General features: G+C 38.8%; 1 long non-coding RNA gene across 1 annotated transcript; it reads left to right on the top strand.

Moving 5' to 3' along the window:
* Positions 1 to 27,699: 27,699 nt before the first annotated feature.
* Positions 27,700 to 40,812, top strand: LOC148139762 (uncharacterized). Its single transcript, XR_015753519.1, has 3 exons — positions 27,700 to 27,766; positions 30,766 to 30,865; positions 40,773 to 40,812. It is a non-coding gene; the product is annotated as an uncharacterized LOC148139762 (long non-coding RNA).
* The last annotated feature ends 30,334 nt before the right edge of the window (positions 40,813 to 71,146 follow it).

The following is a 71,146-nucleotide window of genomic DNA, read 5'->3' as shown; positions in this document are numbered from 1 at the left end:
ACCCATCACAAGTGTCTGAACATGACACCATTACTTGCTATCAGAATAGGTCAAGATTCTATAATAGGATACATACTTCCAATATTGTTCCCAAAGTTTTAACCCTTCCCAGTTGTATTAAAGTGGTTTGACTAAAATCTAAAGTGTGAAAGAATCACATTCAAGATGACTCATTTCTTGCAGTTTCCAGGCAATTATGCAATAAAATCATAGCTGAAAATGTGTTGCTGGAAAAGCGCAGCAGGTCAGGCAGCATCCAAGGAGCAGGAGAATCGACTTTTCAGGCATGAGCCCTTCTTCATTGTAAGTTCAGCCGTTTGTAGAGCAGCAATACTGAGGCAAGTATACAAGTGTACAAACTCAGATTGCATTACTAACATACAAGTAAAATCTGATCACAAACATTTCAGTCAAATGTGTTTGCAGACAGTAACCAAGGCAAACTCAATTATATCATTTTATTACTCGACAGACAGAACTATTAGTTCATGGCACTTTTGCCTAGTTGATCACAACCTATTTGTCAAATAAAACACCCTAGTCACATAACCAAGAATAAGACTTCATTACATTGGCACTCGTGGGGATAAATCTGCTTCATACTATTTTGCAAGCCAACTCTCAAAGCATCAAAACAGCTCCCGCTGCACCATGCTTGGTATGCCATGGATTTCAATTGCAAGATTTGCAGAAAGTGAGGAAAATGTGAAAAAGTCTATTGTTTTGGACAAAACATTAAAAAGCTTTTGAATATGCAAAAAGGAAATTAAAACAAAATAGAGGATATAGAGAAGATTTTTAAAAGTTTTACATTATATTAATTTTCCCCTTGTTTAATGATTAAATATCTGTCATTTGCTTCCTGAGCAGTACTCCCTGTCCAGAGTTTTGGTTCATTACAGTAATTCCCACTCTTAACAACACACTCAGTACTCAGTATGACTTCACCTTTAATAATTGGTCTCACAAGGACACAAAAATGTCACAATGCTGCCTGAGGCTTCCAGGTGTGATGAACTAACAAAAATAACAATCTTTTCCATTATGCTTTTAATTACAATGGGTCTGATTTGTAATCCAACTGTAACCTTTCAATCCTATTCATCATATTTACTAAGCAACTTGAATTGAAAAACAAGTTATTGAATTCAGAACAGTAATGGTACTTTATGGATTTACCAACTGGCCCCACACTGTCCCATCCAATATTAGCATCTTGCTTCATTTCTACAGTTCTTTTCCCAAACAAAGCAGGGCTCTGTTCAAAGCAAACAGGGCAATCTGATCCCAAATCCCTGCCAGTGCTCCCCCACCCACCGTAACCAATTTGACACGCATGATAGCAGTACGGGACAACTTGTGCATCTATTCTTCCTTATCTGTACATTACTCCTAACAGAATCCGGAATTTCATACCCAGAGAATCATAAACACTCATCTCTACCCAAACCCTTTCATGAATTGTAAATAGTGCTACACAGATAATTCTAAAGTGTGTTTAATTATAACAAATCTACCTTCTTTAAATCAAAGCACCATTCTGATGCATAAAAGATAACAATACTAATTTCACAACTTCTAAATAAGATTCCCATGTGTTCGTGAACAAGGTTTATCCTTTAATGGCGGCAACAATAACTTGTTGGTAACGCAGCTGAATCTAGTATATTTATGACTGTAATTTCAAAGGTGATCATCCTACTTCTCTGCCTATCATTATCAAACCAATTTCCCTAATAACATCAATGCTCTGTCCATTTTCTAAAAATTGTTATTTTGAATCAAGAATCATAGAATCAGAATAACATAGGACAGAAAACAGCTATTTGGTAATTTGTGCATTTTGGTAAGTCTATCCAATTAAGCACAATCTCCTCACACAAGTTTCATTTTAATATTTAAACATAAATTTTAAAAAATAATCTAAATTTCAGATTAAATCTAGACTTAAATATAAAATTAACAATTGGTTTATCTGGACCGCCTTTGCCAAACACGTGTATAACTTAAATTATCAGGTTAATAGCTTAAGGTATCAAATGCACATCAGGTTCACACTCTCCACCAAAATCAGAGTGCATTGGCTTAGCACTGGTTATTTCATAAAACAATAGTAGATTTCAAATTCTAAGTTGGTCTAATAGAAAGTCACAGTGGCTAATTGTAGATAAGATATTCCCAAGCGCATCTGATTATACTGTTACATTATTTTTTTTTAAAGAGCTGGGAATGCAATGTTGTGTGAATAAATATTTTGGAGTTACACATTCACTGCTGACCAGACAAAAGGATATATACATACTGTATATTCCAGAAATTGACAACAGAAAATGATAATAGCTACTTAGGTACCATGGTTTACCAGTGGGGCTGAATTATTTTTCACAAAGATCATTCAAATTTCTCTTTTAGTTGAAAGGTGAAAATTTGAGAGTTATCACAATCATCTCAACACTATAAGCACTCTTTACTTAGCAAGAGATTCCTAAAAGACTAATAAGTGAGAATGGAATCCAATTCACCTCCTGAGGATTTCAGACATTCACGGAACACTATGGGATCAATACTGTGACCTCATCAGTACATTACCCAATGGAACACTCTTGTGCAGAAAGACATGCCCAGATGGTCAAGACAACTCTCACAAAATGCCAAGAGACAAAGTAAGATTCAAACTTTGCCTTATTAAATCACTCACATCTGCACCTCTTAGTTGACATGAAATTGCACATAACTCTGCCATACACAATTTACCTCCAAATGACCATGAGGAGGTCAGGCAACAATTTACTAAGGCATAGATAGTTGGTGGTCAACACTTTAACAGAGAGTTAAACCCCTGACTGAGCTGTTGAACTGAAACTGCATATCTAGAGGATCCAATTGTGAAAGCTTCGAACCAGCAACAAGTTGTTGTGAAGACAGGAACAGAGTCTGCATTCAAAATAAAAATAAAATACTGGGAACAAAAACTCAGATCAGGCAGCAGCGGAGAAAGTAATAGAGTTAAATATTTCAGGTATTTGCATTTTTAATTTTTAAATTTGTTTTTCATTCAAGGTTTCCCATTCCAATGTTCTGTTTATTTGACGATCATCAATGTTCACCTACATCAGTAAAAACAGAACTGTAATAAAAAACACGAGAACTCTGCTCCCCATGTCTGCGTGGGTTTCTGCCGGGCGCTCCAACTTCCTCCCATAGTCCAAAGATGTGGAGGTTAGGTGGATTAGCCATGGGAAATTGCCCATAGTGTCCAGGGATGTGGAGGTTGAGTGAATTAGACATGGAAAATGAGGGTGGTGAATGAACTTGGGATGGGTTGGTGTGGACTTGATGGGCCGAATGGCCTGCTTCCACACTTTAGGGATTCTATGATTCTATAACTCACTAACGAGCAAGACAACACTAACAGTATCAGTAATATCACTGTGATCAGCAAGTGATGCAATATTAGCATCAAGCATGATTCTTACAGAATCCGAGGAAACATGCATAACATTGTCTATGTAGCATGCCAAACCACAAGTGGTAATAATAAATGACAAATGCACAAAATGGAAGCACAATATCCTAAGCAATATATTAATGCTTCTTCTGTGAAAATAAAACAAGTCATAAAAAGACTCTTAGGTGATCAGTGTATTTTTAAAAGTTGACTGTTAATTTTCTTTGTAGAAAAAAAGTTAATGATTGGAACAGTTAGTTATACTGATTATAGATAGACAAAGGATGTTATATTGTTATATTGTATTATTTGTAAAGAGCTAAGAACTAGTTGATATATGATTTCCCAGGGTGCTGTGATGCAGTCATGTGCTGAATAACAATGTATCTGTGTTTCAGACCACCAGTCACATGGTATGCTGAAAGAAATACACTCAATGAAGCTCTAGCATGTTCATTTTAAAATATGCTCATTTTAATACATAATCCCTCTTTAGACTTAGTTGGTTGTGCTTGCTAATCTGAGGTTAATGGCGGAAACTCTGTGATAATATGCACAGATGCAACAATGTTCAAATTTTGTTCAAATTTCCTTATTATAAAGTCCTGTGAGACCACCAAACATTACCACAGTAAATACAAACATGGTTGTATGAATCAGGTGCAGGAGTTGGCCATTCAGCTGTTTGAGCCTGGTCCAATTTTTTTTTGTAACTATATTTATTAGCACAAAAATTTGTTTTTTGACTTGACAAAAATGTAAAGTTATTGAAAATATAACAAATACCAGTATAATAAAAAAATGCAAATTACAATACAGCTACTGTCTACTAATTACTAATTACTAACACCTTCCACCCCGACCTCAAATTTACCTGGACCGTCTCAGACTCCTCCCCCCCCTTCCTAGACCTTTCCATTTCTATCTCGGGTGACCGAATCAACACGGACATTTACTATAAACCGACCGATTCCCACAGCTACCTAGACTACAACTCCTCCCACCCTGCCCCCTGTAAAAACGCCATCCCGTATTCCCAATTCCTTCGTCTCCGCCGCATCTGCTCCCAGGAGGACCAGTTCCAATACCGTACAACCCAGATGGCCTCCTTCTTCAAAGACCGCAATTTCCCCCCAGACGTGATCGACGACGCTCTCCACCGCATCTCCTCCACTTCCCGCTCCTCCACCCTTGAGCCCCGCCCCTCCAATCGCCACCAGGACAGAACCCCACTGGTCCTCACCTACCACCCCACCAACCTCCATATACATCGTATCATCCGTCGTCATTTCCGCCAACTCCAAACGGACCCCACCACCAGGGATATATTTCCCTCCCCTCCCCTATCAGCGTTCCGAAAAGACCACACCCTCCGTAACTCCCTCGTCAGGTCCACACCCCCCACAACCCAACCTCCACTCCCGGCACCTTCCCCTGCAACCGCAAGAAATACAAAACTTGCACCCACACCTCCCCCCTTACCTCCCTCCAAGGCCCTAAGGGATCCTTCCATATCCGCCACAAATTCACCTGCACCTCCACACACATCATTTACTGCATCCGCTGCACCCGATGTGGCCTCCTCTATATTGGGGAGACAGGCCGCCCACTTGCGGAACGTTTTGCGGAACCTCTGGGGCACCCGGACCAACCAACCCAACCACCCCGTGCCTCAACACTTCAACTCCCCCTCCCACTCCACCAAGGACATGCAGGTCCTTGGACTCCTCCATCGCCAGACCATAGCAACACGACGGCTGGAGGAAGAATGTCTCATCTTCCGCCTAGGAACCCTCCAACCACAAGGGATGAACTCAGATTTCTCCAGTTTTCTCATTTCCCCTCCCCCCACCTTGTCTCAGTCCCAACCCTTGAACTCAGCACCACCTTCCTAACCTGCAATCTTCTTCCTGACCTCTCCACCCCCACCCCCACTCCGGCCTATCATCCTCACCTTAACCTCCTTCCACCTATTGCATTTCCAACGCCCCTTCCCAAAGTCCCTCCTCCCTACCTTTTATCTTAGCCTGTTGGACACACTTTCCTCATTCCTGAAGAAGGGCTCATGCCCGAAGCGTCGATTCTCCTGCTCCTTGGATGCTGCCTGACCTACTGCGCTTTTCCAGCAACACATTTTCAGCTCTGATCTCCAGCATCTGCAGTCCTCACTTTCTCCTCTAATTACTAATCTATCCTATAATAAAAAACAAAACCAAACACTGTGCAAAATAACACCAATAAATAAGTAAGTGGCTAATAAAATAAAATAAAACAACACACACGAACACACAAGAATACAAAATAAAATGCTCAGGGCAAAGCCCCCAAACAAAAAAATGGGAACATTGTACATATACCCATATTAACTCAGGAGTCCCCCCTCCAGGGCCAGGGTTCAGCAAACCTAACTATCTGGTTACATGAATACCCTAGTTAAGATAGCAGACAGATCTGCATCCAAATAACTCAAAAAAGACTGCCATGTCTTATACAAAAAAAGTCTGTTGTGTGGTGCACTACATTTGTGAAAAACATCCAAGGGAATGTGCTCCATAATTAATTTCCGCCATTCCAAAAAGCCCACTTCCAAAAAGTGGGTTCTCAGACACCTAATTCATCAGAATATTCTTCCGTGCACAATAAGTCAGATATTAAATAGTTACCCTGGTCCAGTTTAAATAAGATCATGGCAGATCTGCGTTTTGAACTTCACACTCCTACCTACTCCAGATAACCTTTCATTCCTGTTCCTAAGAATCTATCCACTTATGCATTCAAAAGAGTCAACTAAACCACCTCCACTGCCTTCTGAGGCAGAGTTCCAAAGTTGCAACACCACCACAGAAAATAAGACTCTCACCTATCTTAAAAGGGTGATTCCTAATTTTTAAACCATGTCCCCTTATTCTAGACTCACACATGAGAGGAAACATCCTTTCCAAATTGACTTTATTAATGTGCATGATCTTATAAATGTCAACGGACTCACCCTCGCACTCCTAAAGTCCAGTGAAAACAGGCCTAGTAGGTTAAACCCACACATTCCAGGTCTCAGTCTGATAAACTTCCTCTGAATCATCTTATATCCTTCCTTGAATATTTGCACATCCAGGACCCTGGGTACAACAGTGGTCTTTTATACAGTCAGTTCTGCTATAATGCAAGTTTCTTCAACACTTGACTTTACCACAATTGAAGAATTTAAATCATTATTTGTAGAACACGAATTTTCCTTACCTACATTGGCTATAATATGACTCTGGTCCCATCAGTTTAAATGACATGGCTACTGCACGATTTTCTTATAACATGAAATCGCATGAGAACAGAAGTATCGCATTACATCAGGACCGGCTACATTTAGTTTCTGCTGTAAAGATGCATCCAAAACATCAATCAACTAAATCACATTTCTGAAGAATCAAGCCTCCAAGTTTCATTTGCTTTGAATTGCAGCACATTTGATTGCATCAGAATGAAAGCAGCATAGAGTCATTCTTCCCAGGAAACATTTTTTTCTGCCAAAGTCTCAGGCCAATTGAACATTAATAAATTGTTGATAGATATGCATGTGACTTTATGCATATTGCCAATAATAATAATAATAATAATAGTAGTAATAGAAACAGCCAGAAAAGTGTTAAACCTCTTGCTACCTCTACTGCTTATGCCTGCTAAAATGAAGCTTGATGGATATGCAGGGTTGAGCAGGCCTTCAGTTATCTCTTTCTCACAATAGTGTATTATAGAAAAATTGATATCCAGAATGACACTGACAATCTTGAGTGCAGTAGTGGGCTGCAATGCCACCAGTAGTCACTGTAAGTCACTGGAAACCCAAAAGATCACCAGTTGAATATGAACTGCAAACACTGCCGCTACATTATATACAAGAATCTTCAGCTGTTATGGCCTATCCCACTGATTGATTGGTAAGTCCACCCTCACCTTGACCTCTTGCTGCATGATTCTGCAAGGAGAAAAATCCATTGAACTACTCACTTTGAACTTTTGCTAGTAAGATCACAGAGAGTCTCTAATAGGAGTGTCCCCTATATGTTGTGCATAGCCGAAACAGCAGTAGGATTACTTAAATTTCCTTAAAAATGTATACCTAATATACTAATATGATCTTCCCACAAAAGTTGTCAGCATCATATGCATTCTGCCCAAAGATAGATCCCTTGGTTCTTACTAGTCTTTCTATACCTCTCCATCTAGTGCCATTTTTTTCATTTCCCAATAACTTCCTTCAATTTTCAAGCTAAGAACACTGATTGTCTTACGTATCTTCTTCAAAATAGACTTTAAGACTTCTTAAAATCTGCTTTTGACTAATGATTTTCAACAAGTATATTTTTTCATTCATCCAGTCTCCACAGCATTCGATTTTTTTTTGTCCAGCAGATCCTTTCAATTCTCCTCCAAACCAACATTTCAATGATACTAAGCAATGTAGTCTCCCACCTTACACAAGATCCACACCTTACATCCAAACAACACAATACTATACATCAAGCTATTTACAAGTTACTTTGCATTTTCTGTTCAGCTTTCTTGTTAATAACCTTTTCTTCTTACCAAATGTGGCCTTTCTCATTGCTACCTTGTTTTTTGCTGTTGCATCTTCCATGTACAGATAGTATTCCTCCTAAAAACTTGAATTATTGCACCTTTTCTAGCTCTCTTCCTTCTATGAATATGTGAATATTTCTTGATGACTTGGATATACATCACTTTGTTTTTGTCAATGTTCACTTATTCTCCAAAGTTCATAACTGCTGTTAATAGTCTATCTACAACTTCGTGTAATCCTTCTTCTGTCTTTGTAACAAGTGTTTTGTCATCTGGAAATCTAACTAATATCACCCTTTGCCCTCAAATTCTAACACCAAATTGTACATCATTAAAAACATTTTAAATCATCGCTTCCACAGAAATGTTGAAGAGAATTGGCAGTAAACACCGCTGTTGTCAAACTCAGTACAAAACAATAAAACATGCAAACAAAAAGAGTCACTACATCTGCAAACCCACACACAAGTCATATTACACAATATTAACTGAGAACTATTTGATAATCTAAACGCATGTATGTCCATCGATTTTCAAAATTTCAATGGGAATATATCAAAATATATTTGATATATTCTATGCCAAAAAATGCCAATAAATAGAACAGCATACTTGCACTTTTTGTTCATATTCATATCAATAATCAAGTGTAATCAATTAAATCAGTTTGAAACAGACAGCTGTTGGATGGATGGTTTGCTTACTAACATGATTTAGTATGACAGACCAGAGCCACAGACTACAAAATCCCTTAAAAGAGTGAGAAATCTAGTGGGTTCTTTTTTAATGGACATTAACCATTTAACTTTAATACTAGTGGGACAGAAAAAAGGACACAGGTCAACATTCTTTATGAATCAACATGAATTATCTTCAATTAACTATTTTGAACCAATAAATGTCCCATGGAATAGAATTCAAATTGATGGTCAACATTTCCCAAAGATATTGCACTATTTCTTCAAACCCTAATTTTATTTTTCAATTATTTTGACAATCACTTGCCCATCCCTAGCTGCTCTTGAGAAGGTGGTGGTGAGCTACCTTCTTGAACTGCGATTCATTTTGTATAGGTACACCCACAATGCCATTCTTGACTTTTTCTAGTTCTCATCCTTCTATGAATATATGAATATTTCTTAATGTCTTGGATAAGCATCACCTACTTTCCAAAGTTCATACTTGTTATTAATAGTCTATCTACCAGTTCTTGTAATCCTTCTATGCTTAGAACAAGTGCAAATTGTTCCAAGATTCTAATACAGTAACACTGAAGGAATGGCGATATATTTCTAAGTCAGAATAATGAGTGGTTTGGAGAAGAATATGCAAGTGGTGGCATCTCTATGTATTTGCTGACCTTATTATTTTAGATGGTAGTAGTTATGGGTTTTAATGGTGCTGTCTAAGGAGCCTTGGTAAATTTCTGAGATGCATCTTGTCGATGGTGCACACTGCTGCCACTGAGCATCGGTGGTAAGGGAGTGGTGCCTGTAGATGTGGTGTCTATCAAGCAGACTATTTTGCCCTGGATGTTGTCAAGCTTCTCCATTGTCTTTGGAGCTGAACTGATCCAGACTGGTGGAGAGTATTCCATCATTCCTGATTTGTACCTTATAGATGGTGTCAGGCTTTTTGGAGTCAGGTGGTGAGTTACTCACTACAGGATTCCTGATCTCTGATCTGCTTTTATAGCCACAGTATACATATGATTAGCCCAGTTCAATTTCTAGCCATAATAATGCCCAGTTTGTTGATAACAGGATATTCTGTGATGGTAATTTCATTGGATGTCATGGAATGATGGCTAGATTCTCTTATTGGAGCTGGTCAATGCCTGGCATTTGACTGAAACAAATGCTACAGCTGCTGAAGCCAGGCACACATACTGCTTATCTTGATGTCAAGAATGGGTTCCTTTTACCAGTATGGATAGGTCATGAGCCCTATGTCACTAGTTAAAGATTTGAGTTTGGTCTGTCCCATAACCTTCCTTCTTCTATCATACTTGTTCACGACAACATCAATGCAAGGAAGTCAGTTTTCACATAGATTGTCACAGACCTTCATGTAGGTTGATTCAATTTATGCACTTCAATCCATCAGGAATAATATTCAACTAAGATTAGCAAAATTGTCCCCTTAATCTTGCAGAGATCAACACTGAGACATTTCCATCGGTTGTTTGGAAAGTAGGAGGGCTGATACTTTTCTGCCCCTGCCAATGTGTAGCACCGGTGGTGTAGTTACAGACCACTTCTTTGGAAATGTGAAACGAGGTATTATGACAAAGAGACATGCAGCCCAACCAAATCAGCCTCCCCAACACTGCATTCATAACACATTAAAATTGCAATTCTCAGTGACTCTTCAAATTGACCCCAATAGTTTCAAACCAAACTTTTTGAATAATCAGTACTAGATTTTGTGAATAACCAATACCAAAAGCAAGGTTTGTAATTTTAAAAAATGATTTAACAATTTATTAATGATAAATTATTATTAATAATACAGTAGCTTTGGCAGAGCATAGGTTAAACAATAAGATAATGTAATTAATATCTATGACAAAGACAGACACAGTTAAGGGATAAATCAAAAGAAAACCAAAATGGGTTTAACTAGCCAGTTCACTAAAGCAGTTTCCACAATTCATAATATCACCAACACATGGAATTTTATCTTACTTGGCTTCTGACAACACTGAAGGTTGCAAATAGCTTCCAACTGGCTTTGAGGAATTTCACTTAATACTTATAACTGAGATTCTATTCTCTGAACTTTCAATAAGTTGATAATGAGAGGACAACCATGGAGCAACCAAATCTCTGCCCTGTAGCTTTTGCAGCACAACCCTTCTTACCCAAACAGTTCAAAACCAATTCAAACTTTCAGTTTCCCTTTCTGTTCTTTTTTCAAGTCTCTTTGTTAGATTTTTGGGCATGATAACTCCCTGTGAGACCCCTCTTAACTTTCAAACATCTGCCATCTGTTTCAGTATAATGCCTCTCTGGAGTTGAAAAGTCTATGAAGTACTTTGAACAAGAACAAACCTGCAATTACGTCCAACCCTGGCCTCAAAAATAGTTTGTTTGTTCATTTTTAACAAAAAAAGCTGCTGTTCACAGTTCAAAGGTTACTTTCAGCTCTCAGCTCCAAAACAAAAAATGATTTAAAAAGTTAAAAACCAACAAAGGTTCCAAATGTACCAATTGATGTGCCCTACCTACCACTTTGAAACTCATAGATATCTCTGATGGATCTTCTAGAGGATTTCCTGATGGAGAGCTTGTCAGACCATCAACTACTCGTTTTCCTCAAAACTTCATTAATAACACTGATATGACTCCAATGTTCAAAACAGTACTGCTGATCAAAGAAGAAGGAGAAGAACAAAGAAAATTTACAGCCCAGGTACAGGCCCTTCGGCCTTCCAAGCCTGAGCCAATCCAAATGATGTTTCAACCAGTCGGTCAATCCCTAAGCATCTGTATCCCTCTGTTCCCCACCTACTCATGCATCTGTCCAGACGCATCTTAAATGAATCTACAGTGCCTACCTCTACCACCTCTGCTGGCAACGCGTTCCAAATGTCCACGACCCTCTGTGTGAAATACTTGCCGCGTGTATCCCCCTTAAACTTTCCATCTCTCACTTTGAAAGCATGACCTCTCGTTATTGAATCCTTCACCCTGGGAAAAGCTTGTCTCTATCCACCCTGCCTATACCCTTCATGATTTTGTAAACCTCAATCAGATCCCCCCTCAATCTCCTTTTTTCTAGTGAAAATAAACCTAACCTACTCAACCTCTCTTCATAGCTAGCACCTTCCATACCAGGCAGCATCCTCGTAAACCTTCTCTGCACCCTCTCCAAAGCTTCCATTTCCTTTTGGTAATGTGGCACCGAGAACTGTACACAGTATTCTAAATGTGGCCGAACCAATGTCTTGTATAATTTTAACATGATTTGCCAGCTCTTATACTCAATATCCCATCCGATGAAGGCAAGCATACTATATGCCTTCTTGACCACTCTATCCACCTGTGCAGCAACCTTCAGGGTACAATGGACCTGCACTCCCAGATCTCTCTGCCCATCAACTTTTCCCAAGGCTCTTCCATTCATTGTATAATTCACTCTAGAATTAGACTTGCCTAAATGCATCACCTCACATTTGTCTGGATTGAAAGCCATCTGCCACTTTTCTGCCCAACTTTCCAGTCTATGTATATCCCCCTGTATTCTCTGACAGTCCCTTTTGGATCAGATTATTGGTAACAATTTCTAGCCAATCTTCCATGCAGAACATAGAGATCAACACACATTCCTAATCACATTACCAGAGTTTCACAAAATTTCTGTAACTTAGTCTTGTAGCTAGTAAATAATAAATGGTTAAGGGCACAAAGACCTTGACTACTGGAATTATATTTTTGTCCTCCTTGCATGGGCTGTTGTTAGAAATCAAAAACCATGGTCTGGTGCTTCACCAGAACATTTCCTGTGAGCTTGTCAAACTCATATTAGCTGGAATTGAAATCTTTGGATTCTAGAAGGCATCTTTGCAAGCGATTTTGAAATTAACAAAGTTATCAACAAGCCTTTAATGCATTTCAATCCTAATCGGTAGGCCTGACATTATCAGAAAATTTCTTGGGTGTCTCCTTCTCAATAATGTAATACTGTTGTTACAAGTCTCAGAGCTCTGCAGGCACAATAAACTAGCTGCCTGAACTCATTATGGTGGATCTGAAATAAAACTGCTCCTTGGCTGGTGAATGATGTATCTACTGCTATAACAGTTCGAAGGACTGGTTCATAAAATGCAAAGTCCTCAGACCTAAAGAACATGCACTAATATACATTCCAACACATTGTTCTTCAAGAATTGTCTGACAGGTTCATTAATTTGAGCAAAGTGAGGTGACTTCCAAGATATTTTTGGATTGTGAAAATCTGCTCGTGGCTTCTTGGTCTTCTGTTGCCTAAACAACACGGCCCAAAAATGTTAGAATTGGTTTAAAGAGTTCACACTTTTTATTGAGTTCCAAACCAGCATTCTGTAACTTACAGAAGGCTGACCATACTCTGTCATCATAGTGCAGAAAGAGGCCATTTGGCCAATCAAGTCTGCACCAACCCTCCAAAGAACATCTCACACAGTCCTATCCCCCTACCCTTTCCACGTAAGCCCACATTTGTGCATTTACAATGGCTAACCTACCTTACCTTCAAATCTTTGGACTGTGGGAAGAAACTGGAGGACTCACCAGAAACCCATGCAAACACAGGGAGAATGTGCAAACTCCACACAAATAGTTGCCCAAGGCTGGAGTAGAATCTGAATCCCAGGTCCTGATTACAGCAGTGCTAACCACTGAACCAGCTTTCCACCCTTCAACTAAGCTATCTTTAGGTGAACCTAATGAGTGAAAATTCATGGTTCTGAGGAAGGGTCACTTGACCCAAAACATTAACTCTGATTTCTCTCTATAGATGATGCCAGACCTGCTGAGCATTTCCAGCAATTTATGTTTTTAATCCCACCATAGAGCGAAGGTCACTGAAAAGCAACTGAACATGGCTGGGGTGAGAACACCACCCGAGGATGCCCGACAGTCCAGGAGTCCAGATGTATGACCGCCACCACCAAAACCAGGGATGACAATGTCACCCATGCTGACACACAACACAATTCATACTTCATTGGGCATGGTCTAATGAAAAATCTTGGATGCGGACATGATGCAAAAGAACAGGTAGTTAAAACTAAGGTCCATATAAAGTGTAATGAATGACATCAACAATTTGGAGTCCGCACTTAAGAGAAGTTGCCAGAAGACACAGTTTACATCGAGATTGGTGAAGACTATTTGCAAAGTTAGCCATACTTATATATTTCATGTTGTATTTCTTTGTTCAAATACAATGATTTGACATAAATTCTAATGGATCAATTTGGTTCAAGAACTTGTACTATGACTGAGCACCACGCTGTTAGTTGCATGACTTTTGAAATACTGCTGTTCCTGAAAACAGAATCAAGGTAAAAGACATAATTGAGACGAAGTGGATGCAGGTCCTTCCTGGACGTGAACAAGTAGATACGTTTGGCATGTGCCATGAGTGTTATGTTGTATACAGTATTACCCTTTCTTGCCCAATAAAATTGATTAAGCCCATTTGTTGGTGTGTGACTAATAACTGCAATTAATTTAAGGATGAAGTTGAGAGCTATGCAGGCTCTCCTGCTAAATAGCAAATCTGGCCAGTCATAGAAAAACATACAATTGTATGATTTATTCATCTTGAAAGGTGGTACAACATTAGCTGTCTTCTAGTCCTCTGGCAAGCCACCTGTAGCCCCAGAGGAATTAAAAAATTGGAACATAGCCCTTGTAATTTCTTCCCTCACCTCCTGCATTAGTCTAAGATACAATTCATCAGGTCCTGGGGGCCTCATCCACTTTTAAGCCTGCCAAGATCTCCAATACCTCATCATTCCCTATGTCAAACTGCTCAAGAACCTCACAATCCATCTCCTCAAATTATGCTCCTAAATCCTCGTTCTCTTAAGTGAAGATAGATTTGAAGCACTTGTTTAACACCCAGCCAATGTCTTCTGGCTCCACACACAGATTGCAACCTCAGTCCCAATTGGGCCCTACTCTTTTCTTTGTTGTCCTTTTTCCTTTAATATAGTCATAGAATATCTTGGGATTCTCCTTAAGTTAATTGCCAGTGTTTTATCATGTGCCCTCTTTTCTTTCTGAATTGGTATCTTAAATTATTTTCTATACTCCACAAGAGTCTCCATTAATTTGCTCCTTTTGTACCTGCTAAAAGCCTTTCTTTTTCTTCTTCAATCCTGAATATTCCTAGACACATCCAGGGTTCTCTGGGCTCACTGTAATTATATTATGAGGTAATTACTATAACTAACATTTTGATTCATAAAAGTCATGGAAGGATTCAAACAAGGATGATTATTTTAAAATAAAGTTTACATTTTTCATTTTAAAAATGATACTATTTTAAAAGCAAACAAAAAGTTTAGGCTTATAGTTAAGAGCACAATGATCAGTTTAAGTTCAACTATTTTTCGCAGCATAGCTTTTTATATTTGATATAAACATACCATTTTAAATATACTTTGATATTAAAGAGGTAAATTGGGATCAGCAGACTGAGAACTTGAGAGAGGACAATGGTAGATTAAACTTCATAATCAAGAGATAAAGTAACAGGTAAAGGATAAAAGAAGATTTTGAACTGTATTACACTATTCTCACCCAATATGTGAGCCATGTAAATACAAATGAGAGAAATAGGAGGTGTTAAAAGCAAAATTATGCCAATCTTCATCATGGTTTGCAGACCCAAGTATAACATTTGGAGAGGTGTGTTGATAATGAAGGTACTCCTATCTCATCCAATTCCTCAGATTGGCAGAATGCTGGAGAGAAAGTATAACATGGTAATACAAGTTGGGTGCTTCAACGTTCGCCAAAACCAGAAGCATGACAACATATTCACAAGTACCAATGCAGTGTGACATATCATATTTCACTTCATGACTATGTGACTGTTTCATATTATGACAGCACCAGTTATTCTCAGCTAGTATAACCTGTCCAGCATTGACACACACTACCTTCAGGAATCAGAACTTGCTGGTAAAACAAAGACTATACTGAATTGTATGAACATGTTCAACACAAAACAGATGGTTAAGATGTCAGGTTTGTTAACATTAACATTACTGGTAAGACTGGTTTATTTCATTCATAGCCAGGAAATCTTGTAAACTTAATTTGCCAGGAACTTGCAGCAATTTAAAAATGATCAGAAGTACTCACCATCAAAAAAGAGAGGTACATTTTAAAATTGGTGAATATGTTTAAAATACTGAAAATTACAGTTTCCTAAATCAAATTGTTATCCATCTACATATTCAGCATAGGTTTTCTTACAGTTTGCTGTGATCAAGTACACCCAAAGTGGCAGTAAACCCATTTATCTATTATTTTCAAAACATGTTTTCATTGAGTAATTCTGAAATAAAATAATAAGAGTGGGTGTACTGTAATATGTTTTTGCATTACATTGCTTTACAATCAAATTCTTCTACAAAGTAACCTCTCTCAACTTCCTATTTTGTCTTCTCCTTCCCAATAGTTACCTAGTGTTATACCTAGACCCTGGTATAACTAGTTCCCTAATTTGTTACTGTTCCAGATGGGATACCCCAAATCTTTAAACTCCCAGGTGAAGGGGATAAACTGGTCCCCCTTCTTTATTTACCAGCAACTCAGTTGGTCAGCAAGGTTCTTTTTAAAAACGTACCCTTTCTCTTATGGTACCTCTCACAGACAAATGAACTTCTGTATTAAAAGGAGCCAAGTTAACCGGGCTTTCTTGAATTAACAAAGAGCATATTCATTAATTACTAAATGCGAGAATAATTAGTAACGTATACACACAAATTAGAAATAAGAGGCAAGTCCAAAATGAAAGTTGAAACAAAAACAGATGTACAGATCAGTCTCTGAATTTTCACGAAGTGTGGATAGTTGAATGTTGCGGCTGTTCCACTGCAGTTCCGGTGGTTGAACAGTCAGTTTCATTTGGTTTTGTAGGTTGTCGAGATTCGTAGTTCTGAATCTTTTCAACCATGATGGAGTTTCAGCATTTAGGGTGAGAGGAAGCCCTTTTGTTGTCCTATTTCCTTTTGTCTGGAAACAAGCTAGCTTACTTATAGCAATGAAAGAATGGCAGCCACTTTATCTACAATACAAGGCTTGGGAGGTAATATAACTTTGACTATTATCTTCATGGAATAGTGTGCTTGAACCTAGGCTGGTGCACACAAAAATGTTCAATCCCACTAGCCCATTCCAGTAGAATTGTAACTGGTGTTTTAAACCTGGTTATAGTCATAGAGTCATAGAGATGTACACAGAAACAGACCGGTTCTTGTGCATTCTAAGAGCAAAAACAAATACCTGTCTGCAGCATGGGACATAATCGGAAAGGGTGGCTTGCTATTGGGCAGAGTTATCTCGCCCTGGCTATCTGTGTAGTTATAAGAAATCACAGCCAGTCTATTCTGATTACCTCTCTACATTACCCCTCCCCCAAGACAGGCTGTTTTTTGAATGAAATTTTGCAATCAAAATCAGACAAGATCATATGGACAAAATGTAAATAATCACAATAGTCATATTTATCACTCTCACTTCTAATTGAGAGCAAATACTAGCACTGCATTTCCAAATTTCAGAATTATAGCAGAGGTGAGCTAGTTGTGAAGATTTACTATTCCATACTACTTGGTGTACTGTTGGTATTTCGTACTTCACCACCAAGGTCCTATCTAGTTAAAAATAATTTACAAGAAAAAATGCTTTGGATGCCAAAGTTCAAACATAAATCATTGCACAGTACAAATGTAATATTCAAAATGGTCAAAATTGGATTATTAAATAAATTCAGACAACCAGTTAGCAACTAAATATCACCCACACCCCAAAACAATTTGAAAAAAAAGTCAATTAGAAGCAAAACATAAAAACCTACACCAGTGAGCAGCACTTTGATCTTCCACTTAATTTATAACTTTACAACCTGTAATTTGAGCTACAATTTAATTCCAAACCACATACCTTTTTTCAAAATGTAATTTTCTGTTCAGATTGTGCACATGACATGAAAGGATAATAGATTGATATTTAATAAGCTGTGACAAGTCTTTAGAATAGACGTGAACAACTCCTTACTTCAGTCTCTATTGGTTAAATCAGTAAAACAACAAATGAATTATTTTGTACATGCTCTCAAGTCTATTATTTAAAATTAGCAACTCGTAACTACTTCCTTGTGATATGTTGTTTTATAACAACACAAATATAAAAATGCATAATTTAACTATATGATGGAGCTCTGTTAAAAACGACCTATTTGTTATTTTGGAGCTGTACAAAACTTGGTTAGGGGAACCCATGTTTGGAGTTCTGTGTGCAACTCTGGTTGTCACATAGGAAGGATGTGATTGCACTGGAGGGGGTGTAGAGGAGATTCACCACGATGTTGAAGCATTTAGCCTGATGGATAGGCTAGGGTTATTTTCCTTAGAGCATAGGAGGTTAAGTGGAGAACTGACTGAGATGTATAACATTATGAGGAGCATGGACCGGAAGCAGTTATTTCTTATAGTTGAATGGTTAATAACAAGTGGCCATAATTTTTCATCCAGAAGGTGATGGGAATCTGGAATTAACTGCTGGGGACAGTAGAAGAGATGGGAAACCTCACAATCGTTAAAAGGTATATTTGAGACGTATAAGATTATGAAAGGATTGGACACTCTGGCAGTAGGAAACATATTTCCACTGAGTTCCGAACCAGAGGACACAGCTTAAAAATACGGGGTAGACCATATAGGACAGAGCTCAGGAGAAACTTCTTCACCCAGAGAGTGGTGGCTGTGTGGAATGCTCTGCCCCAGAGGGCAGTGGAGGCCCACTCTCTGGATTCATTTAAGAAAGAGTTGGATAGAGCTCTCAAAGATAGTGGAATCAAGGGTTATGGAGATAAGGCAGGAACAGGATACTGATTAGGAATGATCAGCCATGATTATATTGAATGGCGGTGCAGGCTCGAAGGGCTGAATGGCCTACTCCTGCACCTATTGTCTATTGTCTATTGTATATGGATCAGCAATTGAAATGTAATAACATTCAAGGCTATGGGCCAAGTGCTGGAAAGTGGGATTAATGTAGATAGGTTGGTAGAAGGGCTGATGAAGGGCCTATGCCCGAAACGAAGATTCTCCTGCTCCTCGGATGCTGCCTAACCAGTTGTGCTTTTCGAGCACCACACTCTCGACTCAGGTTGGCAGAAGTACCTTTTCTGTGTTGTAATGACCCTACTACTGAAAAAACTTATGGTGCAAATTGAGAAGATCCATTAGAAAATTAAATTATACTCTTGAGGAAAAACATTTCTGATTGGCAAGACCATGTAAATCTAGTTCATTTTCCACATTTTATTATTTTGACAAATTTCAAGTGTAAATTCTGAAGTGCCATGGACTTGTATTAAACATAAAGAAACATTTTTTCTATCTCATACAATAATATTCACTGAAAAGTGAAACTTTGGGATTGCAGTTTTCCCAACCCTCTGTTTTGTTCCTGTCCATTGATATAATTATCTGTCAGAGGCTATTTGCTTTTAAAAATCAAATTTACAGATCTGATTCTTCTTTACAAGACTGCCTCAAAACCTGAGGCTTTCTGAGCCACCCATTCAAATTGTTTAGTGCTACATGACCCAGGAGTTACTTTCATCACCTTCACATCAGATATTTATGAGATGATGATATATTCATAATGCATACAAATTTATTAATGCAGTTCATCAAGCTTTTATGTCATTCAATTAATTTAATAATTTATTTTGAAATAGCTATAACATCAATTTAAATGCTAGCCCTGAAACTTTTAATTTTCTTTTTCCTCATTTCAGATTCCTATAATGAATGCACTGGTGCCAAGGAAACATTACATTCAAATGAGATGTTTGGATGCACTGAATGAATTAATCCTGAAGACTATCTCAATTACCTTAAAACCACCAATAAATTCAGTTCAATTTTTATTTTTAATAAATTGAAACTCTAATGGTTCATTTTAATAAATGAGGAAGTTCTACTCATTTGTGTATAAAACACAAATGACTAAAGTTGTAAATTTCTGCTGATTTCACACACGAAGACAATTATGTAATGAATGTACAAAATATATCCTTATTTATCAGTGTGCAGTACTTTAAAAAAAGTCCATAAATGAAGTCAGTGTTTACTGCAGTCTTCTGTTTAGCAAACAGTTGCTGCTGTGTCCATAACTTAAGATGTGTAAAATCTACACAGCTGCAGAAATACAGAAGGAAACATCAACTCTTACTTCTCTTCCAGGAATGCCCATCTCAAAGTAGTTCTTATTAATTTGCTTTGTTTTGTTTATCCTTGTTGCTTTCTTATTGCATTTGTTTTCATTATTTGTTTTTATTTCAAAATATTTACTGATCAGGAATTCGAGTCAAGCAGCAAATTTACACTGTGCCTCAAAAAAGTCTTATGGTAAATTCACATATTTGTCAGTGTTCTCAAAGAATATGAAATTCTGTAGTAAAGTGCAAAAAACAAGCTATTGTTTGTGCTGAATGATATTTAAACTCTTGGAAAGCTATCTGGGAGTGACATGAATCAAAACTAGTCGAACGATGAGAATTATAGTAATGCAGTACCTATTTGATGAGTGCTAAATGGCCTCCTTTTGCACTAGTATGATCGACAAAAATAGGATTCATTCTGCAAGCCAGAGAATGTCAAGCACTAAATTGGGAATGTGTGTCCACAACTTAATCTGGCATTGGATCCAAATGCAAATAATGTAATGTCTGTTTTAATCTCACCAAATAATTGGTTTGCCCCGGAGAACCTGCTTTTAGATACAGGTGGTTTAATCTTTTTATATGGCCTGCCTTTTAGACAACACAAAGTAAGTTTTGAAAATAGCCTTAATTGAATATGAAGCTGGAAGGAGTCGGACTACTTTTCCTGATTCCACATTTGAAGAAGACAGGGCAATCCCATTCAATATCATCCCTGATCCTCATTGCCACCACTTCTTGCTCTCACCAACCGCCACAACCATCCTCTATTATCAGTATCATGTCGCCTACTGGCCTCCCTCTTTCTAACTCCATCAGTTCCTTCCTGACCCAATCACTCATCGCCTTAAACTGTCCCTCACCCAGTTAGCTAAGTCTTGGTCTTCAATCCCCCTTCATCAGTATACTGTTCATTATTCTCCAAAGTTCATTAGCTTGATTAAACATAGTTCACTCGCATTTTTAGAATACAAACATCATTTTTGCTGCTACTTCTGTTGCAAAGTAATCAAATATGGCCTTAGCACTCAACTTGTTCCTAATTCAGTTAATGAATTCCTCATGGTACCTTGCATTTCAGGCCCTCTTGTAGTCTTCCATACAAACATTTGAGCAGACCTTCATTGCACGTCCTCTACAAACAAGGATCAAGAGTAGGCCATTCAGCCTTTCAAGTCTTCCCTGCCATTTAACAAAATTATATGATCAGATTTTAACCTCAACTCTACAATCCTGCATAACCCCAAAAATCTTTCATCCCTTTGGTAATCAAGAATCTATCTACTTCTGCCTTAAAAATATTCAAATATTCTGCATTCACTAATTTTTGAAAAAAGGAATTCTGAAGGCTCACAACCCTCAGAAAGAAAATTTCTACTCTCTGTCTTCAATTTTTATTTTTATACTATGATCCCTAGTTCTCGATTCTCCCACAAAAGGAAACATTCTGTCCACGTCCACCCATCAAGTCCCCTCAGGATTTTACATGTTTTAAGTAAGTCACCTCTGATGAGTGTGCCCTTGAATTTTCTTACCAGCTGCAGGGCCTCCAAGACCTGTGTGCAGCAGCAACATCTGAACCATAATCAATGTCACAGCCATTATGCCAATGCGGATCACTGTGCATAGAATGTTGGAGCACGTGTACACACAAACAGCTTAGACAAAATATTGCCTGTGACTTTAAGCTCTAGAGGATACAGGCCTCTGTCTAACCTTTCCTCATGATGTAATTTGCTCATTCCGGGTATTAGTCTAGTAAACCTTCTCTGAACTGCTTCCAACGCATTGACAGTCTTCTATAAGTTCGGTGACAAGAGTATTCCACATAAGGTACACAAAACTGTTGATCCCCTTTGAGCCTCTGCCTTCAATGTGTGTGTTTCACCTCTACTCTTATCCATTGCCTAAAGAACTGCCTAATACAGGAACTAAATGTCAGCAAATAATTTGGTGGACCATTGGTAACTATTTTTTAACTTTAGTATTAACAATAACATCTGACAATAGGCTTGTGTTACAGTCCTTTAGTTGTTCTCAACAAAAATTGGTAACATTTTCTATTTCAGGAAGGAATGAGAGAATTGAATAAATCTAAATCAGAAACAATGGTTTGAAGAGCTAGTAGGAGTCCACTGCTGCCTCTTCCAGGGAAAACACACCAAACCACAAGCCACACAGGCATGGTAAGGCTCTGGAATCAGTCCTCAGAGACATAAGACCCACTTTAGTGACAGCTGACTACCACACAGAAAGCTGTGGCTGCTGCCAGCCAGCAACCTAGGAGTCCGAAGTTCATTGAGCTGAGTCTTTCAAATGGTCATCAATTGGCCACTTAATGATCTCAAATGGCACCAGGGCAGGATACCAAACGTTGTCCTTCCCTCCCAGGATTAATTCTGAAGGACAATGGGTAGGTTCAGGTATGCAACCATCCAACCTAATTAAGTGCTCTTCTCACATCCAAGTTTGTCACTACCTGGAGCAGCATTTTCCACCCTACAATCTTACTTTTAAAATAAATATAAATTACTAATCTTTTTGGTAAGAACCAAGTTCTATTTATAGAATGTTAAACCACTGAAAGATAGCCATTGTAGGCAAAAAAAAGCAAGAGGAAACCTCAGGCACAAAAATGCCTAGAATCCATTATAGCTTCCTACAGATTACAGAAACATTTACACAGCCTGCATCAAACTGTATACTCATTGCCTCATGATGATCATACATTTTTTAATTAGTTTATTAAATTTCATACATCTACTCCAAAGATAGAGACTCAAGCAGGTTAACCACAGGAATGAAGCATTGAAGTTTCCTGTAAACATTCAGCAGAGCTGTCAGCAAATTGTCAGTTCTAATTGTAAGATTTTCAGGCACGAACCTACCATATTTTTGAAAGAACTCAAAACAAACCCCATAAAGTAAAAAGCTGCAAGCTATATAAATCATGAGGACCACGGAGGATTGATTGTCTTCCCTATAACTTAAGACAATTATCCTACTATCAGAGGCTGCAAATTACTGATATTCTTGATTTGTCATTGCAATGACAAAGCCATGAATCCTGCTGCTACTTTCAGCCAGTGGCCAATCACAATCAGTTGGGGAAATTGACCGTATATCAGGAAAAATAATAAAAATGTGTTACCTGAAAAAGACTTGTGTTTAATTGGGACCTTTCTTGACTTTAAGGTAAGCCACAGCATTTTACCAGTGAAGGAAAATTAAGCAATCAACTTGCAAACAGCAAGCTCTGAAAAATAGTAATTTGATATTGATCAGTGGCTTGAAAACAGCATCTACATTAGCTGTATTGATTGGAGACACCAGGGATAACTCCTGCACATTTTCTCAACTGACATGGTAGCTTAGTGGTTCACATTGCTGTCTCCCAGTGCCAGGGACCCAGGTTCGATTCCAGCTTCGGATGACTGTCTGTATGGAGCTTGTGCATCCTCCCCATGTCTGTGTGGGTTTCCTCCCGCAATCCAAAGATGTACAGGCTTGATGAATTGGCTGTGATAAATCACCCACAGTGTTCAGGGTTGTGTAGGTTGGGGTTAAATGTAAGGGAGTGGTTTACTCTTCAGAGGGTCAGTGCAGACTTATTGGGCCGAAGGGCCTGTTTCTTACGCTGTAGGGATTCTATTCAAAATAGTAATCTTTTACTTCCACCTGAGAGGGCATGTGGGGGTCTTTGTTTCATCCCTCAGTTGTAAAATCATGTCTTTGAAAATGCAGCTCTTCCTCAATATTTTGCTGCAATATCAAGCTCTACTGTGGGACTTGAATACACAATTTTTTTGATTCAGAGGCAAGTATTAAACCGCTGAGGCAAGGCTGAGATGTTTTAGATAATAGTAATGGGAGTTTACACTAAGTCTTTATGAAACCCAATAATTACAGTTTATCTTCATAATTCAAAATGAGTGTAAATTTTACAAAAACGTAATAAATATTTAAAAAGCTATTCAACTTAGCACTTAGAAAAATTTGACAAAACTGTAAACTTTTGCTGTTGCTTTCACACACTTAAAGCACACAGCTGAGGTCATTACATTGAAAAATCCTCTTTACTAACCTACAAGAGCTTTAAAAACACACATAAATGAAGTAATTGTTTATTCCAATGGTGTGTTTAGCAAACAACTACTGCTGTTCACATAACCCGTCGTGTGTAAAACCTACACAGGTGCAGAATTTCTGAAAAAAAATCAATCCATTAATCCTAAAGCAATGAATCTTGCTCAAATGGTAAATTCACATTATAACATATACAAAGCGTCAAATTCTGCTTAGAACTTGAAAGATACATCACAAATGCACAGTACAGATTAAAAGCTCCCATTGGCTCCAACATCATGCCCCAGAAATCACAAGGGGTAAGTTTTACAAAACGCAAAGGCTTCAGACATGCAAGCTATAGTACAGTCATTACACGTCATGAGAACTACTAAATATGTGTCCCTGCAATGGGGAAGTGAGGGAACTTATTCTTATTTTTCAATCTATGCTAATAATCGGACTTATTTGACGATGTTGTCAGGTTTCAGTCCATTCTATATAATGAAAATCTTTTATCCAGATGACAACAAAGATAAATACTTTACAGAGATCATCTTAAACATTTAATCTGGATAGATACATTTCAACTGGATTCATAGCAATAGATGCCTTACTTTGAGAACTCTTGCAATGTTAAAGGTTTCAATATTTGTTGCGTGGTTATGGTGGTTGTTGTTGTTGTTGCCTTTATCATAAAGATCAAAGAATCCCATAGGCACTACTTTTGGATCAACAAGTGGCCTCAGCTGACACCTAGGTGAAAATGCTGTGGGTTCAAGCACAATTTGTTACATAATCCAAGTTTGTCATGTTTTGGTGAGCATGGAGTTAATTCTGCATTGTTTGTTACGTCATATTTCAGACAAGGCATTAAACCAAATCAATTCTTTTGAAGGAGATTTAAAAAAAGGCCAAAAAGATACCAAAGCACTTTACCATGAAGAGTGGTAAGTTTCCATATATTCTGCCTAATATCCTGAGCCAACACTACCAAAACAAATTAACTGGTCATTCTTCTCACTAACGTTTATGAAATTTATAGGTATGTTGAAATTGACTGTGGCCTATGCCTACATATATCAGTAGAGAATTTGTTTCAAATTTATGAAGCACTTGGAGACACCTAAATGTTGTAATACAAATGAATGTTTCTTTTGTCCTTCCTAATAGAGTAGTAAGTAACCGGTTTTCCAAATGTCTGCTCTTGTGTTAAGGACTTCATAGTGATCTTGGTGGAACCAATTTCTCAAAGGCGAAATTACTGCTGGAAAAATACCTATTTGGCATTTGTCCTGTCTTAAAATGTAACATTTCTGTTTATCTTAACAATTACGTTGGAGCAACCTAACTCGGAACAAAGACAAGATTCTAGAATTTTTAAAAAGGAAGTAGCTGTTGGCTACTGTTTATATTCAATTCTCCTCTCTGTTGTTAGCTAAAGACCGGAGGTAAAGCAAATAAATACTTTGCTAAGAGATTGAAGGTAAAGAGTTGCATTCACTCAACAGCTTGAGTGGTATATTTGGTCAATTTTATATGCAATCAACCAGGAATATGAAGAACTACACAACATTCTCTATCAATTGAAGACCCAAAAGGACAACTGAGACAACCACCAAATGATTTGGTTCTTGCATGTCTAGCCAAGGTGAGAATGGTAGTTGAAGAGTTTCCAGAACCAAGAAAAATGAAGTGTACTCAGAGCAGTGGCTTGTCAGTGCCAGCTCAGGAGTCCCTTTCAGTCCCTGCCCTTTCTGAGGCCCTTTGCTGCTGTAGAACATTTGATGCAAATAGTTGGATGTGAAAAATACTGTTGACATGTATCGTTTATTGTGTTTCAATTTCCACATTGTTAACTGCATCAAGAGTATCAAACACAATTCAAAGTTATAGCAATTATTTGTGCTTTTTGAAATTCTACAACTTCTCTTTACGTGACACTGTTGTTAAAGCATTTTGCATTCTTCCGCGTTGGGGAAACAGTTTTATTCCAGGAGATATCTTTCTACTTAATGAACTGTTTGACAGAGACAAATAGTTCCAATTTTGAAAACATAGCTATCTTTGCATTTGTGTTTTTATCTTCAATTTTCATCATTCACTAGCTCCAGAGCATTTCAGCACGTTCTATTCTATAGGTTGTGTCTCACCAAGTAATCTAACTTTCTAATTTACAGTAACTCCAAAGGAATTTTCTACAACCCATGTTTATCCTATCGAGTTAAAGGCGCATAACGTATTGATAAACTATTCAGTGCTCATAGTTTTCTGGTCCATCCACTCCTCCTTCCAATTTCTCTCACCTCGGCTTAAGCCACATGCATTTCCAGTGTACACAGATCAGCTAAAACTTCCCACCATTACCTTAACAAATGACCAATCTTTATGAATAAGTCCAAACAACAAGCATTGACAGGTATTTGATGTCACACTTTCAAGGGAGACAGTCAGTAGAAACCTCTACTGATTTCCCTGAAGTAGAAGTAATTTGGTGCACTACATTTGTTGCCCTCAATAATGTCTCAGGACTATCCGGGAAACTTGCCCATTACTTTGTTGATGTTAGCTTGTTTGATAAACCTTCCTTCACACAAGTTCAATATATTTTTGCCTCCATTTTTCCCATTTCCTTGAAAAATGACATCATTTGACGACAAAATAATTGTATATTCCAGTTTCAAATTTTCAGTAGTAGTCTCAGCAGGAATATACTTTGTAATTTTAACCTATGCTTTCTGAAATTATCACACTTCAACTAGCTGTACAATATTTATGTTGACCATTTTGCTTTCAAAGAAAGCTTACAAGTCATCCAGTGCTTGACCTAAGGCAGAACTTAGTTTGTTTCTAGAGTACTACATAATGAACAAAAATAAAACAATTTTATCAGCAAATTTTAGTTGCTGTGTCTTAAGACTCATAAATTCTCTTGTGCAGTAAAAACTTAAAATGTAATTTTCCTTAAGAAAGCACTTATCAGGTATTTCATTAAGTGATCACAAGTTAACTGTAGACAATTAGTTTTTCTCTAGTTTTATAATGGTTAAGAGAAAATATACATTACCTTTCCCTTTAAAAGACTCTTAATTCAGCAAACAGAATTTTAAAAACCTCTGCATAAACATGAACAAAATAAATTATTAAATTGAGATGAAAGAAATGATGGCAGGCTAAGAACAGTGAGTTTCCACCAAAAGCATAAAGTTAATGGCCTGTTATCTGAGCCTCAGTTATGCAAGAGAGGTCTAGTGGATATCGTTGCCTGGTACAGTACCGCTGATATATGTTCCCTTCATATTAAAAAAATTATGGAAACTTTTAAGATAATGTTGTTTGATTTGATGGATTCATTTATGACTACAGGCTAAAGATATTTGAATATTTTGAAAGCAAGTGTACTGACAATTGTACATGCAGTCTGATTAATCTAATTTTGAATTAAAACACTATATACAATATATTGGTGAATATTTCATGTCATTTCTCCTGATAAATTGGAGAATACGCAGTTTTGTAATATAAACCCAAAATAAAGCATTCCTCCCATACCACAGTTTGAGAAGCTCCTCCCCCACAGCAAAACCTGTTCTCTTTTCAGCCTTCCTACACTCCCCTTTTCTCATCTCACCTCTTGCTCAACAAGGCTTCAGTTTTACTCCATTCTAATCCCACTCTTGTCATAATGTGGGTGATATCAGCAACTGGCCCTTAATGCAGGTAAGAACTCTAGCTGACACTTTCTCCCAATCAGGATGATTCATATACCTGCATAAAAATCAACATCACAAATTCAAAGTAAAGCATTTTCTTATTGCAGTATTTCATACCCTACAGTTTACATACAAAGATGCTGTACTGTATACATCAAAGCAACCATAGAAGTTTAGCCAGCAAGTATAAGAAGGCTGTTTGAAATAATAGCTAAATCCAATCCTGGTCCACCAAACATCCATACCAGGGCTACTGGACTGTAGGAACATTCACCAATTTCTTCCAGTTAAGATAAAGACAACAAGGAAAAGTAGCATGAACGCATTTCTAGAGTAAACTGTTTCGGTACAGATTCAAATGCGAAAGTAATCAGTTGATTTTTCAGGGCAGCATGTCCAAAAATTAACTGCCACAGTACAAAATTAGATAAAACTAGATGATGGGATCAAATAACACAAAAGAATGTAGACATGAAGAAGCACTTCTTGAGAGCCCATGCTCCCCTCCAGCTGGGAACAGGATTACATGATTAATTTTTATCTTCCAAGGTAAGTCACAAATTTGTGAGCAACAACGAACAGAAAAGTAATGGGAACATAGAACAATACAGTGTAGAACTGGCCCTTCAGTCCTCAATGTTGCACCGACCAGGGCCACTAAATTTAGAGTCAAAGAGTCACATAGCCACAGAAATAGACCCTTCGGTCCAACTCATCCATGCTGACCAGATTTCCTTAACTAAACTAGTTCCACTTGCCTGCATTTGCCATATCCCTCTAAACCTTTCCTATACATGTACCTACCCAAATATCTTTTAAATGTTGCAACTGTACTTGCAATTACCACTTCCTCTGACCGTTCATTCTACATATAAAGCAACCCTTGTGTGAAACAGTCGTCCCTCAGGTCCCTTTTAGATTTTTCTCCTTGATCAATTTTGAAAAAAACTGGCAAATTAGTTATATTAGTTCGATCAAGAGGAACATTTTCTACGTGGTACTCTCTGTTCAATGGTAGAGACAGTCATGATGAAACTAGGTGATTGAACACTAATCAATAGGGATCAGATCAATCCAAAAAGCAATAAACTCAATGTTTCTATCCAAGATGGTCTTTTTTAGGACTAACATTCAAAGGCAGTCATAGTCCAACGTCTACATGTCCATTAACTCAAATGCCTCCTCAACAAAAGAAACAATCAGAACAATTTCTTGCATGTACTGAAAATTGTTGATTTTATACTATAAGAAGTTCAATTTGGCTGACCGTCTAGAAAAAAAGTCACACTGTGATATCCTGAATAATTACTTCAAGATCTACTTCCAGCTAATTGAGTCAGCTACAAATACATAATAAAATGCTACGATTACAAAAAATGTTTTAATTACTATGCAATGTAAGTCATGTGTGATATATCAACAAATATAGGAACTGTGTAGCGTACAAAAGCCTCAAGTTTAATTGCATATGCCTACCTCTAACCAGGTGGAGGTCTGCAAATAAAGTTACAAAATGCAATTTAACCTCTCTGATCCCACTTCCTTTCCATTGTTTCCCCATATTAATTGGCTCTTTTGAGCAGGAAAGGAATTCTCACAGAAGGGAGGTCTTCCATTTATGTAATGTGTCCCACAATTACACAGTAACTCAAATTGTTTTAGTCAATGAAGTACATTTAAAGTTCAAAATATAGGAAACGTGGCAGCTTATTTGTCCATAGCAAACTCCATAAACATAATTTTCAAATTGCTAAGTTAGTTTGTTCAACATTGTTTGAAGGATAACTTTTGGTTAGAACACTACAGTGAACCCCACCCCCACTCCTCTGTGACACAGGATCATGAGAACTTTGACATCCACCTGAGAGAGCATACTAGGCCTCGGCTTAAGATTTAATTCAAATGTGGGCAACTCTGACTGCACAGCAGTGTTTTCTGAACTGCACTAGAGCATCAGACTTAACATTCGTGCTCAATACCTAAAGTGAGACTTGAATCCAGAGGCCTCTGGCTCAGAGGCAAGGGTCCACAATTTGAGTCATGGCTGACAAAGGAAGGAGGAGATTCTGACTTTAAATGTACATATTTGGTCTGGATGTCATCAAGTGAAGGATTTTCAAGTTTGAGGTGGGGAGCTGGGCTCAGGAAGTTTCCTGACTAAGAGCATCTGCCTTGGGAAAAATGTCAAAGAAGACTGGAAAGTAGAAAATGTAACCTCTTTATTCAAGAAGGGAAGGAGGCAGAAAACAAGAAACGGCAGTTAACTTGACATATGTCACGTGTAAGATGTATAAATCAGTAGTGAAGTTATTGCTGGACATTTAGAAAATCTCAAATCAATTCAGAAGTTTCATGAGAGGAAAAGCATGTTTTAAAAAATGATTAGACTTCTTTAAATGAGCAATGTGTTATGAATGAAGGAAGGTCTGTAAATGGCTATTTGGATTTCCTCAAGGCATCTGATAAGATACCACAAAGGCTATTAGAACAGAAGAAAGGTCATGGTGCTAGGGAGAAACATATTAGTATGGATAAAAGGGTGACTGGCTGGTTGGCAGAAAACAGAATATCCATAAATAAGCTCTTGTCTGGAGCAGCCCAATATGATGAGTGGAGTCCTGAGGTTCAAACTCTTTCCAATTTACAATAACTTGAATGAGGGGAACTAAAGTAAAGTTTGTTAATTTGAGGTAAAGCAAAGATAGGTAGAGAGGTATTTTGGGAAGAAGACAAAAAGATGGCGGAAGTATGTAGATAAAATTAAGTGAGTGGGCAAACATCTGGCAGATGGAGTATATACAAAGTTTTTCATTTTGGTAGGAACAATGAAAAAGCAGGGCAACCACTGTGGAATTCTTAGATGCAGATCAAGGTGTTCTAGTGAATGAGTCACTAAACATTAGTATGCTATACAGCAGTAATTAAGAAGGCTAATGAGGTACTATCCTTTATTAGGAGAGGAATTAAACATGAAATTAAGGATGTTGTTATCCTTCTGTTATACAGGCAGGTTCTGGGTTGTGAATGAGTTCTGTCAGGAATCCCTTCACAAGTAAATTTATACACAAGTTGGGACACAATGAAGAACAACATAAAGCAGCTGTTTGTAAGTATAAGAAATGCTTGTATTTCAGGGCTTTAAGATTACACAACTGTTTGGGCTCACGTTTGTAAACCAGGTGCTTGTAAATCAGGGATCCTCCAAACATGACACTGATGAAACCACATCTTGAATACTCTGGATGTAGGTTTGCTCGCTGAGCTAAGAGGTCCATTCCAGATGTTTCGTTACCTAACTAGGTAACATCTTAAGTGGACCTCAGTCGAAGCAATGCTGAAAATTCCTGCTTTCTATTTATATATTTAGGTTTCTTTGGGTTGGTGATGTCATTTCCTGTGGTGATGTTTTTCCTGTGATAAAGTCACTTCCTGTTCCTTTTCTCAGGGGGTGGTAGATGGGGTCTAACTTGATGTGTTTGTTGATAGAGTTCCAGTTGGAATGCCATGCTTCTTGGAATTCTCATGCGTGTCTTTGTTTGGCTTGAATGCTCTGTTTGGTTTTCATCTCCTTATTTCAGAGATGATTTATAAGATTGATACCTAGAATGAGTGGATTATTTTATGAGAATTAGTTGGAGACACTGGCCTTATTTCCATTGGAGTTTGGAAGGCAGAGGAGTGATTTGGTTGAAGTAAAGAGGATGCAGAGTGATGGACAAGGAGAGGATGTTTCCACTTGTTTAGTGGTCTAAAATTTGAGGTCACAGTATTAAAATTGGGAGTTGCCCTTTTAGGACTGAGATGAGGATTTTATTTTTTTCTGAAGATTGTGAAGGTTGGAATTCTCTCTCTAGAAGACAGTGTCACTGAATATTTCTAAAGCCAGAGCTAGATTCCCTTGACAAACAAGAATCTATGTAGGCAGATGAGAATGAGTAATTCAAAACGCAAACAGATCAACCATGATTTTATTGAATGTGGAGCAGGCTCAAGGGGCCAAATGGCTTACTTCTGCTCCTATTTTGTAAGTTACTGACTTGTAAAAATGGATCTTTATTCCCGAGGGGTGGTTGCAGGCTGAATCAGGCCGGAGGATTGAACAAAGAGTTCAATTCCACCCACTTTCCTGGCTCCCACACCTTTAAGGTAAGCTATTGCATTTCCATGTCCACTAATCTACTTTACACTGTTTAGAAACAATTAACCTTACAATGGCAATAGAATGTATTAGTGAAGAAAGCTTTTAAAAAAGTAAGTCATGATACACTGTTAAAAATCATCCTTTTACTGCAGGACTAAGAAACGGTCAATATCCAAACCCTTTAAAACGTCAATAGCAGACTCACTTGAGTCCTCTTAATCTCGATTAAATAAAATTGTGTAATTGACAGCAGAGATCACAGTGCCAGAGTTGTTAATCAAGCAATATTTTTTCTGGGTCCAGCTGTTCTAACAGACTATTAGATTTCTGGACTGTCAGCCAATCCTCATTATGCATTTATAAAGCTTTTTTTTTCACACCTCCTATCATCACTATAACGTTCATTGGTTCTATGCCCTTGGTTAAATGGCATAGACTAAGCACTATACAGACGAAGCGAAATGTCCTCTGTTTTATCTTATATTCCAGATGTAGTCGTCTAGGCCTCAAAAGGAACCTTGAGCCCCTCTTACGCTAGGTTACACTCCTCTGGATCATAGCCTTCGTCTTTCCCTCTCCCACCTAATCCTTTTCACAGATTTCAGTAACTCTCTGATCATCCCCATAAAATTCTCAGGCTGCAGCAGCAAAAACGACTTGAAGACGTTATTTAACCAAGGATATATTTGCATCAAAAGCAGTTCAGAGAAGATTCACTAAACAGAGGAAAGTTTGAGCAGATTGGGCCTCTACACGTTAGGGCTTAGGAGAATGAGAAATTATCTTATTGAAACATTGTTGATGTTTCCTCCTGTGGGAGAATCTAGAAGAAGAGGGCTCAGTTTCAAAATAAGGGGTTTTCCATTTAAGAAGGTAAGAACATAGAACATTACAGCGCAATACAGGCCCTTCAGCCCTCGATGTTGCACTGACCAGTCATACCAATCTGAAGCCCATCTAACCTAAGAAGGAATATCTTTTTGCAGATGATTATTAATTTGTGGCATTCCCTTCCCTGCGAACAATGAGTATCTTCAAAGCTGAGTTAAGACAGATTTCTGATTGACAGGGAAATCAAGGGATTTTGGGGACAAGCAGGAAATCTAGCTACTACCACAATTAGATCAGTCATGAACTTACTGAGTGGCAGAGAAGGCTTAAGGAGTTGAATACCTTACTCCTGCTCCCATGTTCCTATGTCCTTATACAGAAGGCAGTAGGAGAAGGTACCAATTGCAGTCAATTACGACAGCCCAAAGACCAGAATGCACTGCAGGAAGATGCTTAATGATTTCAATGCTACAGACTGCAACATGCATTCAAAGTTGTGCAGTGTTTCCCAACTAGTTCTTCAGTTGTTATTCTTTGTATTAACAGCACAAAGCAAAGGTTTAATTGTGTATTTACTGGTAAGTCCAATGTGATTTCTCAGAAGGTTCAGTCAAGTGTCATGTATAATAAATCTTTACGCTTCATCAAGATTAACCTATCTTCTATCACATGTTGAGTAGGTATCCTTCCAACATTGCCTGATACCTTGCACTTTCAGCCTGAGCTGGTTATTAAGAGGGCAGCTGCCCAATGTGAAGGACAGGATATAAACTGAACATGCAAGACGCTGGCACTGACCACAATTGATGTATCAGCCAGGTGTTCTATAGCCAGAGTGAGCAGACCATGAGTAGTAAAAAGGTAATGCAGGTGTAGTGGGACTGTGAGGAAGTCTGCCTAGAGGAGGACAGATGTTTGCCTCTTGTGTAGAAACCCGAGAGACATTTTGGATTCTTTGAACAAACCAAGGCAGCTTTTATTTTAGCCTGCTGTTGTCCCTGTCCCAGAAGTGTTTGATGGGGTCAGTGTGAGGGGAACTTTACATTATTTATTTTCAGTTCCAATGAGGAGAATAAATTTTCGTATGTATTTTAAACCCCTGTTCCTGTCCTTGGAGTATTCGACAGGTTCAGAGCTGAGGGGATTTGAATATTAGCTCACTTTGAGATTGACTGAGTAGAGGAAAGTTTACTCTGTATTTCAACCCCTTGTTGTCCCTACATCCAGAAGGAGCGATGAAGAAAGCAGCTTTGCAGACACAGAGCCACAGAGAGTGCAACTGCATAAATTTATAAGAGATTTGGGAAGTATTACAACCTTAAAGGGCCAAATAGGATTAAAGATTAGTTTAATATTGAAGATTATGGTAACTTTGTTCCTAATAAAGTTGAGACTGCTTTGTATTGCTACTGGCTTGTGTTCATATTGATTTGACCACTTCAGTATTGTGAGACTCCTGGGCAAATACATTCAGAACATTCTAGTGGGAATTGTCTACATTGTTTTAAAGAAAGACCAGACAACACCACCAACATAAAGGAGACATTTTTGAAATAATTTTCACAAAGCTCATTTATTTTCTTGGGGAGGGTTGAGTGTCTTTGAAAGACTTTCTCAAAAGGCAATGGATACAGAGTCTTTAAGTATTTTTAAGGCAGAATTATACAGAGTTTTTATAAGTAAGTAGATAGAAGTTTATCAGGAATAGATGGGAATGTGGAGTAATCAGATCAGTCATTCTCTTATTGAATGGCTAAAGGGGCTGAATGGTCATTTACTGTGGCCAATTCATTTGTTTTTATGACTGTTCGTCTATTCATGAAGAGCCAAGGTAAATAGTTAATGAACCAACATCAGGGAAAAGCCTCAACCTCATCTTTCCCATTCTACCTGTTACAGGTGCATCTATCCATTACTGTATGAGTAGAAGCAACCACTGCAGAGAGATGAGGAGATGAAGTCCTGTCTTAACACCGAGCTTAAGGGCGGCACGGTGGCACAGTGGTTAGCACTGCTGCCTCACAGCGCCAGAGCCCGGGTTCAATTCCCACCTCAGGCGACTGACTGTGTGGAGTTTGCACGTTCTCCCCGTGTCTGCGTGGGTTTCCTCCGGGTGCTCCGGTTTCCTCCCACCATCCAAAGATGTGCAGGGTCAGGTGAATTGGCCATACTAAATTGCCCATAGTGTTAGGTAAGGGGTAAATGTAGGGGTATGGGTGGGTTTCGCTTCGGCGGGTCAGTGTGGACTTGTTGGGCCGAAGGGCCTGTTTCCACACTGTAATCTAATCTAATCTTACCCTCTATGCTATTGCATGAAACCACCACCACACTAAATTGAATAAACTCAGATAGATCTAGCAGCTTAAAACTGGGTATTCAAGAGATGACTTGGAGCACCAGCATCTGCAGATTTGTATTCAAACTCAATCTATAACCTCATGGCCTGGCATCTAGAGGGAGACAGGAGTTAATTGGAGACGTCATTAAATTAACAGCCCAGAGACCCAAGTTAATGCAAATGTTGCTGAATACTGGTACAAATCTCACCACATACTGAAATTTAAATGCAATTAATAAAATCTCAAATTGAAAGCAATTCCCAGTAATGGTGACCATGATCTTAAATTGTAAAAAATCCCATCTGGTTCACTAGTGCCTTTTGGAGAAAAGAAATCTGTCCCTTTACATGGTCTGACCATGTTGACTTGTAACTGCCCTCTAAAGTAGTCCAGCAAACCACTCAGTTAAATGGCAATTAGAGATAGGCAACAAATATTGGCCTTGCCAGTGGCACCTGCATGTCATAAAAAAACTTTTTAAATTCCCATATTCTATTTTTACCATCAAGCCAAGGGACCTTGGTTAAATTAGGAAGTGTAGAAGAGCATGCTAGGAACAACACAGGACATACCTAAAAATAAAATTCTAATCTGATCAATTTAGGGCGAGGAACATGCTGAACATAGGAGGTAAGCAATCTCACAGATCAGATCAAATTTCTGCAGTGGATATTTAAACAACAAACCAGAAGTAGTGGTTCCCAGAATCTCATCCTTAAATAATGGGAGAGACTCTGCATTTTCAGTCCAAAGTACATGATTAATACATTTGCAACCATAGAATCATGGAGTGATAGAGTCATACAGCATGAAAACAGACCCTTCAGTCCAACTCGTTCACATTGACCAGGTATCCAAACCTGACCTAGTCCTATTTGCCAGCATTTGGCCCAAAACCCTCTAAACCTTCCTATTCATAGACCCACCCAGATGCCTTTTAAATCATGTAATTATACCAGCCACCACCACTTCCTCTGGCAATTCGTTCCATACATGCACCACCCTCCATGTGAAAAAGTTACTTTTTCAGAATCCTTTTCAAATCTTGCCCTTCTCACTTATGTTAAAATCAACTAGGAGAAAGTGAGGACTGCAGATGCTGGAGATCAGAGCTGAAAAATGTGTTGCTGGAAAAGGGCTTATGCCCGAAACGTCGATTCTCCTGCTCCTTTGATGCTGCCTGACCTGCTGCGCTTTTCCAGCAACACATTTTTCAGCTCTTCTCACTTATGTTCTCTAGTTTTGGACTCCCACACACTATGAAAAAGCCATTGGCTATTCATCCTAGCTGTGCCTCTCATGATTTTATAAACCTTTAAAAGATTATCCCTCAGCATCTGACGATCCAGGAAATAAAGCCCCAGCCTATTCAGCTTTTTCCAGGAAGTCAAGCCCTCCAGCCTCGGCAACACGTTTTTCTGCACCCTCTTAGATTTAGCAACATCTTTTTGATTGAATTGTACACAGTAGTCTAAAAGTGGCCTCACCAATGTCCTGTACAGCTGCAACATGACCTCCCAACTCCTGTGCTCAATGTTCTGACCAATGGAGGCAAGCATGCCAAATACCTTCTTCACCACCCTGTCTACCTACGCCTCCACTTTGAAGGAATTATGCACCTACACCCCAAGGTATTTTTGTTCAGCAACACTCCCCAGTACCCCACCATGAATTGTATAAGTCCTGTCCTGGTTTGTCTTACCAAAACGGAACACCTCTCATTTATCTAAACTAAACTCAATTTGCCACTCTTCAGTCCATTGGCCCATCTGATCAAGGTCCTGTTGTGCTCTGAGATAACCTTGTTCATTGTCCACAATACCATCTATTTGGTGTCATCTGCAAACTTACTAACCATTCCTCCTATGTTCACATCCAAGCCATTTATATAAATGACAAAAAGCAGTGGACCAGCCCTTGTAGCACACTGCTGGTCACAGGCATCCAGTCAAAAAAGCAACCCTCCACCACCACTTTCTGTCTCCTACCTTCAAGACAATTTTGCATCCAATTGGCTAGCTCCCCCTAGATCCCATGTGATATAATCTAACTTAACCTAACCTTACAGATTACCATGTGGAATCTTGTCCATAAGGCTATAAGACCATAAGACATAAGCAGAAATTAGGCCATTCAGCCCATTGCGTCTGCTCCACCATTTAATCATGGGTGATAAGTTTCTCAACCTTATTCTCCCACACTAACCTTGTAACCCTTGATCCCCTTGATATTCAATAATCTATCCCTCTCAACATTAAATATACTCAATTACTTGGCCTCCACAACCTGCTGTGGCAGTGAATTTCATAGATTCACCACTGTCTGGCTGAAGACGTTTCCCCTTATCACCATTCTAAAATATCTTCCCTCGTCTCTCTGACCAATGGAAACATCTTCCTGATATCGACATTGTCCAGACCTTTCAGTATTCTGTATATTTCGATTAGATTCCCACTCATTCTTCTAAACTCCACTGAGTATAAACTCTGAGTCCTCAAGAGCTCCTCATACGTTAAGCTTTCCATTCCTGGGACCATTCTCATGAACCTTCTCTGAACATGTTCCAGGGCCAGTACTGAGGTATTGGGCCCAAAACTGCACACTATAGTGCAAATGTGGTCTGACCAGAGCCTTAATAAGCTTCAGAAGTACATCCCTGCTTTTATATTCAATCCCTCTCAAAATAAATGACTTCATTGAATTTGCCTTCCTAACTACTGACTCAACCTGTAACTTTACCTTGACAGAATCCTGGATAGAACTCCCAAGAGTCTTTGCACTTCAGACTTCTGAACTTTCTCCCTATTTAGAAAATACTCCATGCCGCTATTCTTTCTACCAAAGTGCATAACCTCACACTTTCCCAGGTTGTACTCCATCTGCCACTTCTTTGCCCACTCTCCTAACCTGTCCAAATCCTTGTGAAACCTCCTCTCCTCCTCAATGTTACCTGTCCTTCAACCAACCTTTGTATCATCTGTAAACATAGCCAGAATACCCTCAGTTCCTTCATCTAGATCGTTAATGTATAAATTGAAAGGTTTTGGTCCCAACACTGAACCTTGCAGAATACCACTTGTCACCGGCTGCCACCCTTTTATCCCCACTCTCTGCTTTCTGTCAAACAGCCATGCTTCTATTCATACTAGCACCTTGTCTCTAACACGATGGGCCCTTATCTTACTCAGTAGCCTCCTGGGTGGCACCTCGTCAAAGGCCTCCTTGGAGTCCAAGTAGATAACATCCATTGGCTCTCCTTGGTCTAACCTGCTCACTACTTCCTCAAAGAATTCATGACCTCCCTTCGATGAAACTATGCTGACTTTGCCCTGTTTTACCATACTTTTCCAAGTATTCAGAAATCTCATCCTTCACAATGGATTCCAGATCTTACCCACGATCAAGGTTAGGCTAATCAGTCTGTAATTTTCCATCTTTTGCCTTACTCCATTTTTAAATGGGGGTATCACATTTGGTGATTTTCCAACCCTCTCAGACCCTCCCTGATTCTAGCGATTCCTGAAAGATTACCACTAATGCCTCCACTATCTCTTCATCTATCTCCCTTAGGACTCTGAGGTTTGGTCCATCTGGTCTAGATGACTTATCCACCTTCAGGCCATTCAGTTTTTTTTAGCACATTCACCTTAGTGATGGCCACCATACTCAGCTCTGCCCCCTCATTCCCTTAAATTTTTGGGATATTACTCATGTCTTCCACCACAACAACTGATGCGAAGTAATTATTCAGTTCCTCGGCCATTACCTTGTTCCCCATTACTATCCTTCCTGCATCATTTTCCAGTGTCCCAATGTCCACTTGTGCCTCTCTTTTGCCCTTTATGTATCTGAACAAACTCTTACAGACTTCCTTCACATTACTAGCTAGCTTACTCTCATATTTAATCTTCTCCCTCCTTATTTATTTTTTTGTTGCCCTCTGTTGGTCTTTGTAAGCTTCCCAATCCTCTGGTTTCCCAGTGCCCTTCACATTTTTGCTTTTATACTATCCCTGACTTCCCTAGTCAGCCATGGTTGTCTCATCCTCCCTGTACCATGCTTCTTTTTCTTCGGATGGATCTCTGCTGTGTCTCCTGAATTATTCCCAGAAACCCCTGCCATTGCGGTTCCGCTGTCTTTCCTGCTGGTCTCCGCTCCCAGACAATCTACCCAGTTCCTCCCCTCTGTAGTTGTTGAACACTTTGCTGAAGGTAACATGTGCCACTCTGCCTTCATCAATCTTCTTTGTCACCACCTCAAAAACTCAGTCAAGTTAATGAGACATGATTTCACATGCATAAAGCCATGTTGACTATTCCTGATCAGTCCATGTCTTTCCAAATGCATGGAAATCCTCTTCCTCAAAATCCCCTCCAACAACTCACCCACCACTGACGTAAGGCTCACCAGTCTATAGTTCCCTGGCTTTTCCCCTCAGCTTTTCTTAAACAACCACATCATATTGGCCAACCTCTAGTCCTCTGGAACCTCACCCAATGTTACAAATATTTCAACAAGGGGCCTAGCAATCTCTTCCCTAGCTTCCCACAAAGGTATTTCTTCAGCCAAAAGTGCATCATGGATAATATAACTCAACCTCGTCTTGACAAACCACTACAGATGCAAGTCTTCACCCAATTCATTTCACTCCATGTGATATAAAGAAATAGCTTAAAGACATTGGATACAGAAAAATATATGCGTCCAACAACATTCTTGGCAGTAGTATTGATGAACTGTGAATCCAAATCAATTTTATGTTTAATCAAACTGGTCCACATAGATCTGGAAAATTGCCCTAGGTATGTCTCGTCTACAAAAAGGAAGAACAAACCTGATAAACTAATGTCTTTATCAGTTTATTGGTCTACTCTCAAACATCAGCAAAATGATGGAGAATGGCATCGACAGTGCCATCAGGCAGCACTTAACCAGCAGCAATCTTCCCACTAATGCTCAGTTTGGTTTCTATCCCAGCCCATCAAAGCCAGATATCATTACTGTAAAAGTCTAAATTCTTGTGATGAAGTAAAAGTGATGACCCAAAAATCTTGGCAAAATTTGATAGAATGTGATATCAAGAAATCCTAGGAAAACAGAAGTCAATTGGAAATGGGGGAGGGAACTCTCCACACCTTGGAGCCATACACTGCACAAAAATAAGTTGGTTGTGGCTATTGTGCCCACTGCATGGGCCAATCATAACACTCTGACTAAGTGGGTGACTTATGTGGGACATGCTGAAAATGGGCACCAGCAACAGGCACTATTTCACCATTAAACCAAAAACTAATGATTTTGTGGGACCGACATTTTCAACTGTTATAACTACAATGCACCAAGAAAGTAATCTGAACAGTATTCATAACTTGATATTGAGAGGGTGCAAGATAGGTGACCTTGTTGAAAGCACTGTCCCTGTTCCCTATCAATCTTCTGTTATTATTAGTCAGGAAATATTTTTACACAAACAAATCAATCATCAATCTGAACCAAAGCCAAAGAGCACACTGGTTATACAATTGATATATTAATCCATGGAACATGAATAACCTCAAACAGTCCAGCCTTAAAAATATTCTGGCTAAATTTCCTGTACTGTTGCTCACAGGTAATTTGAGAATGCTCTCCTGCATATTACATGTACCCAAATGTTTTACAATTAAGAGTTGGAATGCTTTCAAGCAATTTTTTTTTGACAGGATGAATGTGGATTTGGGACTACAACGGGACAGGTCTGCTCTGGAGAGGTTGGGATAATTTCAGCAGTGCCCTCATGACAAATCCCCAGCAAACAACTGGGGATCGATGACTCAACCACAATTAAGATTCACACATTTGTTGTGGAATTACAAATGCCACATTCCTGGAGTAACTGCTTGGTCGATCCACACAACATTGTTATTTTCAGTTTTTTGCGTGCATTTCCTTCCTCGCAATCTTCAGCCTTTCTACTCTTTTGGGCAACATGCAGACCCTTCCTTTAATCCAACACTATCTTTAATATTTCATGCTTAGACCAGATTCCCTGTGAGATTTTTTTTTAAACCATTAAGGCAATGTATAACTTGTTACAAATTAATTATTTAAATGTTTCCCACACTTTTTGATCTAGTTTTGAAATCCATCTTAACCAACTCACCTCTCGTGCCTGGCAGTGTAAAGTCCCCCTACAAAAGGGTAACTAGGGAGAGAATAGGGCCCCTCAAAGATCAGCAAGGCGGTATTGGTGTAGAGCCGCAGAAGATGGGGCAGACACTAAACGAGTATTTTGCATCAGTATTTACTGTGGAAAAGGACATGGAAGATATAGAATGTAGGAAAATAGATGGTGACATCTTGAAAAATGTCCACATTACAGAGGAGGAAGTGCTGGACGTCTTGAAATGCATAAAAGTGGATAAATCCCCAGGAATTGATCAGGTGTACCCTAGAACTCTGTGGGAGGCTAGGGAAGTGATTGGGCCTCTTGCTGCGATATTTGTATCATCGATAGTCACAGGTGAGGTGCCAGAAGACTGGAGGTTGGCTAACGTGGTGCCACTGTTTAAGGAAGGTGGTAAGGATAAGCCAGGGAACTGTAGGCTAGTGAGCCTGACATTGGTGGTGGGCAAGTTGTTGGAGGGAATCCTGAAGGACAGGATGTACATGTATTTGGAAAAACAAGGATTGATTTAGTGACAGTCAACATGGCTTTGTGCGTGGGAAATCATGTCTCACAAATTTGATTGAGTTTTTTGACGTAACAAAGAGGATTAAGGGCAGAGCATTAGATATGATCTATATGGACTTCAGTAAGGCGTTCAACAAGGTTCCCCATGGAAGACAGGTTAGCAAGGTTAGATCTCACGGAATACAGGGAGAACTAGCCATTTGGATACAGAACTGGCTCAAAGGTAGAAGACAGAGTGTAGTGGTGGAGGGTTGTTTTTCAGACTGGAGACCTGTGACCAGTGGAGTGCCACAAGGACCGGTGCTGGGTCCACTTCTTTTCATCATTTATGCTTACATCCAAATCATTTATGTAAGAGATATAGTTAGTAAGTTTGCAGATGACACCAAAATTGGAGGTGTAATGGACAGCGAAAAAGATTACCTCCGATTACAACAGGATCTTGATCAGGTGGACCAATGGGCAGAGAAGTGGCAGATGGAGTTTAATTTAGATAAATGTGAAGTGCATTTTGGGAAAGCAAATCTTAGCAGGACTTATACACTTAATGGTAAGGTCCTAGGGAGTTTTGCTGAACAAAGAGACCTTGGACTGCAGGTTCATAGCTCCTTAAAAGTGGAGTTGCAGGTAGATAGGATAGTGAAGAAGGCGTTTAATATTCTTTCCTTTATTGGTCAGAGTGTTGAGTTCAGTAGTTGGGAAGTCATGTTGCAGCTATACAGGACATTGGCCACTTTTGGAATATTGTGTGCAATTCTGGTCTCCTTCCTATCAGAAAGATGTTGTGAAACTTGAAAGGGTTCAGAAAAGATTTACAAGGATGTTGCCAGGGTTAGAGATTTTGAGCTACAGGGAGAGGCTGAACAGTCTGAGGCTGTTTTCCCTGGAGCATCAGAGGCTGAGGGGTGACCTTGTAGAGGTTTACAAAACCATGAGGGGCATGGATAGGATAAATAGATAAGGCCTTTTCCCTGGGGTGTGGGGAGTCCAGAACTAAAGGGCATAGGTTTAGGGTGAGAAGGGAAAGATATAAAAGAGACCTAAGGGGCAACGTTTTCATGCAGAGGGTGGTATGTGTATGGAATGAGCTGCCAGAGCAAGTGGTGGAGTAGTACAATTGCAACATTTAAGAGGCATTTGGATGGGTATATGAATAGGAAGGGTTTGGAGGGATATGGGCTGGGTGCTGGCAGATGGGACTAGATTGGGTTAGGGTATCTGGTCGGCATGGACAGGTTGGACCGAAGGGTCTGTTTCCGTGCTGTACATCTCTATGACTATGACTCTAATTACCCTTATTTCATGGAGGCACATACCCTACAATTCTATGAATGTTAAAAAGACAAACCTCAATGCCTTGTGTACGAAATGCATGGAGAATTCTCAAGGAAAGTGGATAAATTAGTCTCACATTCTTGGACCACATTCCCTGTGAGATTCTTTTTAAAACAATTAAAGCAATGTATAATTTGTTACAAATTACAAATTAATTATTTAAATTCATTATTTAGATATAAACGGGTATCATATAATTAGGATTGTGGAGACATAGTTGCAGAGTGACCAGGGATGGGAACTGAATATCCAAGGGTGTCAGTTTTTAGGAGGTGAGGTAGCATTGCTGGCTCAAGAGGACATTTGTGCAATAGCGAGGAAGCATATCAGCCCTGCTGAAGTGGAATCTGTATGGGTAGAGCTTTGAAATACCGAAGGGCAGAAAAGATAATGTGGGTTTTATATATTCAGGTCCCTAAACTGTAGTGTAACATTGGGGAAATTAGATAAGCAAACAATAAATGTACAGCTGTAATTATAGGTGACATTACTCTGCATATAATTTCAAAGAATAGAATCATAGCGTCCGCACCGTAGAGATAAAAGCCATTCGGCCAACCGAGTCTGCACCACTCCTCCCAAGATCATCCCACCTAAACCCACCCCAACCAAAGCCCATAACCACACATTTACCATGACTGATCCACCTGGCCTGCATATCTCTGGACACAACGGCGCAATTTAGCATGGCCAATCCATCTGGCCTGTGAGAAGAAACCTGAGCATCTGGCAGAAACCCGCACAGACACAGGTGTGCAAATTCCACAGTCACCCAAGACTGGAATCGAACCAAAGCCCTGGGCACTGTGAGGCAGAAGAGCTGACAATTGCACCACTAAGCTGCCTAAAATGTTTTTTTTATAATTCTAAGGTATAGCTGTAATTATGGGCAACTTTATTCTGCATATAGTCTGCGAAATCAAATCAGTAGCAATGCCACAGAAGAAGAGTTCCTAGAGTGTGTAAAAGATGGTTTTCTGGATCAATATGTTGAGGAACCAACTTGAGAACAGGCCATTCTAGACTGGGTATTGTGTAATGCATAAGGAATAATTGGTAATCAGCTATGCTATGCTCTGTGGGGGAGAATGACCGTATAATGATAGAATTTTTCATTAATTTGTGAAGGAACACGTTCATTATGAGACTACGGTCCTGAATCTAAAAAAGAAAACTATAATGGCATGAGGCTTGAGGTGGCTATGATAATTGGAGAATCTTACTCGAAGGGATGAAGGTGGATAGGCAATGGTAAACACTTAAAGAGTGCGTGGAGGTACTATAATTGTTCATTCCTATTTGGGAATGGGAGAGGTGGCCTGACCAAGGTTAACAATGGATTAGGGATAGCATTAGATCCAAAAAAAACGGGCATTCAAATTTTTCAAAAAAAGCAAAGCAGCAGACTTCAGAATTGGGACAAGTTTAGATTTCACAGGAATACGAAGGGATTGATTAAGAGGAGGGAAATAGAGTAGGAGAGTAAGCTTGCAGGAAACATTTAAATTGATCATAAAAGTTTCTGTAGGCATATGAAGAAAAAAGATTAGTGAAGAGAAATGTAGGTCCCTTGAAATCATGACAGAACAATTAAATACATACTTAGCTGTCTTCACAAAAAAGAGGATACAAATAATGTCCCAAAAATGTTGAGAACAGAGAGTTTAGTGAGAGGGAGGAACTGAAGGAAATCAATATCAAGTAGGGAAATGATATCAGCAAATTGATTAAATTAAAGGTGAATAAATCCCTGGGACCAATAATCTACATCTCAGAATTCTTAAGAAAGTGCCCTAGAAATAGTCGATGTATTGGTGCATCTTTCAATGTTCTATAGACTCTGGTAGAGATCCTATGGATTGGAGGGTAACTATCGTAATCCCACTATTTGAAAAAGGAGATAGAGAGTAAACAGAAATTACAGTCTGACTATCCAGTCTTTAGTAGTGGGGAAAATGATAGAACTCATTATAAAAGACTTAATAGGAGAAAGTGAGGACAGCAGATGCTGGAGATCAGAGCTGAAAAATGTGTTGCTGGAAAAGCGCAGCAGGTCAGGCAGCATCCAAGGAGCAGGTGAATCGACGTTTCGGGCATAAGCCCTTCTTCAGGAAGTTTCCTAAAGAAGGGCTTCTGCATGAAACGTCGATTCTCCTGCTCCTTGGATGCTGCCTGACCTGCTGCGCTTTTCCAGCAACACATTTTTCAGTAAAAGATTTAATAGCATAGTATTTGGAAAATGGTGGCGAGATTGGACGCAGTCAGCATGGACTTAAGAAAGGGAAATCATGCTTGGTATATCTACTGGAATTTTTTATGAAAAACTAGCAGAATTGATAAGAGAAACCAGTAGGATGAGGTTTACTTGGACTTTCAGAAGGTTTTTGAAAATGTCCCACATTAGAGATTAGCACATTAGCATATCTATTCAAACTGTCAAGTATACTGAAATATTTTGTTCACTCTGTAATCCATGTCGTCATAATGGCTAATAGAAAAAAAATTATTCCCTTATAATCCATTTGCATTATAATTTAAATAATAATTACATCTTCAGAATATTATCCCATTTATTTTGTTAATCCAGTGAACCTCATCTTCAGTATTTGAAATATGTTTTGAGCCTTTGGATCACTGCAGTGAAAATATATTTTCTATATAACTCCGAGTACACAAAAATTGCTTTCAAGTCACCAAGGTCTGATTCTCAAGTCATACAAATAATTTAATGAGTGCATCACTTTTGCAAAATCTTCAACAATGATAAATTTAATTCTGTGCTTTGCAGTGACAAATTGGAAGTATTAGTATTATGAAATAATTTGTTTGGCAGCATGGCTATATCTTTTCAGCTTTTATTGACATTTGAATAAAATAGAAATCTCTGAAGTACTGCCCAGAGAAAGGAAGACTAAAAGCATTTGATGCACAAGCTTCAATATTTATAACAACAGGTACATTAGCGTCTATACAGGTTTATCCTTAGAGCTATTTTCTCATGGAAAACAAAACAAATATTTTAAAAAACACCTGCGACTAAAGCATGTTTATAATAAACTAGGCCACATTCAGTTTACCTCGATATAGCATGTGTCCAAATTCACAAATACATAACAAGTACAGTATTATGCAACTACTGTTAAGCTCAGGCAATTAAATCTTACACATGTTTACAAGAAGCAAACAAAGAGTTGCATATTGTATTGAACCAAACAAGTGAAGCCATGATCCTCACTGGAACTCGTTCAAGTAGTGTTATGGAGTGGACCAAACCTCCTCAAAATATATTAAGAAGATGGTCTAGACCCTAACTTTATTTTAAGGAGTTGAGTTCCAGATGCAATTTCATTGGTCAAACTACTCAACTTTAAGCAAAACACATTTAATTTTTCCATTTCAGTTAAGATACAGACAAAATAAAAGAAATGAATTGGCTTAACTGTATCTATCTTAATGCTGAACAAAATAATCTTTATATTAACAATACTAATTTATAGTTCTAATATAGTAACATCCCATAAACAAACGCTTGGCAAAGGCAAATTTAATAAAATAGATTGTCTCACATGTAATTCTATCAGCAGGAAGAGAATTCCAGCTTTTCGCCGTAACAGAGAGAGCAGTAAGAACTTCCACATCAAGCTTCAAGACCCCAGCTAAAACTAAAAATCCTGATTCTGTAGGAGCTTGACCCCATCCATTCAGGCTGCTTCTAATGTTCAACTTTTTAAAAAGCTCCCAAGGCCTCACAAGCTGTATAATTTATTGGTTTTGAACAGACCATTTGGTACCTCTGCCTCAACTTTTCTTTGTTAAAAAAGGACAAAATGCACCCCTTAACGCCATTGTATTGTGACAGTAGCTACAAGTGAAACATTTGACACTCAATGCTTAAAAAAGATTTCTCATGAAACACTGATTACACTACACCTTGAATGCAATATTAGCTTCAGAGGGGGTTCATTGTAGAATAAGATTTAATTCCAAGAGTTAATGTATAAGGCAAGATTACATATTTTCTGAAATTTAGAAGGTTAATGGGTAATGTGATCAAAGCTTTCAAGATTTTAACATGACTCGCAGAGAAAAATAGCTTCCACTTTTTGGAAAGTCTAAGGGTTGGAGGTATATTTTAAAGATTAGAACAAGTCTTTTCAGGAATGAAATTAGAAATAATTCTTTGCTCAATGGGTTTAGACATCAAGCTTTCTTCTGTAAATTTATAAGTCAAAATTTTAAATCAGAGGCTGAGATTTATTTAGCTAAAAATATTGAGGAATAGAAGTCAAAGGCAGCTGTTAGGTCAAAGATTATCCATGGTTCTATTGAATTGATGAACAAGGTAAAAAAGTCTATATAGTCTACTCAATTTCCTACATTCCTATTTTATTTTTACCCTTCACTTTCTTCAATCAGTTAAATCTATATTGAAGATCTTGCTTTCATTACCTTCCTTATGGGATCAGTGAAACCTCAATCAGTGCACTATTAAACAAGAAATGTAAGAGATTTAAGAAGTCAACTCCGTCCCAATTTGTGAATAGCATTAACTATTGGAAGATGTTATCTAGGATAGTGGAATATCAATGATGGAAAACTGCTATATTTTTTTAAAAAACGTGTCTTTGTGATTCTTAATTTCTGCTCTGTCCACATGAGCCTTTTTTGTGGGATTTCCTGTTTAGTATGCATCAAGTAAAGTTGGCATAGTCCAGAGGATCACAGGACTGCTCTCTGAGGTGATGGTTTATCCTGAAGGTGACCATGCCTCAGGCAAGGGGTGAGGTTGAGAAGGCAGAACCTTCAAGGAACTGAATCTGTTCTATTGGCATCACTGCATCACAAAACAGCCATCCAGCCAACTAAGCTGCAAACATAAATCAATTTTAACTCACCCAATTGCAAGCTTTGAAACGTTTAAGTTTTGTTTTATTTCATATAGTGTACCATAGCACACTATTCACAAATTTCAGCCATTACTTCTAATCTGTCATGATAATATCAGATTGAAAACTTAAGACTGGCCATCATTCAGTGAGGATAAACTGTGCAGGTTATAATATCTACTCTGCAACAAAGTTATAATTTTGACACCAGTCCCATCTCTACTTTTTTAAAAAAAATCACAGATTGAAGATCAAACTGCCAGGAATCTCGGCTTACCAGTTAGTTTTGTAAAAGGATATATTTTTAAACATTTGATAGTCATGTCTTCCCCCAATCTATTCCAAAATAATGTAAAGAATTAATGCTTTTGAACTACAAAGTACGTGTTATTCAAATCATATTTCCTAGCACATTTTGTAATTAAATCTTATATAAGATGCAAACACAAGCTCTCCCTACTTTTTGATCAGAAAGCTCCAAACTCGGGTGTTGGTTTGTTCCAAGTACACATGAACACATTCCCCAAATAGATAGCAATTAAAATTAATATGGGAATTTGTTTCTCGAGCACAAATTCAAAGTTCAGCTTAAGCAATTATTTATTTATTTTAAATTACTTCAAGTCTTCTGCTGGAAGGTGTGGGTGGAGTGTTCACCAGTCTCAGTATTGAAAAAACATAAAGATGGTAGTAATTGCTTTGCCAGAACTCCCTTGGCATTTATGGCTCCCAAGGTTTTCAGCTTGGAGAAGTACTTCATCACTGCACAACCTCAGGTACCAGCACTGCAATGGGAAAATGCCATGGGGTTCTGCTAAAGCTAACACATTCCCAAGTGCTTAATAAAACAGCTGCAAAACAACATCTTTCACATCTTTACTCACCACCTGTTGCCCGATGCTGTTAATTAACAGTTCACTCCCGAATATAATCAGTTTTAAATTACCTCTTTTCCATGAATCAATGGATTGTAAGTCATGAGTAGGCTGCATTTCACAAATATTGATCAACATACAAGATATTCTGATACATTATTTTCAATTAGCTGCTGATTAACTATATTTTTTATTCTTTGGTGAGGACATTGCGATCACTACAAGGAAAGAGAGACTGATCCAAAGTCAGTCAGTTTCATTCTAGTGGACACTAATAAATCAATTGGTTTAGTTGGAAATATCCCATTTGCATTTGTTGCTTCTTTCTCTCTAATTGGAGTGCATGCTTGTTACATTATTGGACCTCATAAGATGAACATGTGAAAGTTAATGTTAGGTAATACTGGAAACAATATCATCATTAATAACATGGCAACATAGGCCCAGTGAATATAGCTGCATGTCACAAGAAACAAAAGATGATAATTGACAAAATTCAATAAGCAAGGGACAGAGCTCACGATATAGGTAAGACACACAACAGGGTAAAGTAGAGAAACTTCAATTAACCCTTCCTACCAACAGTACCATTTCTTAGCATACATATCCTTAATTATAAAAAAAAACAAAATAATCCATCAAGTTTGGAGTATCGGAGGCTGAGGGGGTGACCTTATAGAGGTTTACAAAATTATGAGGGGCACGGATAGGGTAAATAGGCAAGGTCTTTTCCCTGGAGTCGGGGAGTCCAGAACTAGAGGGCATAGGTTTAGGGTGAGAGGGGAAAGATATAAAAGAGACTTAAGGGGCAACTTTTTCCACACAGAGGGTGGTACAGGTATGGAATGAGCTGCCAGAGGAAGTGGTGGAGGCTGGTACAATTGCAACATTTAAGAGGCAGTTGGATGGGTATATGAATAGGAATGGTTTGGAGGGATATGGGCCGGGTGCTGGCAGGTGCGACTACATTGGGTTGGGATATCTGGTCGGCATGCTGTACATCTCTATGATTCTATGACTATAAGTTATATCAAAACTTACACTTAAAAAGTCTGGAATGAATTGAAGGCACTAATTTCAAATCACAAATATAACATCAACAAATTGAACTTTCCTTTCATGCAATCTGTTTTGAATCCTTCAAACTTGTAGAAAATTCTAAAATTCTGTCTTATTTCTGTGCTAGTAAATTCTTTAAAAAAATTATTTTGCAAAAACTCATACCACAAGCTAGACTATGGTTTATACTGCTTACTCATATGTCAGTATAATTTTTATTAAACCTTTATATAGTTTAAGTGACTTCTACACTGTTCAATGTTATAAAGAAACAAAGTTTCTCTTTTGGACATTTTTTACATAAAGTATTCTTCCCAAACATTCAACAAGAAAATCCTGAACGTTCTTCTTACCATCTTCTTAAACCTAAGTAATAATTAAATACTTATTTATTTGTGTGTAGTGTTGTCTTAATTATGAAGAACAAAAATTGCTGGACTATATAATTCAAATCAAAGAACCAGTTGTAGCAGCAATAAAACTTAAGAAAATGAAAAAGGGACAAATGATTGAACAACTACTTCAATAAAAATAAATTCTACGACATTGTGAAAGGTAATTTGAGCCCAGTGTACTATTAAAGAGTGTTAAAAATGTGACATGTATTTTGAAGATTGAAAACAACCAAGTTCTAAACTACAAACTAAAACTGATTTTGAGTAATAACTTAAAAACTAAAGATAAAAACCAAGTCAGCTATATTATTATGTTTGTGACTATTACGAATATTCAGAAAGTATTTATTTTAGAAGCAAACATGTAGGCATTACATTGTGATGAAAATATTGTAAAGAATGTTAAATAATTGCATTTTAAACTGTTTGAACTGTGAGGATTCACCAATTCTGATGGTGTATGGATATTATTTACTAACCTCATTAATTCAGAGCATGTTGGTCATGCACGTTTTAATCAAGTTTCACATACCGGTGAAATTGATGACTCCACTCTAAACATCCTTCTGTGATTATAAGATTGCATGGTAATAATGGAGTCAAAATAGCAGATCATACAACCAGAACAATGCTAAAATCCTAGATGCTAAATTACTGTATTCAAATTATTTCTTACATGAGGGCAGTACGATGGCTCAGTGGTTAGCACTGCTGCCTCACAGTACCAGGGACCCGAGTTCCATTCCAGCCTCAGACGATTGTCTGTGTGGAGTTTGCACATTCTCCCCATGTCTGCGTGGGTTTCTGTTGGGTGCTCTGGTTTCCTCTCACAATCCAAAGATGTGCAAGTCAGGTGAATTGGCCATGTTAAATTGCCCATAGTGTTATGCGCATTAGTTAGGGGTAAATATAGGGTAGGGGAATGGGTCTGGGTGGGTTCGGAGGGATGGTGTGGACTTGTTGGGCCAAAGGGCCTGTTTCCGTACTGTAGGGAATCTAATCTAATCTAATCATTTCCATGATTTCCATTACCACCACTTTAATACAGCCAGTCCCCTGGGCTAGAGCCTCCAATTCATACAATTCCAGATAGGACACACCCCATAAATTGTTAAATTCCCGGTGAAAAAGGGAGCGACAACACCCACTTCCCACATCATATGGTCATAACAAAGTTAACTTAACACAAAGGATTCCATCCCTCATGAACACATTTCCTAGTTCCAATGTATTTTCCATTTTTTTAAAGCAGCCATTTTGACCAGGCACAATTTAACCATGCACACAAATCAGAAATGAGCAGTGAAGAAATACAAGGTATAAGGAAGATATACGACTCGGTCTTTGCCCATGAGTAATAGGTGATATATCTCAGCCATCAAATTGCTTGGTCCTTTTCGTGACTTGAGTATCTGTTCTGGACATTCTTGGTTCAGCAAGTTAGCCGAAGGAAATTGTCCTGTCTCCTTTTTGAAGATGGCCTGCTGACTTGCAATTGTCATTATCTGGCAGTTAGGCCTCAGCTGGATTATTGTGTCTAATTTGGACACCACACTTTAGGAATGATGTTCAGTGCTCGGAGAGGATACAAAGGAAATTTCCTTGAATGGAACCAAGAATGAGGATTTCAATAATGCAGGGAGAGCAGAGGAACTGGGACTCTGCATAGAGCTGAAAATTCTAAGGAGTGGTTTAATAGAGTAACATAGAATGTAAAAGGTTTTGAAGAGCATTAATGAGAAAATATACATCCAGTGGCAAAAGAATCAGTAACTAGAGAACAAATTTAAAATTGTTGGCAAAAAATGCACCAGTGGGATAAGATAAGTTTGTATTAAAATAATGAATGTTATTATAATCTAGAAAACACTGTCTGAAAGGGTGATGGAAGAAGTTTCAATAGAAAGCTTCAAACATGATTGGATAAATTCAAAAACTGTGATGCCATAGAGATGAATGATGTTCTTACAAAGCTATTTACAGCAGTCTTTCAAACCATCTTTGTTTCATTTTTTCTAAAAAAAAACATCTACAATACAATTGTTTCACAGATTTTACAACTTTGAATTTTTCAAATATTGCTGGTAAGACTTTATGAACTAGAACAAATCTGGAATGTTCAGACCAAATTGTGGAAAGTTTAGTGACTTGTGTAGCTATTCTGACATATACTAAATAATATCACCTTATTAAAAACAATGAGAATGAAAGCCTTGCATCAATGTGCAGTTAGAACCTCCTCGCATAAAACAATGTCACATGAAAACAATGAGAACTCATGAATGGATTCCTTGGTTGAGGATAAAAACAGCCCAGCCACACCACAATGCTTTTTTTCTTAGAAAAGTAAATTGCACTTACAAATCAGTCGGTGAAAAATCAATCATTAATAAAACAAAAGTGAAAGTTAAAATTAATGACTGCTTAATGCAAGATGTCCATTGTCATTTTTGTACCATATGGCATTAAGAATTATTGTGAAATTCATAGGGAAGTTGTACTCTTTTAACAAATGATGCATTATAATACTTTACCTATAAATACAACTCTGACTAGTGCTCTGAACCATGTGCTGATGTACTGTGCAGGACAATGTCGGCTAGTAACATTTTAACTTTTGAAGAGGATGGAACATTAAGATTCTACACCCCACAGTGTTTTCGATTAAGTCACATAACTGGAGGCAATTTCAGGCTGAAGCAGTGCTACCATCCATCAGAATTTCAACTTTGGACGTGTAGAAAGCCAAATATCAGACAGCATGATATAGTGCAAGACAACAAACTATTTGCAATCATCCTCCCCATCCCACATGAAACATCTGCAGGAAAGAAAGACAAAATCACTTCATTTAAAATGGGAAAAGTGGCACAGCTGCTTCACAGAACAGCAAGGAATGTAAAATATTTCTGAGTTTTTAATCAGTGGAATTATTTCCTCTTTCTCCAGGTGTGAATTTTCCTCATTTAGGAAAAGAAAGGAGGACTGATCACTGAAATTATTTGATGAATGTGAATTATCAATCCATCTATCAGGATGCTAATTCCAGAAACTTTTGATTAATGAGTCAAAATAAGACATGGGCAAAATTTTATGGGTGCCTGACCAACACAGGCTCAACAATTTTTGTTGTCAACAAGATTTTAGCAGGAACAAATGACATCAGATGGGGAGGGGTGGTGTGTAGAACAGCATCACAGAGCTTACAAAACAATATCAGAAGCCATGATAGGTTTGGGATACTATTTACCAGCAGTGACCATCGCCATGGCCTCCATCATTAAAAAGTTGTAATGTTGGGTTCAGGGGCAGGGCATGTGTCACATGTGAAGTTCGATGTGGTGGATCTCCAGATGGGGAGGACGGATCCAAATGGACTGTTGGGATAGAGCTAGGTTAGGGGGGAGGCTCTGGGAGTCGCAGGTGATTTGGTGTGGCCCAGTGCTGAGTGTCCAAAGAAAGCTGCATTCCCTGTCATCACTTGCCATTCTCTAGACATGATGGATAAAAATCAGTGATGGATGATCTTCATCAGGATGGGTGAAGTCAGTGTCACTTTGATAGCAATAGTGCAGGCTACACATTCGCTGGACATTAAGTCATTGAAGAAACAAGCATATGAAGCAGCCATTTGCAAACCAGAATTACAATTAATTTGCTATCATTTCATGAATCATTGCTATGCATGCAGCGTGATGTGCTTAGGGGTCAGATGTTGGTCCAAAGTGACTTGCAACAGGCCACTGGTGCTTATAAATTGAACATGATGTTGAAGTTAGCAGCAATTATTGTTACAAAAAGGCCAATGTTGGCCAAGGGCAGACTACTATTCCTGTAACTTATAAGGATGCTGTGGCAGCCACACAACATTGCTTCATCATCAAATGAGTGTAACAATGGCCTATACTCAGTGCATGGAGAGAGGTGTGTTCAGTCCTCATATGTATGATAGGTCAACAATGATTTTTCTGAGATCTAAGAGCCTTTTTCACTCCTCGTGTTTCCAAAGTAGGTAATTTTCACTGAGTCTTGTAGCTTTCTGCTTGTGGGATGTTGGTCACTGTGGCTGCCTAAGAAGGTGAAGGCAGCATGGCTTCATGGCTGCTGTGCTATGACATTGCTGACAAGGAGCAACATTAGATTGCCAACATTTGCCTGAGTGCACAGCAGGCTTTCAAAGATGGCATAGGGTGCAAGGGAAACCAATCTTTTGGTGAATAGCCACTGAATTGTTATTCTGGGAATGGTGTATGGTCAGATAGGGCTGGAATCAGATGTGACCAATGCCATGGGATGGGATAGGTAGTTAAGGGGTGAGCCTGAAAACTTGCTATTTCTTATGGAAGAAATCCCTTCAAAAACAAAACATGATGCAACTCTTACCAAAAAAAAATTGTCATATTCAGCCTAATGCAATCTAATAAATTGATCATTGCAAAGGTGATTTTTTTGGATATCAACAAAGACATTAATTGATTTTGTGAAGAAGGTGCAAAAAGCAGGAGGGATAATTTCAGGTAAAGGTTTCATCACTCAGCATCGATAACGTACTTGCTGTAGTCTCTCTAAATATGTTTATTGGTTTACCTCTTTGATTTGAAGGTGAAAAAAGGTTGTCCTATTGATAAAATACTCAGAACTTCCAGTAGTCTGATTCTCCTGGTCAATATTCCAAGAAGAATGTTTGTGACTGTCCCAAGTCTCATCTTGATTCTTAATACATTCTAAGGAAACATGTCTTTCCATACTATTGTTAAAAATTTTAATGACTACTTCCTTTTCCAAAGTCCCCTTTTCTGAGGATTCCTTAGACATTCCTACTACTTAAATTGGTTTCCCATCTAAATTTTGATATGTACAGTTTTATTACAATGGAACCATCAGAAACAAAATCAGAAACTGCTGAAAAAAACTCTGCAAATTTGGCATCATCTGTGGGAGAAAGCAAAGTTAATGTGCAGTTCTGAAAAAGGGTCACTGGACCCAAAATGTTAACACTGTTTTGTCTTCACAAATGCTGCCATCCTACTGAGTGTTTCCATCAAACTCTGATTTTGTTTGTGTCTTTAACTTACAGACTAGAACTCCACATAGCTTTTTCTGCAGCTGTTGTACACCTGAGCTTAAAACATAATTATCTCTTCAGGATTGAATTTCAACCCATCTGGTCTGGGACTACACTAACATTTTACTCTAAGATAATCACATTTCACTATATCCTTCCCTTCTTGGAAGTACTGTCTATGCAACCATCTGCATCCCACAACTTCATAGGAATGCTCAAAACTCAAAATAAAACCTTTAAAACACTCTTACTAAGCTTTGGGTGTTTCCTGTAAACCTAAAAATTCCTGTCAACCTAAAAACCTTCTAAACTAGAGCTTGTTTACCTTGTTCAGCAGTTAAAGCTTATCAATGTATATAAAAACCTATTAAAGCTATGCCTTAAAAACTGTTTTTAAAATAAATCACCATGGCTGCAGAAATGCTTACAAATTAATTACTAACTTCAAATACACAGAAAAAAATTGTGGCTCACTAACCTAGAATCCAAGAACCCAAACTTACAAAAATATATTAAAAATACATGTAAATCACAATATGATTACTTTTTGGTTCCAACTTCTCTTTCTCGTCTGTCATCCATGAGTTTGATTTCTAAAAACACTCTACAGAGCTTTGAGAAGATTTGTCGCTCAGGTTGAGGTTCTGGATGCAGAGCTGAGCTGTAACCTTCTAGCTCAGCGAGCAAACCTATATCCAGAACTATCTGCAGAGTTTTTAGATATTTGCTAATCAGCCTGTTCAGAAACCCTGAAGCAGGTGGGACTTGAATGCAGGTCTCCTTTCTCAGATGTAGGGACTCTACCAACCCACCGTAAGAGCAATTTCCTTATGGGTTCCGAAATAAACATGTGTCCACTTGTAATTGTCTGTGCAAAGTTAAAACTCACATGACACCAGATTATAGTCCAACAGGTTTATTTGGAAGTGCTGGCTTTTGGAGCGCTGCTCCTTCGTCAGGTGGTTGTGGTGACGGAGCAGCGCTATAAAAGCTAGTGCTTCCCAATAAACCTATTGGACTATAACCTGGTCTTGTTAAATTTTTAACTTTGTACACCTCAGTCCAACACCAGCACCTCCAAATCTTGAATATCCAAAGTATCAGAGGTATGCTGCTTCTGATTTCTGACACTTGACACTCTTTTAAATAGGATTTTAGGTTTTCAGAAATGCTAATTTGGAATTCTTCTATAATTGTAATTTCCCTTATAGTCTAAAATCATTCCTCCAGCTTTAGTGATCAAAGCTACTGATCTCAAACCCTTTCTGTTTCCTGTGCAAATTCTACAAATGTCTAGTTAGGTTTCTTAGGAGAGAGATGGCTACAGTGTTGAAGAGACCTTCTGGAGTGTGCCATTACAAAGAACATCTGGAGAGAGATGCAGTGGTTTTGTCGAGGTTCATACCAAACAGCTGTGCCACAGCACCCTGCGCTGTACAGGCTTTTCGCAGGCTGGATGTCAATTGAAAGATCATTTTTGCCTGGAACATCATCAACATGGTGAAAGCAGCTTTTTAGTCTGCCCGAAACCTGCTGGTTTTCATCGCAAAGAATTGTCCTCAACTAAAGTGCCAGCAGACTGGCATGCTACATGTTGAGGGTTTCATTAAAATTTGGAACAGCCACTGGAAAGACACAATGAGGAAAGCCCAAAGTCTAAGGCCTTTCAGTCATAATTGACCAAAGGGCTAGTAACTTTAAAAGCCCATTTCTCTTAAACTTGTAATGAAATGTAGAGTTAATATCACGTAGGTTTATGCCAAAATTTTGCAATTAGCTCGAAGCACCAAAGAGCACAAAGTGCTCATTTGAGAAAAATTTTACAGTATTTTGTCAGACTTGGAATGTTTTGTTAAGTTCTCATGGATATTTTAGGATATTTTAAGAACAAAAATTAAGCTGGGTGATTGCTACTTCTTGGAAGATCTAAACCAAAATAAATAATATTTTAAAATGTTATACTTGTGTGCTCTTCCTGTGAACATAACTGCATTTACAATTCATACATCCACATCTTAATGCAACCTGACCATGAAAAACAGTCTGTTATGTTGTAATTGCAGTTGGTGGTATAGAAACATTCAGACAGTGATACTGCACCAGTAAGTACACCAGAAGAACAAGGATGGTTGGCACACACATGCTAATGTACCACCAGTCAGTGCCAATGTTGTACAGCATTATGAAAATAGATCGATAGAAGTCATTATAAGGGAGGGCATACATTTTTTATTGAATGTCTAAATTCCAATCACATACCCTGATCCAGCTATTCTCCTATTTACTCACACTGCAGCTTGGTCGAAACAATCTTTGTACAAAGCTGAAGAAAATTTGTTGATTTTATTGCCCCTTTCATGAAAGCCAGAACCGTAATAGCACATGTGTAACAACTCACTTCCTGCAATGAATACATACATACAGACAAAATTGTATAAAAACTGATGCAGGGCAAGCAAAAACAATGTCTTAAAGAGGCAAAAAATAACTAAGCAACAGCCAAACATGCAAGTACTTTTTCAGTTTTAGTCACAAAAACGTAATGTTTCTTTAATACAACTACATTGACAAATATTCACTCACTCCGCTACCAATACTTAGGAGCAGCAGCATGTACCCTCTACAAGATGCACTGCAGAAATTCACCAACATTCTAAGACATCATCTTCCCAATTGAGCTCTTTTTTGAGAATACTTCTTTCTTTTCAAATCTCCTTATAATGCTCCCTGTTAAAGAACATTTACTTGTAAACTTCAGTTATGTTTCCCCAGGTGTTACTTCACCCCATTTACTACAAAACTGAAAAGATGGGCTCCGTGAAATATAGTTGATGAGACCCTTTACCCCAGTGGCACAGATTGGGCACTGTCAGCTATTATTTGGGGTTCCTTCTTCTGCTTGAATTGCGTAACCAAGAGCTTGTGCGCTGGAGAGTTCAATGTTTCTCAGTGAGACATACCAAGGAAGGCACTGCAGCTGACAAAACACGAGAAATGGACACACTCACATTAATAGGCCCCTGAAGACTGAAAAAGCCAAATAAAGAAGAGTGTATCTAATGGATTTAGAAGGCAGGGGTAGAGGTTTGAGTTGGTGTTGAGGCAAAATAGAAAGGAACATCAACTTTGTAGCGGTATGGAATGACAATCAAGCTGAGCTTTACTTTGAGTTTGGCAGAGGAGTATCTAACTGAACCTCGACTAAAGCACTTATCCCAGCTATTGCCAATGTCGCAATGGCAGAAATATCACACACCAAACAGCACGTCAGTAATATGCTAGGCTAAATAGGCTGGTATGCAAAGATGCAAATCCATAGAACACATCGCAGCCATGTAGTAAATCTAAGCAAGCACTAGAGGGCCTGAAATGGTGCCAATGTTCCATCAGGCGTCATCTATTTAATCCCATTCCTGAAAGAGCGGTGAGTGTTGTGAAGGCCTGTTTCTGAACCTGTTGGATTACTTTTCAGCTTAAGAAAAGACAGAAGTTTTCATATCACAGCTACAACAAAATACGTATAAACCTCTTTAACAGAACAGTACTGAATTTTACATGCAGAAGTATAAATTCTGTAATATGTCGCCAAAACATTACTTTTGGACTCTGGATTACTAGTCTAGTGATATGACTACTTCCCCACCTCCTCCATTGGCCTTGCCAAATGAAGTAGGAAATTGGATGAGATGTAACAGGTGATCAATCTGTTGTCTGTTCCATGTCAGTCACAGCACATTGTGCAGCATTTTCACCAGAGTCCCAAGATTCCACATTAAAAGTTTCACTTTAGAGCTTGAGCACAAACACTGAGGCTGAAACTTCAGTGGACTACTGATTACAGAATACAGCACTGCAGGAGGTCCGTTCTTTCAGGTGTGATGTTAAACTGAAGTCCAAACTGCCTGCCTGAGGAGACAGAAAAAATGCACAGTGCTATGTCAAAGAAAAGCAGATATTTACAATATCCTGGTCAATCCTGAATGCTCAATCGACATCATGAAAGGAGATTATCTAGTCACTATCACATTAAAGTTTACTCTGCCTCGTTCCAGTGTCTTCTGCAATATAACTTACAGTGATCATGAGGGATTTCAGTATGCAGGTGGACCGGGATGTCAGGTTGGTAGTGGTTTGCAAAGAAAGGAATTTGTGGAACGTCTATGTTATGGCTTTTTGGAACAGCTTGTGATGGAGCCCAGTAGGAAACAGGCAATTCTGGATTTATTGTTGTGCAATGAGGCAGACTTGATAAGAGAACTTAAGGTGGAGGAACCCTTCGGAAGCAGTGATCATAACATGTTCAAATTTACTCTGCAATTTAAGCGAGAGAATATAGAATCAGAAGTAACACTATCTCAGCTGAATAAAGCCAACTGCAGAGGCATGAGGGAGAGGAGCCTAGCAGAAAAGACAGTGGAACAGTAATCGCAGGAGTTTCTGGGAGCAATTCAGAAGTCACAGCAGAGATTCAGCCTGAAGAAAAAGAAGCATAGTACAGGGAGGATGAGGGAACCACGGCTAACTAGGGAAGTCAGGGATAGCATAGAAGCAAAAGAGATAGCATATAAAGTAGTGAAGAAAAGTGGGAAACCAAAGGACTGGGATGTATACAAAGACCAACAGAGGGCAACAAAAAAGAAATAAGGAGGGAGAAGATCAAATAGGAGGGTAAGCTAGCCAGTAATAGAAATGAAGATTGTAAGAGGTTCTTCAGATACATAAAGGGCAAAAGAGAGGCAAAAGTGGACATTGGACCGCTGGGAAATGATGCAGGAGAGATAGTAGTGGGGAACAAAGAAATGGCTGAGGAACTGAATAATTACTTCACATCAGTCTTCACAGTGGAAGACATGAGTAATTTCCCAAGAATTCAGGAGAGTGAGGGTGCAGACCTGAGTATGGTGGCCATCACCAAGGAGAAGGTGCTAGAAAAGCTGAATGGCCTGAAGGTTGATAAATCACCTGGACCAGGTGGACTACATCCTAGAGTTCTAAGGGAGATAGCTGAAGAGATAGTGGATGCATAAGTGGTAATCTTTCAGGAATCACTAGAATCAGGGACGGTCCCAGAGGACTGGAAAATCACGAATATAAACCCTTGTTTAAGAAAGGAGTAAGGCAGAAGACGGAAAATTACAGACCAATTTGTCTAACCTCGGTCATGGGTAAGATCCTGGAATCCATTGTGAAGGATAAGATTTCTGAATACTTGGAAGTGCAAGGTAAAATAGGGCAAAGTCAGCTTGGTTTCATCAAGGGGAGGTTATGCCTGACAAATCTGCGAGAATTCTTTCAGGAAGACATTTGACAAGGAGCCACACAGGAAGCTACTGAGTAAGATAGGGCCCATGGTGTTAGAGGCACAGGAAGCTACTGAGTAAGATAGGGCCCATGGTGTTAGAGGCTAGCCTGAATAGAAGCTTAGCTGTCTGGCAAAAAGTATACAGTGGGGATAAAAGGGTCTTTGCTGGAAATGTGTTGCTGGAAAAGCGCAGCAGGTCAGGCAGCATCCAGGGAACAGGAGAATCGACGTTTCGGGCATAAGCCCTTCTTCAGGAAGGGCTTATGCCCGAAACGTCGATTCTCCTGTTCCCTGGATGCTGCCTGACCTGCTGCGCTTTTCCAGCAACACATTTCCAGCTCTGTTCTCCAGCATCTGCAGACCTCACTTTCTCCTCTCCATAAAAGGGTCTTTCTCAGGATGGCAACTGGCGGCAAGTGGTGGGACCACAATTTTACACTTTATACATTAACGATCTAGATAACGGAACTGAGGGTGTTCTAGCTAAGTTTGCAGATGATACAATGATAGGTTGACGGACAGGTAACACTGAGGAGGTGGGGAGGTTGCAGAAAGATTTGGACAGGTTAGAGGAGTTGGCAAAGAAGTGGCTGATGGAGTACAATGTGGGAAAGAGTAAGGTCATGCACTTTGGTAGGAAGAATAGAGGTATGGTCTATTTTCTAAATGGGAAGAAAGTTCAGAAGTCTGAAGTACAAAGACTCTTAGAAGTTCTAGTCCAGGATTCTCTCAAAGTAAAGTTGCAGGTTGAGTCAGTAGTTACGAAAGCAAATGCAGTGATGGCATTTATTTCAAGAGGACTTGAATACAAAAGCAGGGATGTACTTGTGAACCTCTATAAGGCTCTGGTCAACTCACATTTGGACTATTTTGCACAGTTTTGGGCCTCAGGAAAGATGTTTTGGCCCTAGAGCATGTTCAGAGGAGATTCACGAGAATGGTCCCAGTAATGAATAGCTTAACTTATGAGGAACATTTGAGGATTCTGGGTGTATATTCAATGAAGTTTAGAAGGATGAGTGGGGACCTAATTGAAATTTACAGAATACTGAATGGCCTGGACAGAGTAGATGTTGGGAAGATGTTTCCATTGGTAGGAGAGACGAGGACCCAAGGGCACAGCCTCAGAGTAAAGGAAAGACCTTTTAGAACAGAGATAAGGAGAAACGTATTAAGTCTGAGAGTGGTGAATCTAGGGAATTCACTGCCACAGAAGGCTGTGGAGGCCAGGTCAGTGAATATATTTAAGACAGAGATAGTTCTTGATTGTAAAGGGGATCAAGGGCTACAAGGAAGCAGGAGAATGGGGTTGAGAAACATATCAGCCATGATTGAATGGTGGAGGAGACTTGATGAGCTGAATGGCCTAATTTCTGCTCCTATGTCTGATGGTCTTATGATCTTATAACAGTGACCATGGTTCAAAATGCTTTGATAACTACATGATGGTTATGAAAAGCATCATATAAATGGAGGTCTTAATTTACTTTATTTTTGGATTCAGTCAAATCTGAACTCCAATATAACATAGAGGCTAGTGATAAATCACAGCATCTAGACATGCAGGCATCTGATAACCTTTTCTTTGCAAAGAATCTTAATAATAACTTGCATTCATATTGCATGTTTATGACATTAAAATATCCTCACAGAGAAATTTGATGTTGAATCAATAAAGGAAGTCACATGACACCAGATTACAGTGGGCGGCACGGTGGCACAGTGGTTAGCACTGCTGCCTCACAGCGCCTGAGACCCGGGTTCAATTCCCGCCTCAGGCGACTGACTGTGTGGAGTTTGCACGTTCTCCCCGTGTCTGCGTGGGTTTCCTCCGGGTGCTCCGGTTTCCTCCCACAGTCCAAAGGTCAGGTGAATTGGCCATGCTAAATTGCCCGTAGTGTTAGGTAAGGGGTAAATGTAGGGGCATGGGTGGGTTGCGCTTCGGCGGGTCGGTGTGGACTTGTTGGGCCGAAGGGCCTGTTTCCACGCTGTAATGTAATCTAATCTAATCTACAGTCTGACAGGGACTATAACCTGGTGTTGTGTGACTTCTGATTTTGTCCACCCCAGTCCAACACCAGCACCTCCACATTGAGTCAAAAAAAGGGCATAGTAGGAGAGTTGATCTAAAGTTTGGTCAAAAAAGTGGGAAGTTATGGCTTAAGAAGATTAAGTAACAGAGGAGAGAGTTGAAATACAGGATGACAACCTGTAACCAGTGGAGTGCCAGAAATCAAATGTATTATTTATATCTGACTTAGATAAAAGAAGTGAATTTACTATTGGCATTTTTGCAGAAGACACAAAAATAGGTGGGAAGGCAAGTGGTGAGGATCACACAAAGAGTGCAGATGTTTATGGATAAATTAAATGAGTGGTAAAAACTAAGCAGATGGAATGTAACATGGGAAAATGTGAGGTTTTGGACTTTAATCGGAAGATTAGAGGAGCTAAATATAATTTAAATTGAGAAAGATTACAGAAAGCTGCAGTTTAGAGGGATTTGGGAGTCCTCATTAGTAAATCACTAAAAGGGTGCCATATAAGTTCACGTAATAGAGAAGGCAATTGGAATATTGGCCTTTATTTCAAAGGAAATGGGTACAAAAATGGGGAAATCTTGTTAAAACTTTACGGGCCACCACTGAGATCACACCCAGAATATTATGAACAATTTGGTCCCTTATCAAATAAAAGATATATTGGTATTTGGATGCAGTCCAGAGAAGGTTCATTAGGTTGACCTTGGGCATTGATGGACTGTCTTATGAGGAGAGGTTGGGAGGTTGGGTCTGTACTTATTAGAGTTTAGAAGCATAAGAGATTACTTTATTAAAGCATACAAGTCTCTTAGGGGACTTGACAGGGTAGATAAAAAGAAAAGCTACGAGACGGTACTTAAAACAGCCTCATTAAACCCTTCATTTCTACGTTAGGTTCTCCTTATATCAAATCAATCTTGCACATTGGATTGTCCAGCCTGTTAGAAGCAAGCCAAAGAACAGAGCTGATGAGCCAGAATGTACCACTTTTGAACATAGACTTCTAAAAAAGGGAGTTTGTAAGCAGACTCACTTGTAAATTTCCAGGTATTCAAACTAATTAACCCAAAACATCCCTTTGATCTTTTGGTGCAACCAAACAAGTGCCTCTGAGGGACAGCAGGAGTCAGCTACAATGCGAGAAAGCTGAATTGTCATGCACACTATTGGCATTACAATGTCACAAATTATTAACACTGCACATGCTATTTTAGCTCCTTCAAGCCACTGAAGGAACTAACTTAGAATAAATAGGTAATGAGTAACTCCATTTAATCTATGCAGAAGTTTCAGTTTGACTGTTTCCCTGGCTCTCTATCAAAGCCGGGTCATTTTGATTAATTTTATTTCTTCTTCCTTCTGTCTTTGTCCTTGGACAAAGCAGATCCAGCAGATGCATTGCTTGCAGTAGTTAATTATTTCCATGACAGAAGAACCTAGAGTAATCACCAATTGTCACTGCATAATAAAGTACCATGAAAATGAGGGTGGCACAGTAGTTTATTGGTTGGCACTGCTGCGTCACAGTGCCAAGGATGCGGGTTCAATTCCAGCCTTGGGCAACTATCTATGTGGAGTTTGCACATTCTCTGGTTCTTCACTGGGTGCTCTGGTTTCCTCCCACAGTCCAAACATGTGCAGGTTAGGTGGATTAGCCATGGGAAATTGCCCTGTAATGTCCATGGATCCGCAGGCTATGTGAGTTAGCCATGGTAAATGTGGGATTATGGGGATAAGGTGGGGCTTTATCAAGAAGAAAAAGATGATGATCTTTGGAGGGTTGGTGCTGATTTGCTGAATGGTCTCTTTCTGCACTGTAGGGATTCTATAATTATATGAAATAGTGTCCAGGGATCTGCAGACTAGGTGGATTAGCCATGGGAAATGCAGAGTTCCAGGTAGGGGACGGATCTGGGTGGGATGCCTTTGAAGTGTTAGTGTGGACTCGATGGGCTGAATGGCCTGCTTCCACACTGTAGGGATTCTATGAAAGGAAAGAGACGAGAGTGAGATAATTGGACAAGAAAATGAGAAATACTATTAATTGTAATAATAAGCTATGCTCACAGAAAGGTTATTAGTGACTTAAAATACAGTGAATGAGTATCACATCACAAATACTGCATCCAAAAAGACCTACCAAAATATCAGCATCCAATATCATCTGGAAGGGAAGTTCTTCAACCTAGATTATTTCTGGACAATGACAAAGCTCACCACCATGAACATCGACAACCTTCAGTTTGTGGATGACTGCTGCCTGATAGTTTATTCCACATAGACATTACAAAAGATGCTCAAACTTTTCAACATCTCAAATATGACATGTAGGCCTGTGTTTTAACATTGCAAAATGAAGGTCATCCACCCGCCTTTCCCAGGCCAGATTAGCATCCTTACCATCATCTACTTGAAAGGGGTGGCTTCAAAGTTTTTGGAGCCCTTCCCACTTATAAGGAGTCATCTCTTCCAAGGGACTACCATTGGTGAGGAAGTCCAACACTGAAACAATGGTCCCAGCATTGCCTTTTTCAAGCTGCAATATGTCTTTGACAAAACAGTTAAATGAAAGGTTGTGGTGTGTTGATTACTCTCATCTACTGCAGTGAAATCTGGACCATGTGCTGACAAATTAATATCCTTGAGACTTTCCATCAATGGTGCCCATGTCAAATTCTGGGGATCAAACGGAAGGACCGACATGTAGTGATTGTAATGAGGTCAGTCAGGTCCAATCAGGGAGCCCTAACTAACAGATATAAAGAGGATTATCAGAGGTTCTGGTCACTCCAAGAGCTGGCACTGAAGAAGCCCATCCAGTATGAAGTATTATGTACATGTAAATAAAGGGTAATGTAGTGACAGGGTATCGACCTATGTGGAGTTATTTCAGTGGCAATGAGAAAAAACATACACTACAGAATAAATTCACTCGTAACGGTAGTCTTTGAATTGGGGTAAGCATTTCTGGCATCATGCGGTTATTTGGGAAACTTGACTCGTTCGATCCTATCATCGAAGACTGAGCCATTGTGTGGAAAGAATGTCATTTTTTCCAGGCAAATGATAGTAGGGCAGATAAAAAGCATCGAATAATTCGCCTGACCACTTGTGCACCCGTGGTTTTTTCAGTTATTAGAAGCTTAACTTTTCCTGAGGCACTAGTTACTAAATCCTTTTAAGAGTTGACAGATTTCTTAAGGAATGTTACAACCCCAAGCCTCGTCGATTTCTGAGATGCTATTGGATTTACCCAGTAGTTCAAGAACCAGGGGAATCCATGTGGGATTTTTGACAAGGTTAAAACGATTGGCAGAGGCATGTGACTTTGGTTTATCCCTTAATGAGATGCTGAGAGAAATTAATAAGCTAACCGTGCTAAAGCGCCTGCTAGCTGGCCTTTGTTCAAAATTGTATCCTGATAAGTGCCCAATGTTCAATCTTTGTGCAGACTGTGAAGTCCCATTTTAATTAGATAAACTGAAAGTTTGTTACTTATCAATATTTTGAAATTAGGCCCAAGATTGTCTTAGCTGTGGCTACAGTTAATTTTGAAATGGAGTTGAATTAACATATGGTTGATTAGCAATCTTACTGTGACACCACACACAAATAAAACTCTGCATGTGAACATCAATTTTAAGAGAGCTGAATGAACAGCCAGACATTGTCATATAAATTTCCACAGCTGGAAATAGAGATTCCATCACCCAAAATGCCTCCACAGTATAAGCAGCAAGTATTTAACTCATATAAGTAGAATGACCACATGTTCAACATATTCCTCATTCTCAGTTGGCTGAAGTACTTCCCCCACAATGTAGCTGAGTTTTAAAACTCACTGAGAAACACAGGCAAATATTCATGCTTCATTACTCCAAAGTGCAACACCTTGGAAATGCAGTGCACTGAGATATGGTACTGCTGCTGAAAAACACAAACATGTCAGCAACAAAAGCACCACAATTCAGCAGCCAAATTTAAAGTACACATGCAAAAGTGTCATTTTCAATTTCAAGGGTATGAAAAATAATAAATAAAATGGAACAATCTTCCACCTTGCAACCCACAATTATCAATAGTAGTCACAAGTTCACCCTTAAGGCTTTTTCCTTCCTTCTAAAAATTCCTCTCTTCCCAAATGTCACTTTTCTCCCTCAATCCATAAGCTTTTAAAACACAAGCTTAGTTTCACCAACTCATGACTTACTCAATTATCTCTACTATATTCTCAACTTTAAAAATGTCCTACACAGATTAGGTATTTGGCCCTTTGTGATGTTGCATACTGGAGCATTACTGGTTAATGCATTGATTAGAATACAGGTACATACTCACAATTCACCTCTACATTAATTACTTGTTTTGATATTTTGTTATGAAGAGAAACAACGCAATCTCCCCAGTGGTAGGGATGGGGGAACCTTCTCTCCAAAAACAGATGCATTGGCTGATATCTTTTTGAGTCATAGAGCCACAAGCATCAAGTCAAGGGAGTAATTCTTTCCTTTCTTGTGCTGTGGAATTTCACCAATATGAGAGCCACAGACACTCACCAGGTGCGAAATCATAGCTATTATTCCACAATTTGCCACTTCAGACACTGTGCAGTAGAACAGCAGGTCTTCTTTCCCATTCTGTGAATCATCAACCTGCTGAACAGTGAAATGATCATTTCTATCCATAGAATGACCCACGATTTCTGTGTTATTTTCCTAAAAGAATATTGCAAATAAACTGCATTTTGTTTATTTCAATTTTATGAGATTGCCATTTTCTCTGATCTTCTTTCCATTTTGCTCTGGAGTTAGCTGTTAGGATCTCTTTCATTACCATGTGAATTCTACACTTACATTTGTAACAAGTGAAAAGAGTTTTCAGTACAGGAAGTATCTCAATTACATTATGTTGACTCAATATTATTACAATTACAGTTCTTCCTTGATGTTTTTCCCTTCCTAGTTGATGCTCTATAATTACAAAACTGCAAAAAGAAATATTTTTATTAAAAGCTTCAATCTATATTTTGAGAACACTTCATGCCAACCCCTCTCCAAACCGTTCTGAAAAGTCTGCTCAAATTTTGGCTGTTGTGATTCCACCATAGCAACTAAGGCAATCCACAACAGCCTAAAACAATCAACATTTGAAATAATGCAAATCTTAACATTCTTATATTTTAAAAAGCCCATCTCAAAATGTTAACAGATTTCTTTAAAAAGTCTAAAATCTGGATCCAGATCTTCATCGTTGCTAAAAACAATTCTTCTGTGGGTCTTACTCAAGTTTACCAATTTTAATTGGAGTCCATTCATCCAATCATCTTTTGGGATATAATCTGTTTGATTGGAAACAATAAAGTTCTTCAGTGGAGGAGGTAACAATTATGTGCAGTCTCTTAATGCGGATGGGTCAACTGGAGGTATTATAAATATCAAATCATTCAAATTAAACAATTAGAACAAAATTAGACGTGTTTAAGCTTAATTCAAACTATCCAATGTTTTAAATCAAATTAAATAATTTCAATTTAACAGATGTATAATAGAAATTCAAATGTAATTATTTAAAATTCGCAGCAAACTATCAATTAATAATTTTAAAAGCTGAAAAGTTACGATGATGAAAACAAAATCCGCATCTTATGGTGGGTGCCATATGAGGTATTTTATGTAGTGATTCTCTTGCTCCCTCTAATGCCTGTTGTCAGTAGTGCAGTTTGAACTGACAATTCACTTATGTAGTATCGCACAGGATTAAAAACGCATTTCACATTCCTAATTGTCTTAATTGGGCAAAATAAAAATGTCTCTAAAGATATGTTGCTTATTGGTTAGCTGCTTACTATACAATAAATCCAGACTCTTACTTTAAATTACATATCTTGGTCAGCTGATTTTATCCAAGTGCAAGATTTGGCATTATGCAGCATTATCAGGTGTATTAAAAAATATATTATTTCTTACAATGTGGAAAAAATAGAAGTGAAGTGCTTATTTAACGTACATTCCATCCAAATAGGGGAAATAGTGTGGTCATAGAACAATCTGACGAGGTACAGAAACCAGTTCCACCCTGAACCTCTTTACTGTCGGCTGTGAAACTACCCTCCCCAGACTCAGGAATTCAGAGATCCTAACTCGAACCAACTGAAATTCTCAATTTGATTAGAGTTTTCTCCCAGTGAACTCTGGCAGTTCAAACCATATTGATTTTATCAGATTTGTAGAGCTGATAATTTTATATATTCCACACAAGCCTCATTTTTAATCTGCTTTAAACTACAGAATACAAAATAACAAATCACAGTATGGTGCAAAACAAAACTTTGAAATAATTACCTGACAAAATAGGGTTCTAAGTCTATTCTTTGATGTAGTACACTGCATTGTACTACATTGTCAGCCATCTGGAGAAAAGCAAAGTAATGCAGGATGAACATAGAACATAGAACAATACAACGCAGAACAAGCCCTTTAGCCCTCGATATTGCGCCAACCTGTGAACTATTCTCAGCTCATTCCCCCTACACCATCATCCATGTGCTTATCCAAGGATTGTTTAAATCTCCCAAATGTGGCTGAGTTAACTACATTGGCAGGTAGGGCATTCCCTGCCCTTACCACTCTCTGAGTAAAGAACCTGCCTCTGACATCTGTCTTAAATCTATCATTCCTCAATTTGTAGTTATGCTCCCTCATACAAGCTGATTTCCCTGTCTATCCTATCTAATCCTCTGATCATCTTGTATGTCTCTATCAAATCCCCTCTTAGCCTTCTTCATTCCAATGAGAACAGACCCAAGTCTCTCAGCCTTTCCTCATAAGACCTTCCCTCCAGACCAGGCAACATCCTGGTAAATCTCCTCTGCATCTTTTCCAATGCTTCCACATTCTTCCCAAAATATGGTAATCAGAACTGTACACAATATTCCAAGTGTGGCCGCATTAACAGCATGATATTGTGGCTCCGGAACTCAATCCCTCTACCAATAAAACCTAACACACTGGATGCCTTCTTAACAGCACTAACAACCTGGGTGGCAACTTTCAGGGATCTATGTACATGGACTCCAAGATCCCTCTGCACATCCACACTACCAAGAATCTTTCCATTGACCCAGTACTCTGCCTTCCTGTTATTCTTCCCAAAGTACATCACCTCACATTTAGCTGCAATGAACTCCATTTGCCACCTTTCAGCCCAGTTCTGCAGTTTATCCAAGTCCCCCTGCAATCTGTAACATTCTTCGAAACTGTCCACTACTCCACCAACTTTAGTGTCGTCTGCAAATTTACTAATCCATCCATCTATGCCTGCGTCGAAGTCATTTACAAAAATGACAAACAGCAGTGGTCCCAAAACAGATCCTTGTGGCACACCACTAGTAACTGGACTCCAGGCTGAATATTTTCCATCAACCACTACTCGCTGCCTTCTTTCAGAAAGCCAGTTTCTAATTCAAACTGCTAAATCACCCTCAATCCCATGCCTCTGCATTTTCTCCAACGGCCTATCATGTGGAACCTTATCAAAGGCTTTACTGAAGTCAAATTGTTGCAACATCCATTCCTCACCCTGCTCTATCCATGTCTCCGAATTGGCCACAACATCGAAGTCCCAGGTACCTATCCACACTGCAAGCTCACCTGCCTTATTTCAGATACTTCTGGCATTGAAGTAGACACACTTCAAACCAGCTTGCTGTCTGCCAGCACATTCCTGTGACCGTGAAATCCTGTCCCTGCCCTACTTACTCTCATCCTCCTGTGCACTGGAACTACACCTCAGGTTCCCATCCCCCTGCTGAGCTAGCTTAAACCCACCTGAATAGCATCAGCAAATTTCCCACCCAGGTTATTAGTACCTCTCTGATTCAAGTGAAAACCGTCCTGTTTGTACAGGTTCCACCTTCCCAGAATGAGCCCCAATTATCCAAGTACCTGAAACCCTTCCTCCTGCACCATCCTTGCAGCCACATGTTCAGCTGAAATCTCTCCCTATTCCTTACCTCACTATCACGTGGCACGGGTAACAAATCAGAGATAACAACTCTGTTTGTTCTACCTCTCAGTTTCCTCCCTATATCCCTGAAATCCTGCCTTGCATCCCTATCCCTTTTTCTACCTATGTCGTTGGTCATAGAAGATCAGTAACATTCTCCATTCCACCAGCAGAATATCATCTTCCCTCTTATACCCTATTCTCACTACCTGTACAACTGCAGAAATCTCTCATCGAGGCTGCTGATCCACCACAATTATTATTGACTACAATATCTTCCGTCACTTGCTGTCAGCTACCCAAACCCAACATCACTATTGTTCCAGACATCCAGATAGGTTTTGTAATACTTTTCCTGCAATTCTGCCACATTTCTTGTCAAAGCCCACCTGTCATTCAGGCCCCTATAAATTTCCACTCCCACTTTGTGATTAGTTAAA

This window comes from Chiloscyllium plagiosum, unplaced genomic scaffold, assembly GCF_037043375.1.
Source record: "Chiloscyllium plagiosum isolate Xiang-an unplaced genomic scaffold, Cpla_swu_hap1 HiC_scaffold_37, whole genome shotgun sequence".
NCBI lineage: Eukaryota > Metazoa > Chordata > Chondrichthyes > Orectolobiformes > Hemiscylliidae > Chiloscyllium > Chiloscyllium plagiosum.
The sequence above is the reverse complement of the archived record's forward strand: the minus strand, read 5'-3'. Positions and strand labels throughout refer to the sequence as shown.